General features: G+C 39.1%; 1 protein-coding gene across 6 annotated transcripts; it reads left to right on the plus strand.

The window, feature by feature from the left end:
* Positions 1 to 777: 777 nt before the first annotated feature.
* Cpeb2 (cytoplasmic polyadenylation element binding protein 2) lies at positions 778 to 51,194 on the plus strand. Of its 6 annotated transcripts, XM_021226429.2 has the most exons (12): positions 778 to 2,648; positions 4,891 to 5,172; positions 5,936 to 6,025; positions 12,434 to 12,524; positions 22,501 to 22,551; positions 29,689 to 29,712; positions 37,334 to 37,504; positions 38,400 to 38,489; positions 42,918 to 43,036; positions 43,177 to 43,291; positions 45,449 to 45,630; positions 47,189 to 51,194. In XM_021226429.2, the coding sequence occupies exons 1-12, from the start codon at positions 1,011 to 1,013 to the stop codon at positions 47,414 to 47,416; spliced, it is 3,081 nt and encodes a 1,026-aa protein (XP_021082088.2). In that variant the 5' UTR covers positions 778 to 1,010; the 3' UTR covers positions 47,417 to 51,194. The 6 variants fall into 6 exon arrangements, with proteins under 6 accessions (XP_021082088.2, XP_021082090.2, XP_021082091.2 ...); XM_021226431.2 differs by lacking the exon at positions 5,936 to 6,025; XM_021226430.2 differs by lacking the exon at positions 29,689 to 29,712 and having other exon boundaries at positions 779 to 2,648.
* Positions 51,195 to 72,089: the final 20,895 nt, after the last annotated feature.

Raw genomic sequence — 72,089 nt, forward strand, 5'->3', positions numbered from 1 at the left:
AATTAATAAGGCTTCGGAAATGTTTTGATTCGAGTCTCTGGGGGAAGAGGGGAGGGACGCCAGAATGAACTTGTAGAGAAGTCCAGCACAACCGGGTCTCAGTGACAGCGCACCCAAGGCGTGCTGCAGCCCGGACTGGGAGCTGGTCTCCAAACCTACTCAGTGCAGGCATGTGCGAATAACCGCGTGGAGTCCAATCAGCCCCAGACTTTGTTCCCCTTGATGAAGTGAACACGTTTGCTACACAGGGCACTTTTACTCTGCAAAAAAATAAAGCCTTCCGGCGGCGGCAGGGGTCAGTGACAGCTCGCGCGGGTTGCACCAGAACACACGGAGTGCTGAACCTTTCCAGATTCCTGCAACCCAGCTCCCTAGTCCTAAGTGCTCCCTAGCCCAAAGGTTTGGGACAGTAGCCTCTCACATGAACCCAGGGGCTGGAAAGGGCGGGACCTGAGGAGGGGGCGCGTGCGACCGGAGCAGGAGGGGCGGTTGCCCAGGAACCGTCCGCAACGCCCGCGCGTGCTCGCTTCCGTGCGCACGCGCGCGCTCGAGCCCGGCTAGCCGCCTCCCCAACTTCAACCGGCCTTCTCTCCCATTCCGCCCTTGGCGAGGGCCAGGCCTTGAGGGACGCGCAGCGCGCGCCCGCCACCTCGCAGCCCGCAAAGCGCATGCTAATGAGGGGCGAGGCCGGCGGAGGCGCGCTCGCGCGTGCCGGGGGCGCGCGGCGGGGGCGGGGCGATTGTGAGGTCGCTGCTGACGCACGTTCCGGGGTTCTTAAGCGGCCAGGGCGGCGGCGGCCGAGGCAGCGGCGGTGCCGGAGCCGGTTCCGGGAGGCGGCGGTGGCCTCCGCGAGGGGCGGCGGGGCCCAAGTCGGTGCCCCGGCTCAGTCACAGTGTCCCTTTCCCACTGACCCCCTCCTTCCACCACGGCCGCGCCGCCACGGCTCCCGGGGCATCCTAGGCGGGGCAGGAGACGGGGTGCGTCTCCTGCCGCGGCCGCCGGCTTGATAAATGCGGGATTTCGGGTTCGGGGTGCTGCACACTGCCTTGCTGCGCAGCGGCAGCCCCCGGTCCTCGCCCGGCGGCGGCTCGTACCGGCCCTTCGCCGCCGGGCAGTCCGCCACGCCCTTCGGCCCGCTGTCGCCACCGCCGTTGCCTGTCACCGGCTTCGCGGAGGCCGCCTCCCCCTTCGCCATCCCCTCGGGCGGCGGCGCAGCCGGCTCGGCCGCAGCTTCCTCTTCCTCCCCGCTCGTGGCGCATCAGCAGGCCGTGCAGGATGACCTGCTGCTCGGGCTGACACAGCAGCCGACGAGGCCGCTCTCGGGGGCGGCGGCCGCGGAGCAGCTCCCCAGCCACCACCCCGGCGGCGGCACGAACGCGGGTGTGACCCACCTCCTCCCCTCCCAGGACTTCAAACCGAGTCTGCACCACCCCTCCTCCTCCTCCGCCTCCTCCTGCTGCTGCTGCCGCACCTCCTCCCCGCAGGACTTCAGTAAGCGGCAGCAGCAGCAGCAGCTGAGCAGCCAGAAGAGGAAAGAGTTGAGCCCGCCACACCGTCCCCACCCTCCGGACGCGAAGCCGCCGCCGCCGCCGCTCCATTGCCCCGGTCGCTTCAGTTCGCCACCGCCAACGCCGCCGCCACCGCCCGGGCCGCTCTTGCAGTCGGCGCCTCTCGCCCAGCGCCCGCAGCCGTTCAGCCTCCCGCACACGCAGCACCTCCCGCCGCAGGACTTCGCCCCGCGGCAGCGCCCGGCCGACCTGCCCCCGCTCCCGCAGCTCCCACCCTCGCCGCCCGCAGCCCCGCGGCGCCGCCACGGAGGCGCGGGAAGCCCTCGCCAGACCCCGGCCGCGGGCGAGGGTAGCGCCGCCGAGCCCCCCAATGCGGGCTTGCCCCCCTCGACGCCGCCGGTGAACCCCACGCCGGGCTCCATGGAGTCGCCCAACCACCCACTGCTCAACAGCCCCAGCACCCTCCTGCCCGGCGCGGCGCTCGGCACCAGCGCCTTCAGCAGCCTGCAGAGCCCGGACCTGCCGCACCCGGGCGGCGGCGGCGGGGGCGGGGAACCCCCCGGAGGCGGAGGGGGAGGCGGCTCCGCGTCTCCGCCACCGCTGCCCGGTTTCGGCACCCCCTGGTCGGTGCAGACCGCATCGCCGCCGCCGCCCCAGCCTCCGCCGGCGCCCCAGCAGCAGCCACCCCAGCAGCCGCCGCAGCCGCCCCAGCAGCCGCCGCAGCCACAGCCCCCGGGCTCCTCGGCCGCCACCCCGGGCGGCGGCGGCGGCGCGGGCGGCTCTCTGAGCGCCATGCCGCCGCCCAGCCCGGACTCGGAGAACGGCTTCTACCCCGGGCTGCCGTCGTCCATCAACCCGGCCTTCTTCCCGAGTTTCTCGCCGGTGTCGCCGCACGGCTGCGCGGGGCTCAGCGTGCCGGCCGGCGGCGGAGGCGGCGGCGGCGGTGGCTTTGGCGGCCCGTTCTCGGCTCCCGCGGTGCCCGCGCCGCCCGCCATGAATTTACCTCAACAGCAGCCGCCGCCGGCGGCGCCGCAGCAGCCGCAGAGCCGGAGATCGCCCGTCAGCCCGCAGCTGCAGCAGCAGCACCAGGCGGCTGCAGCCGCCTTCCTGCAGCAGAGGAACTCGTACAACCACCACCAGGTACGTATCGATACGGCGGGCGGTGGTGGGGCCAGGAGCCCGCTGCCCCCTCGAGCGCCCTGCGCCAGGGCATGGTTGCGGACCCGGGATCCGGGCAGTGCGCTCGAGCGGGCAGGCGGGCGGGCGGGCGGGCAGGCGGAGGGAGATGGGCTAGGGCTGCCCTTTCCCCAGCGTACCCCGAGGGGACCCGAGTGCAGGCTGTTCCCTTCTGGAGTTTGTTTGGTGCACCTCTAGGGAAGCCGAGGTGGCACCTGCAGCGGCACCCCGGCACTGTCACAGGCAGGCAGGAAGGCAGGCAGGAACTGTCAGGCGGCGCGCGGCTGGCGGCTGCCGGGCTGGGCTGCTTTTTAGTACTTGGTCTCATCTTGTGAATTTGAAGGCCAGGGCACCCTGAATCTAGGATTAATGTGTTTCTTCCTAGAAGTCTTCACATGGGGTGTGTACTGGGATCATGGGGTATGTGGCATTAGGAAATGTCACCCAGGCAGGCGCTTCACTAGTCTGTGCCCTTACTAACTTGGCATCTTTTCTGTTATTGCTCCCCCCATCCCTGCCCATTGCAGATTTTGGGTGGTCGCTGAATTCATTGATGTTGAGAATTTGTTGCTATTTAATGGAGTTAGCATTTATTATGGTGAAAATTCGGAGTCAGATGCCAAGATTAAGGATTGTCATGGAACCAGAATTTGACCTTAACCGGTCCTTACTTCTCAAACTTTTCTGTTGGCGAAAGTTTTCAAAAGTGAATGCTGTTTAAATTAACCAAAGTGTCAATCAGCTAGCAAGTTTATAAAAATGAACCTAAGCAGAAGTTAGCAGTTTTGTTAAATCGCTGTTTTCTCTCCAAGAATGACTAATGTGACCTATGTGGAAGGAAAATGCCGATTTTTGAAGTAATACTCCATTTCCCATGGTTTATGTGATCTTAAGCAACAGTCTTTTGTGTGTCAGGCTCTTCAGTTTTTAACTGGAAGTTTGGCACAGAAATTTATAGGTAATTTTGAATTCCCAAAGTCAAAATAGAACGTTAGCAGGATGTATGCCGTGATTCATATTTAACTGCAATATGTGCCAGTAAAGAACAACAACAAAAAAATGGGTCTTACCTCGGAGGGTAAGAGGTCACTCGGCTTTCGTATGGAATTTTAGGTCAGTGGAAAAGAACTTTGAACTGTGAGTCATTTAGTAGGCAAAATAAGGCCCTAGTGCATGGGATAATTCTGCCGTGACTCCTTGACTGTGCTTTTCAACTATGGAGAAGGAGGAGACTATGTCTTCATCATTATATTAGCTTTTAAAATCCTGTAGTAACATCTATAGGCATTGGATGTCACGTTTTTAGGTTATTCTTGAAAGAAAGATGTTTAATTTTAGGATTACCATGTTTATTGAGTTTTAGAAATGGCATGCTCTATTTTTCCACTGTCTAAATCTTAGCAGAAAAATTATTTGTTTTAACTTATTGACAGTGAAATACTAACAATTTACAGTTTTTTTTAATTAGATGACTTTTTCTTGCCATGGGTTCTAGACTGGAATTTTTGAATGTCACTGAACTTAACAGAGACTTGCATTAAGATTATTAAGAATAAGCAGAGCCAGTGGTTGGTTATTGTGTATCTCAGTGGATCCACCTATGGGTAGCATCAGATAATTGCTTTAGCAGTTCGAGGTTGATTAACTGAAATAAAAAAAAAGTATTGAAAGAAAATGGGAATAAAATACCTTAAAAATTGAATTAACAATAATTCAGGAAATGAATTTCTTCCTTTACTGACCTGTCAGTCCTTAAAGGCATCTTCAATCCCTGTTCAATGTTATCTCTGTTGGTTTTTTTCAGGGTAGCCCAAGCTGTTAGGGAAGCCTAAGATCTAACCAAGTTTTGCTCCCATGGCTGAAATGATTAAGACCATTTAACTCATATTAATTTAACTAGTAGAAGATAGTTGCTTTCAGGTTCTTCAAAGTTAACCCCAGCTTTAAAGAGTATTTTAGTAACTGTCATGAGACATCACTGTTTACAGTAGATAGAAGAATGAAAAAAGTCCTTAACACTGAGTAAATAGGACCTCAAACAGGAAGATCCCAAGACTTCTTTTGTAAGCTGCTTAGGAAATACTCTGTTGGGTTTTGTGTTTCACTTTTTTATGGTCACATTAAATTCTTAGCTTAGTTCTAAAATTTTGATTTTGTTTTATAAGCTCTCCAAGGCCTGTAACTTAAATAGATGTGTTTTCCTCAGCCTCTTCTGAAACAATCTCCTTGGAGCAACCATCAGAGCAGTGGTTGGGGCACTGCGAGCATGTCCTGGGGAGCGATGCATGGCAGAGATCACCGTAGAAGTGGAAACATGGGAATTCCAGGGACTATGAATCAGATATCTCCACTGAAGAAACCGTTTTCTGGTAATGTTATAGCACCACCGAAATTTACTCGCTCTACTCCATCACTGACTCCAAAGTCTTGGATTGAAGATAATGTATTCAGGACAGACAACAATAGTAACACACTCTTACCCTTACAGGTAAGACTGGTATGTAAATGGCCTTTTTTCTAATGCTTATCTTTCAAACTAGGAAGTTGGGGTGGTGGAGGCAGCAGTGGCAGTATAGGAGGATTAACAGAATTAAAGATACAATTGAAACGTATCATTTAATTATTAAAGGGCAAAACACAGAGAAAACATGTAAGAATTTCTCTGTAGATACACAATGAATGGAAATAAGCTTCCAAACATTTAAAAAAATGTTTCTTCCATACAGATTGAAACCTTTTAAGTGGCAGTTCCTGAAAAATGCCAAGCTAGTTATTTCTTAATAAACAGCCGAAATTTGTTTTTCTGATAAGCTAAAACATTCTATAACTGTAGTTGTACATAAGTTTTTCTGTGATCAGCTGTTTACATATTAGAATGTTCTTAATACAGCTGTGATTGTGCACAATAATATTAAGACTTTGACTCTGATTCAAATTACTTCCACTGGTTCAGTGACTATAAATATATACATATGTATGTATGTATGTAATTTTCCCCACTAAATATGGCCTAATATTAATGGAGATCATTTTTTCCAGGCCTTTTAATATTTTGTGATGCTTGCAAGTGAGCTTTAATTTTCCTCAAAACCTTTGGAGGATGGAACAAAAATTTAAGATGGAAAGAACTTTGGTTGTTTTTTGTTTCTATCTTTTTTTTTTTTTTTTTTTAGTTTTTGTCCTTTTGTTTTTCTTGGGTGGGATGGGAAGAGAACTGCTCATTTCTGATGCAAACTTCTATGCTATTGAAGGTGAGATCTAGTTTGCAGTTGCCAGCTTGGGGCTCAGATTCACTCCAAGATAGTTGGTGCACTGCAGCCGGAACATCCAGAATAGACCAGGTAGGCTGCACAGTGTGTGCTTCTCAGGGTCCTGGCTAGGAGTTTAGTATTATGAATACCAGTGATCATTTGCTTTTTAATTATACCATGTAAGCATATGCTAGAGATTATTAAAGCAATTTAGTTTCTAAACATCTCTGATTTAAATTCTTAGTTCATTTATTTTCAAGTGTAAAAGACTTATAGTCATATTTTGAAATCATAAAAAAATTGGTTTTGATTACAATGAATTAATTAAGTATCCAAAAGCACCTGACTTTAAACATCAAACTAAACAGATACTGTCTTTCTTTCAAAATTATTTGCAATTAAAATACAAACTCATATGTGTATTTAACATCCAGCTTTACATTTCATGTTTTAAGAAATCTTCCAGTAAATGTTTGTCATGAGGTCTGATGCATTTGTTTTGAGATATATCTCTAAATAGCTCCAGTTTTAGTTTAGTGTTTTTACCTTTATAAAAATACTTTTGTGGTATAGTATCTTTATTCTAAATTTTATGATTGCTTATATCCTTCAAGTTATCTTCAAGATTTTTGTGATTTAAAAATGCTGTCTATCTTTCTACAGACTGAATTGAATGTATACTGGTACCAGGTCATGAGGATTATTATATGAGGACATAAAAACCTCAGTCCTTATATATGAAGCTTTTCTTATAGATTCCAAGTTTGACCTTCGTTTTGAGATTTTGTAAGTTCAGTGAGTGGAGCTGTATAATCCAAAGCTAAGGCACTTCCTCAAGTAATTTATCAACATGAACTGATTTTTTTACAAAGACTGTGTAGACAGATTAATAACAAAACATTTTATAAATAGCATCCTAATCTGGAGGACTAGCACTGACTTGTGTAATCAGTCATTAGCTATTGTTTTAGATAAGTCCTGACTGTTTATCAAAGTTGTCCTGTCAGGATCTCAGCGTAAAAACGGTAGTTATCTTGTGTTTTTCAGCTTATTTTGTTAACATAAGCTTCCTACTCATCTGTTTCTATTCTCTTTTCTACTCTGTCCCAGTTCACCTGTGTTACGGTAGCACTGTCATAATTGCTCATACTGAATCTATGATTCCTTAAACGTGGTTAGGCTGGGAGAGAAAAATTATTGTAGTTATTTTGACGGTGAAAAGGGAATTCTTTTCAGAGAGCAAAGTGTTGGCATAAGTACAAAAGCAGTGGGTTCTGTGTCTGACACAGCAGCCTTTGAGTGTGTGGAGGGGGAGGTAGGACTTGAAGTGTTCCATGGAGCTCTTGTCACTAGAGTAGATAGCCTTGATGGTGAAGGGGCATTTTATGACTCACTTCTGGGACTGACCAGAGTACAATGCTTTAGCCTTACTACTTAAACTTCAAAGTCACTGTACCTTTGACCATTTTATAACTTAGGATTTTAGGTAGACTTTTCTTTTTCATTTTGGCGGTTAAAGATATACTTTCTGGTAAACTGCTGAGTATCTAGTATTTGTACAGAAGTGTGATGTGATGATGTATAAAAATAGGCTATGGAAATTGAACTGAACTGGAAGGCAAGGCATTCCAAAACCAGAACCTTCTTCCTCTCTAGGTCATAGCCTCATCTATAAAGAAGAATCTCAAACAACGTCATGTAAAACCTTTGCAGGCCAGGCCTTACATATTTTCTGATCTGTTTGGCCGTTTCTATTCCTCCCTGGTCTCACAGTCCTCAGGTTCCCAGCTTGTGTTTTTTTTGTGTGTTGGGGGGGGGGTTGAGGGAGTTGTTTGTCTCATTTTTTTTAATATAAGGGGCTTAGGACCTGTAGGGGGGAGGAGACTAAAGTCTTAAAATAAGACATTATAAGTATATATGATTTTATTATTGTCTTCTTTAAGTACTCAGATGGTCTTTATTATACATTTATCTTTCCATAAAAGCTTGTGGTATTGGGAGTTCTTAAAAGCACAACAGCAGCTATAAATTGGCACTGGTAGCATAAAATATAGGATATTTGGCAAAATTGAAACACTTTAAGTGCTTAATCATTTAAATAGCTTGAGATTTTTGTTTTGTGATCCTACAAATTTTAATTAGTAAATTTTGCTAATAAGTATATTATTATTTTAAACCACTTAATGTTAGTTTATGGCTTATGTTTCCTTTAGCCTTAAATGAATCAGGTCTATAATATAATAAATTACAGAGCTAACATCTCCATTCAGGATACTTTAGGCATGACCTACATGAAGTTCTGGACACATTAATCAAATTCGTTAATTGAAAAAAATTTCGTAGATTAATTTATTTCATTTGTTTCAAGTAAAATTTTGTTTCTTTAATTTTCAATATTTTTTATGGAAAACCTTCAAATTGAAAACATTTTTAAAACATGTGAATTGTGCACATTCCTGATTTTAAAAATAATTATCAGGTTTTTTGTAATGCCTGTGGTGCATGCATCTGTGAACAGGTATATGTGCATACGGAGATGAAGACGATGAGGAGTCATCCCTCGGGATGGCCATCCACCTCCTTTGAGACGGGGTCTTTCATTGGTTAGGCAAAGGCTGGGCTGACTGGCCAGTCAGTCTCCTGGATTACAAGAGCTCTCTACCTTCTGCTTGTGAGGCAAGCACCTTACCAACTGAGTTACCTGCCCAGCCCCTTATTACACATTCCTACTAATTATCATAAGCTAATTTTTTTGTTTTGTTCTTTGCTTTTGAGAATAGGATCTTTATAGCTGAGGCTGACCTCACTTTGGAATGCCTCTGCCTAACTCCTGAGAACTGAAACTATATTAGATATGGCAAAATTTTATTAATTTGAAAATGCTTTTAGCATTTAGTAAGAAATCATGCTCAAAACTATTATTTATTGGTTTCCTCAAAATAGAATTTTCCATGAAACATTAAAAAAAAGCTTAGTCTGTAACTCGTGAAACTTAGATGTTCTAAATCGATGTAAATTTCCTTTTAACGTAGGTTGTTTATCACTTACTTTTTATATGTGGCATTTCTACGCTATGCCTTGAGGAACTAATCAATTCACATTGGTCTGCTACTTGCTGGGCAGTTTTCAGTGCTGGATATTTGCTGTATGTATCATGGAAACTACCTTGAACTAATTGAAGATATTTTCTATCAATCAAACATCCAAGCTGATCTAAAGTAATAAATGACATTTTGGAGATCTTTTTCAGGAAAGTATGTCACTTAAATTTTTCATGGGTTTCCATAAGAAGTAGTGTGTGGCAGGACAGAAAGGGCAGCATTTTGTGGTGCAATACCCAAGGTTCAAGGAGCCTGAACTTCCGGAACCTAGGGAGTCTTCATACTCACACATAGCTAAAAGTGAAGAATGCTCTTTTATTTGAGCAGTGGGTACTTTCCCCAGGGCACTTAATGAGCCTCAGTTCTTTAAGTGTTTTTGGAATACCATTTACCTATCCTTTTATTCTCATCCGTGTTTATGGCTAATGTATGGGTAAAGAAAATAGTAACATAAACATACTTCCAGAGGCTACTATGCATTTTCTATTCATTCTATTTTTTTCTTGGCACTGTAGGACTCTTACCATCTTATTTCTGTAAAACTCCACTTAATTAACAGATGGCTTTACTATTTTAGAGTAGGTTGTATATGAACTTTTCCTCAGTCTGAGTTTCCTGAACTGTCTTAGTAATTTTCAATTAGTCATATAATAGTAAATATAAGGTGCATTGCCATGAGTTTCTGTATTTGTTAGTATATCAGGACTATTGTGTTCATCTTTATTTCTAAATTGTCTCAAGTCTTCCTCATAGTTTTAAACTGATAACAGTTTAGATGAGCAAATATATTCCCAGTATCCTTACTTTAGAAGAACATGCATTTGCTTTATAGCCAAATATAAATCATTAAATGCAATTTGTTTTAAACTGTTGTCTTGAAAAGATAGTTCTGCCAGGCAGTGGTGGTGCATGCCTTAAATCCAAACACTTGGTAGGCAGAGGCAGGTGGATCTCTGTGAGTTCAAGACCAGCATGGTCTACAAGAACTAGTTCCAGAGCTACACAGAGAAACCCTGTATCAAAAAGAAAAGAAAAGAAGAGGAAAGAAAAGAAAAGATAGTTCTGAACTGTAGCATGTTTTCTTCTAAATATTTGGGTTATAGAACATAAAATATTTTAAGTACTCATATATTCTTAGGACCTACATATATCCTAAGACTTTTTTTTGACAGTTTATGTATTAATCCTATCTTAAATAGACTTAAGAATTAGAATATTGCAATAGTCTTTCATTGAGTAACTAGAAATTCATTTGATAGCAAATCTATTTTAATATCTGGTACTTGTTTCAGTTTAGTCAATTAGCAGATTCTATAGGGGATCGTAAGATTTAGGTTTTTTATAATTACCAATTTAATAATAGTCTTTACACTCATATAGCTCAACTGAACACATTTTATAAGATTTTAGGGTAGTGATAAAGAATATTCATTTAACAGACATCTGAAAGCTAGATGTGTGTGATTAGAAGATCCCTAGCCTTAATTACTTTAGAAGTTTAGTGGGAGAATCCAGGAAATGTGTACACTGTAGAGTAGAAGCAGAGATGGTAGAAATGGAGACATTAGTAAACATGTAGGTATTGTTTGTACAAACACATTCCTCGTCTTACTTCCATTTTATGTCATTTATTGTAACAATACTTTAGATCTTCTGTGATTCCAAGTGGTCTATGAGAACTGTCTAGTCTGACTTGATTATTTTGTAGAAGATGGAGCTAGAATTTTCTATGGTGTAGAAAAATCACAAGGCTTAGTGCTGTTCATAATGTGCTAGACAGTGGCTTCACTGTCCACCTAACAACTACTGAGTCAGACACAGTTAAGGTGTGGCACCTTGTGTATTAGCTTGCTCTTCACATGATTCTGAAGCATGGGGAGTTTGGGAAACACTGATTCATTTCACCGTTTCTCTTTGTCTCCCCTACCAAATTCACTTGTTCTAGTGAAGAGCCTTATAGATGGGTTTGTTGTGTGTTTAGGGTCTTTGACTTAAAGGTCAGTAAACTGGACTTGTGTAGGTAGTTGGTGATGAATTGGAACAACAGCCTCCTCTCTAGTAGATTTGCATCATTCAGGGTTACTACTCACTCTTCCTAATTCCTTGATAGCACCTTGTTTAGTCTACAATGGTGATCCCGGCCCCTCACTTTAAAAAGCACACAACCCCAATTAAACATCAAAGAGGAATAAATAAACAAACCTTCTCTAAAGACCTAGTTCTGAATGTTTTTCTGGGTTGGTCCCTTTGGAAAATCAGGAAGGCTACTTTTCTTAAGAAAAAGTATATGTAAATATCTATGGGTGCATATGATGTTAGAGACTTCTGGTATGACTTGGAACATGTAGATTCAGGTTATCCAATGCTCCACTTGGATTTCTGTGGAAATTGTTGACTTACTTTTCTGATTGTTTTCTTGTTTCCCGTGCTAATTATCTTGAGAATTTAAGATGGCCGATCCCACTTCCTCCACATGTACACGAATTGTACATTTATGCATACAACAAATGGTTAGAGATGGCATTAACATATTTTGAGAAAAGACATCAGATTTTTTGGAGGGCATGGACCATAGCTTTTTTGGCTAGTTTCCCATATGTATCATTGCATATTCATTTAGTTTGTGTTGAGTAGAATATAGTATAAATCTTAGGCACTAAAGAACTGAATGTCTTCTAGTAAGCAAGGGGATTGTGCTGTCAGCAAAAAACAAAACAAAACAAACAAAAAGGCCACTCTCAACACAGAAGGCAGTTCTCAGAGATGGGGAAGGGAATGTGAATTGAAGTGCCCCTTCCTTCTGCATGCCTTCTTTTGGAGTAGAGTTTGGAGAGTGAAGATTATGAAAAGTGGGAGCACTTTGGAAAGTGAAATTTGAATATAAATATGCGAGACATTCATCCTTGTTCTGATATTAGTGTCCTACATTTGATTTTTAGTGTATTGGATGTGTATGCATTCATTGTTTTGCAATCTCAATGACTAAGTCAAGTTTTAAATGTATGACAGATGTTTAAAGTGTGGTGCAATTGTTAAATTCTTCTCAAGATACTTATTTTCCAAGTGCTAATATCTGTTTTCCTAGATACATGAGAGAAACATGAAACAACTATAAATATTTTCTGTGTATAATATTTGTAGAAATGATAAGAGAGATTATTTCACTGCATTCAGTTAACACTGCCAATGAAACTACATTAATTTTTATATATTTTAGAGATGGATGTGCTTAAAAACATTGTAGTTGACAAGATTCTTAAATAACAGTGTTTTCTTGGGATACAAGTTAAGTAGTAATATATTAATCAAGTGTCCTGTTTTATGAAAGAGAGATTATTTTATGTTTTTAACTTTAAATTTACATAGATCTTATATCGTTTCTTTTTCTGTCTTCCAGGATCGAAGTAGAATGTATGATAGCTTGAATATGCACTCTCTGGAAAATTCCCTTATTGATATCATGAGAGCAGAGCATGATCCTCTCAAAGGTAGGTGGCAATTTACAGCCTCAATTTCATATGACATGTTGATTTGTCTGCTTATGGAAAATTAGCACTTACATAAGCTATCTAACTGATACATTAAGAAATATCATTAACATTCTTATTTCTTATGCGTTGTCTGTCTCTCATTGTCCTTTATATTAGTGTCCTTTATATTACAATTGTATCACTTTGAGGAAAGGGGAATATTACCTAATACTTATAAGAAGTCATCCAAACTTTAACCTCATAGAGCATCAGTAAATAGTTGTTACCACACAGTGTCTTAGTTAAGGTTTCTGTCGCTGTGATAAATTACCATAACTCAGCAAAGGACTGGGAAGAAAAGGGTTTTTTTCATCTTAGAGCTTTTGGTCTATCAGGAGGGAAGTGAGGACAGAAACCTGGAGACATGAACAGAAGCAGAGACCTTGGAGTAACACTGCTTACTCGTGTCTCTGGCCTTTTCAGCTTGCTTTCTTACACCATTCAGGACTTCCTGCCCAAGGGTGGCACCACAAATAATAGGCTTGGTCCTCCCATATCAATCATCAATTTTATGGATATATTTTCTCAATTGATTCCCTCTTCCAAAATGATTCTAGTTTGTGTCAAGCTGACAAATCAGTAGCCAGCACAGTTAGCATATTATGAATTCATGGGAATAATAGTTGTTTGTAGCTTAGCTCATTGAATCAGAGTCATAGAATTCTTTATAAATTCTCCAGTTTTTACCTGACAAATGTAATTCTTTTAGAAAACTTTGCCCTACAAACTCCAAAATGTTTTTGTTGGCATCTAAGTTTATAACAGCAATCAGATATTGAACAATCAAGTGCTGGGTTTTATACATAGGTTTTGACTTTCTAATCTCTTATTTAAGGAGCGTGTTATTAACGATTGCCAATACACACTGGTAGCAATTCTTCAAACTAATAAGGGTATGCTTTGAGTTCTTTTGGCTTTCTTGTGGGTTTTGTTGATGATCTTTTGCTTCTAGTATATCGCTAGGCTATCTGTATGAGGTCTTGTTCTTTATCATAGTGAATACTGTTTATCTTGGATCTTCCATTTCAGAATAGAATCTACACTCACTGTGTGTGGTGGCATATGACTATACTAGCAGCATTCAGGAGACAGATCACCAGTTCAGGGCCAGCATGAGCTAGATAGCAAGACGGTCTCAAAAGGAAAGACACTCACACATACAAGAAAGAATAAGATTGTTTAACAGTTTACAGCTAAGAATTTCTGTGTTGGATTCTGTCTTCTCTAGAAAGAAAACTCATAGGCATTCTAGTGCAAGTAAAGTCAGGATAGTTCACTGTCACCAGTGAATAATGAAAAGCTTTTTTTGTTTCTCCTGGTCTTTCTTGACAAGGCTTCTTGAAGATGCTAGAGAAAATGTTTGATGACACACTACTCATTGTCTGTATTATGGCAAAAAAAAGGGAACAGAAAACTGAGCATTTGTGAGGACATCTCCATGTAGTATACAGAAATAGGCTGCCTCCACTGCCATTGTGTAACAGCTTTCAACACTGTTACCTGAGCACTCCAACACTAGATTCTCTTCTTTTTTCTTGCTAGTTCATTCCACTGCTTCCTGGCTTACCATGATATATTTACTTTCTCCACACATTCTGGTCATTACACTTTATGGGGGTGGGATTGCTGGACCTCTTTACAGTCTGTCTAAGCAAGGTAATGGAAGTAGAATGAGCCAGCCAGGGTTAACCAATGTTTGTTGTTTACCCATCTTTCATCCTCAGGGCAGAAGTTTGTCTTCTCTTACCTTTTTATCTCAGAAAATCTTTCCTCCGTTTAATACACAAAATGCCAGCATTGCTCATAGGAGCAAGATGAAGCTTATTTTATCCTTTTAAATGTCTTCTTAAACCATTATTGTCTTTGTCTTTCCTCACTATATCTACCAATAGACGGGAGAGTGAAAATTTGTAGTGAACTCCTCATCCTTTCTGTTGTAACTAGAGCTTTTATTGTCTATTGCTGCAAAACAAATAACTCAGAGTTAAGGTTAAAACATCAGCAATAAGTATTTACCTTATATAATTTCTAAAGGTTAGAATTGGGTAGCAACTTGATTATTTCTGGCTAAGGGTTTCATGAAGTAGCAGTCAAGAAGTTGGCTAATCCTACAGTCTGAAACAAAGGTTGAGGATGCCTTTCCGTATGGTTGGAAATTTAGTGTAAAGCTATTGGCAAAGAAAGAAAGAAAGAAAGAAAAAAAAAAACCTCAGTTCCTTGCTCTATGGACCACTCCACAGACCTGGTGTAGCCTTCTTACAGCATGATTGCTAGTGCTATGTCTGCCTACCCCTGCTGCCCATAGTGAATGGCACAGATCAGTGCAAACACCTCAGTGTCCTAGAGCCTAGCATTAGAAGTATCACACCAATGTTTCCACCATATGGCTCATGATAGTAAATATGAAGAGACAAGGACCAGAGGGAACCATTATGGATGCCGGTTACTCCAGGGGTCAAAGGCAGACTTATAAGTTCACATTTACTTCCACTCGTGAGTTTAAAGGGAGAGATAAACTGCTCACAGTGAGTATCAGCAGGGAGCAAATAGTCGAGTAGATATATAGAACGTGGAAAGAGTAAAGATTGCTGATCTGGCTAAGAAATAAATGACTTTACTTATAGAAGCAACCTCGCATCCCACTTTCAACTAAAATTCTTTGCTCTAGTTACTCACCTTTTCCAGCACCAGCCTCTGAGTTTTAAGAGAGAGGTTTTTATGGTCTTGTATAGCAAACAGAAAGTGCTTGTTGGAGATGTACAGAAAGCAAATGGTGGTGGCCAAACATGGAACGTTCTGTGCCAACTTTGTACCCTTTGCTGACTGTGCACTGGGAGGATGCACACTGTGAGGAAAGGCAAGTTCTCTATCCCTGTGGAAAGTATAGCCAGCTGGGAAAAGACAGACTGTATGCCAAAGCTATACATACAGCTATAGAAGTTGGAAGTACTGCAGAGGGGAAGATGTTTAGAAATACGGTAAATGGAAAGTTGTTTCGAATTTATATGTGGAATAAAGACAATTCTGATACGAGGCTGGAGCAGCAAAATGATGAAGAATTATTGGGAGGAAGTGTCGTTGCCTGAGAAAGCACACATGAGATTATCACCTCTGAAGAAATGAAAAATTGGTCCCAGCTTTTCGTTTAGGGCCACATGACACTGTTGGTGATAGCCCCACTGACTCAGTGTTGCCAGGCATGTGCTGTTCTTCGCTGGGGAATCAAACACTAACACACTGACATGCTTTCCTCAGTCTGAGCGCCTCTGACTGAACTGCTTTGTCCTTTCTGCGGTGTGTTCTCTCTGCAGACACTATTTCTAATGGCTGACTTGATTCTAGGCAACTGCTTTCCTTCCAGAGGAAGAATAAGAGTGGAATTTGAAGTGGCTAAAGAAAGTCATGCTTTGCCAAGTACAGTTCCATAACTTTGCAATTTTATATTTGCATATCTACTTAAAATAGTCTGTGATCTTTCTATGTTTGTGTGAGTCAGTTCATTCCTCTTTAAACAAAAGAACAAGACAGATCATTGTTAAGTCATCCTCCCTCCTGCCACCAACAGTTTGTACAAAAAAAAAAAAAAGGTCTTACTGTGGAAGATTTAAACGCAGTGCCCTTCCTCAAACTGTAAGAACACAAAATTGAATTCCAGCTCATAAAAATTGACTACAAGGAGAAGTACAGTTTGTGTAACAGTTCTGGAGATGATCAGTCTTGGCTGATTTTCCAGTGTTCCCTGAATAGTTCAAGAAACCACAGAAACAAGGACTTAGAATGGGATTTTATGTCTGAAGTACATGCTATGATTTTCATGTCCCCCCTTTCTTTTTTTAATCTTGACGTTTAATTATTTTTACTTTTATTGGAAATAGATTTTCTCACAAAATATATCCTGATTGTGGATTCCCCTCCCTCTAATTCCTCCAGGTCTTTCCCACCTCCCCTCCCCTCCCATCCAGATCCACCAGCTTTCTATCTCTCATTAGAAAACAGACGGACTTTTAATACAATAAATAGAATATGATACACTATGGTAAAACAAAACTAGCACATCATAGTTGGACAAGACAAACAGAAGGAGAAGAGTCCAAGAGTAGGTACAGGAATCACAGACCCACTCATCCACACACTCAGGAATCCCATAGAAACACTAAACTGGAAGCCATAATATGTCCACAGAGGCCATGCCCTTGTCTTAATGGTATTTAGATCTTCTGTAGTTGATCCTGCGGTACAATACCTTCACACTGATGGAACATAAATTTTGAATCCTTATATGCGCCGATTTTCACTTTATTATAAGATGATAGAGCAGTGTAGAATTTTTCTGTCTTGGTTTTGGGATGTCACAGCATTACTTGTTTCTCTTTTAGTTCCTGGATTACTATCAAGTACAGTGCTGTTCTGAAGCCTGTTGCACAGTTAACTTGCTTTTTCTTTTTGGGGCCTTTGTTTTTTAATGCCTGTAGTTCAGAAGTCCCATAATAATAATTTATTATAGGTTACACACATGCATACATGCTTCCCTCTATTTCTCTTGCTTTTTGAGTGGCATATTTGTTTGGATCCTCAAACAGCCTTCTTTACTTCATAGAAGTTTAGAGCTTGATTTCTTTTGTTAATTTCACCCCTTCTCCTATTGTGGGAATTAATTAAATGTTAAAACTCGTGCACTCATAATCTTCTGGTTTTAAAAAGCTGGTCCCTATTGTTTCAGTTCGTGTTTCTTTACTCTGGTGCTGGGATGGAGAAGAGAACAGCGTGCTGTCACTGTTTGACCAGTGAGCTCTTGAGAAGTTCACAGGTCACGTGACTAGTTTCAAGAGCATTTTCCGAACTTTGCTAATATGCCTTTTTAACAGTATTTGATCTTAGTTGTCTGGTGGATATTCTGTTATTTGAAGATTATTATAATTTATAGTGTTGCCTGTGCTTTCTCTGAGTCCTTTTTGTCTGCTTGTTTTGCTCTCGTGCTGAATGTTTTCATCAGATACAGAGATTGTTTACTACCCATACATACTTAGAAGTTACATAGTAAAGTGGAAATGGGAAGCTCTGTGCATGCAGCTAGGTGTACTACAAGAAGCTAATGGTATGAGATAGTGACAGTGTCTTTATCTGCACTGTTACTACAGTTAGGATTTTAGATATTTACAGTTTTCAATGAAAATACCGTACTTATTTCACAGGACATGTTTGGTTTTCTGACTACATATCTATATCTTGACTTATAAATTGAAAATATTGTCAAAAATGTAGTTACCAAATGTCAGCCAAGCTGCCTTGACATGTGCACAGAGCATTTGCCATAGCGTTGTATAAGGTGTGTAGGGTGAGGGATGGAATTACTCAGGGCCGGTAATGGCTACATTGTAAGTGGATTTTTGGAGCTTCATATAAAATCTTGAGATACAGAAGTAAACGTGAAGTGTAGATTGTGAGAAATACTGGATTAATAAACAGTGAGCACAATGCTTCATTGAAAGCACATAAGAATGTTAGCTGTCTTCAATTAAGAATGTATAGTTGTGGGTGTTAATATACCCCTACACAGATCACATATCAGCCTTACTTTTCCCTACAACCAGCATGTTTCAGCCATACTTTATGTTTGGACACCAGTAGCTTATTATTAATCATTACTAGCAATTGTCAACTGCAATTAAGTAGTAGACCTTGTTTGTTCTTGAGTTGGTGTTTTTAGCCACTGTGCCTTTTTGTGCCTTTTCTTTTTAATTGATCTAATGTTAATTCTAACCTAGGCTCTTTGTGATAATAATATGTGATATTTAGTTTTCTCTTTTAAAATGTTGGCAAAATGCATGACATTGTTCTTTAGCAATTTTCTCATTATTGATGAGGAACAAGTTAGAGTCATTAACATGATCCACAGAAGATACCTGAAATTGCTAAAAATAGCATCAAACTCTAGATAAACACTGTAACTCAGTAGTAGTTTGATTTACAAGATGGCGACAAAGTGATAAGTGGTGAGTAGCATATACAGCATGGAGACAGTAGACAAATTGGATAATGCATTTCCTGGGTGGGACAGAATGGTGTTGTGTGGGGATTTATGATACTGCTTAGAAGAGCACACAACTTAAAATTTACAAATTGTGTATTTCTGTAAGTTTCTCTTTAATGTTTTCATATCACAGTTAATTAGAACTGCAAATAGAGAAAAACCAATGATAAGAAAATGCTCCTGCTTTCATTAAATAAAATTGCTTTAAAGATGGGAGAAATTATCTTGGCAATGGTTAAAAAGCAATGATTTTAGTCTCTGATGTGTTTTGTTATCCTGTTAAGTTTGTTTCTGGTGTCCTCATACAGCAAGCACATCTTTAGGTAACTGCTTTTAGTTAAATTTTTATTTCACAGCATAGAATGAAATGATATATTCATTCAACAAGTAATTGAGGGTCTATTATATAACATTCTGTTATTGGTGATAGAAGTAAAGCAGACAGTAAAAGAAACGAAAGACCTGCTCTTGGATATCTTTTATTTTACAAAAGAGAATGATAAGAAACTCTTAATTTTAAAAATGTGATATAATGATGGTAGAAGAAGAAGGACGCTGCTGTTGGGAACAAGATGATGTGTAATGCATCTAACACTTAGAAGTCTGATTGTGGGGAGGGGTGCTATCGTTGGCAGAAATCAGAAGTAGAAACATCCTACAATAGAAGGACACCCTACACATTACAGAAACAGTGAAAAGACCAGAGTAGTCTCTGTAGAAGATGAGGTGCCAACTGCTTATTATAATGTATTCTGATACTTTGTCCAAACAAGAGATAGCTTGTTTTCAGTTGTCCTATTCCTAGTGTAACCAGTTGCTCAATATACAGCTAAATGGCCAACTTGAACTAAGGCTTGTGTGTGTGTGTGTGTGTGTGTGTGTGTGTGTGTGTGTGTGCGCGTGCGTGTGTGTGTGTGTGCGCGTGTGTGTGTGTGTGTATATAAATCATTACCTAAAACTTTGAGGTTTCAAAAGCCCACACCAGGCCCAGTGCCTCCTCTTCCTGCTCATCAGGATGTAGCTCTTAGCGGCTTCTCCAGCATCATGCCTGTGTACCTCCATGCTCCTTACCAAGATGATAATGAACTGACCTTCTGAAACCAAGCAAGCTCCCAGGTAAATGCTAGCTTTTGCAAGAGGTGCTTGGTCATGGTGTCTCTTTACATCAATGGAACAGTTCCTTTTCACGTTTCTGTAATCTGGAAAATCCTGTTTCTGCCTCCTGGAGCGTAAAAGTTCCTTAGTTTAGCCGTCCTCCTGAATCTCAGCAAGCAGCACAAAAGTAAGTCTTTCCCTTTGAAAGTATATTTTCCAAAAACTGTACATACCACTTTTATCCCCTGACCATAACTTACACAGTATGACAGAAACTGAGAAATGAATTTTTTTTGTGTTCTGGGCCTTTTCTTTCGTAAGAGAAATTGGGGTCTTCTTGTTGATAGGTAAGCATTAGTGTCAGTTTGTACACCACCAACCTTTAGACTAATATCGAGGAATTAGTTTCATACCAGGGTGGTTTTTTTTTTTACATACTTTTCTATTCAAGTTTAAGTATTTTACAGCCATCTAGGCATGCTTTTTCTTATATATCCTGTTATCTATAGGGAGTCCGTATCAAGGCAATATGTGAGAGAATTAAGCTAGTCAGGTTCGCATGCTGGCAGTCATTCCTACTGTTGATGAAACCTCAGGCAAGTGACCTAACCTTTCTTGTGATAAAGTATTTTCACATTAAAATGGAAAAAATAGCATCAAATTCAAGGGATGGTTACCATGAGTAAATAATTGGTAGTCAAGAACCTATAAACCCACAGATTATTTGCATATAGTAAACTCACATATAGTAAACCCATCATTACTTTCATTTTGCAGGTTCTTAGTAAAAGCAGTTTTGATTTAAGTAAAGCATAACTGTGGAAGTTAACTTACTAATTTATATTAACATTTTCACTGTAGTCGAGGATACGTGATTAGATAATTTGAACCTAAATTTGCTCATTTAATTGTGGAGTATTTTATTACAGTGATTTATTTTTGTGATGAGCTGTAGTATTTTAGTACACATATTCAAATATATACTCATTCACAAATATGTTTTTTTCTGTTGCCTTTTTAAAGTCCATTCAAGTGCCAAGATGTAAAAAAGATGGTTTTGCAATCAAAAGGAATAGTGAACCTATTAGAGAATAAATTTGTGTTGATGTAAAGTTACCTACTTTTAAGGTGGAAAAGACCTCAGGACAAAGGCTCTACTTACATAATGTAACATGCTTATAGGTCTGCATGCCTGGGTTTAGCTAAGTATTCCTTTGTGTTTTGTTTTGTGAGATATTGGACATAACATGATTCTTACCCCAGTGAACAAATGTTACTGAAGTTTCGTGTTTGTGCCTCTTTGACTACACCATAGGGAGGGAAGACTTATTTTCTATTTCTACTTTTTGTGCGCTGCATTCTGTCAGGACAAAAGAACTCAATAGTAATATAGGTTTCCACTTGAAGAAATTTACTGTTTTAAATATCATGTCAGAAAATATGCAGTTTCTGATGGATTTAAATTATTCTCTAAATTTGCTCAGCTGCAATAAAATGTTAGAAAAGTTCCAATTTCCCGATTAACTGTGCCTCCTTTAAAGCTTTGTGACTTGTTACTAAAATGCAGTTTAAAAAGCTATATTTCCTAGGTCTTTCTATTTTGTACCTTCTGTATATATTTTCCTGATTCCTACTCCCTAGACATAATTGTATGTTCTGGGGCTATGGAAGTTCATTTTGGTAACTAATGTCTTCTTTCATGAAACTTGGGAGTAAAAAGAGTTAGCAAATTGTCCTTTTAAGGAACAATCGCTTACTTTTCTTAACTGTATTGATTCAGACATCAAGATATGCCAGAGATCATATTGTACATGTTTATCTGTAAATCTCTATATCATTTATATGTGCATGTGTATGCTCATCCTTCTGATGTAGTGAATTTCATGTAGAATTATGGTCATTTTAAAGAGAAGCTATACAGAAGGTGCCTAGAATGCAATCCTAGTGCTAAATTTAAATGTAGCCTTAAAAATAAAGTATCAGAGCGTCAGACGTCAGAAAGCATTCCTGTCTGTTAATGAGCTGCAATAATGGTTATCCTTGCTGTTGACAGTAGCCAAGCAAATATTCTGTTGTGGAAACACTAGCTGAGCTACAGGGTGTTTTCAGCATACGAACTTTGTAGCATATATAATACTATTGTCAACAAATTTTGTAAATATGAAGTCTTTAAGAAGACCTACATAGAGCAGACATTTTGTTACTGTTTTCACAAGCCTTACTATTTTTGCTTTCTCTTCATAAATAATTTTTAAACTCTAAATGAAGTACTCTTATAATAATATTTTTTATAGTAGCCTAGGGCATCTTTGAACTTCTTTATTAACATGACAGTAAAACCACATTAACAGTATAAAAACCACCATTGAATTAAATTTTAAAAATTAGGTTTGTTTTCATTTTAAATTTTTAGTTATTCTTCATTTAGAAATTAAATCCATTTCCAAGTTCTATTTTTGACAGCAAAAATCTAGAGAAAAATTCAAGCTATTTGAGTACATTTTAAAATCTATGTATCATGTTTTCAGAACCACAGTACCCATGCTTTTACAATTCAGATAGAAGTAAATGTAGTTTTAATTGTTTTCAAATTACATTGTGATCTCATTGCATGGAACTAAAATGAACTTTTTCATTTTGTTTTAGGTTTCAAAGCTAATATACTTTGATTTGAGCTAAAGATAAACCTTTTAGCTTTAAAAACTATACAATGCTTAATATTTCTTCCTTTTTCTTCTTACCACTACCTTTTTTTCTTCTGAGATAGCTTCATGGTCTTTAAATTCTTTTTTTCCTTTTTTTTTCAAGGTCGTTTGAGCTATCCACATCCAGGAACTGACAATCTGTTGATGTTAAATGGTAAGTTTTACCAAACATGTTTCCATTTGGCTCATGTCAATGAAGATGATTAAATATGTATTCTCTGGAACCTTCCCCCCATATAGACAGTTTAATCATCTTGTTTTAAATAAAGCAGTGTTCAAGCATGGCTGTACTCACTTGTAGCCCCAGCTCAGAGGAATGCTTGAATGAGTATCACTTGGCCCATCAGATACAGTCCATCCTGGGCAGCAGAGTGAAGACCCATATTTTAAAAACATGAAGCGAAGCTGCAGGAATTAGGAGTTTGTATGTGTTGTCCCTGGGAAAAAAAGTCATTGTGAACTGCATTTGTGATGATATAATTCAGGAACCCCAACCTCAGGAGCAATCCTTGTTTGGATACTGGAGTTCTGTCTCAAGCTGTGACCTAAGACAAGAAAGTTTTGTTCTTAATTTCCTATTTCCTCTGTAGACTGGAGATAAAGATGTAAAGCTTCTAAGAATTAAATAAGATAAAGTTTGCAAAATACATAGACCCTTATACTCAGTGTGAGCACTTGTTTCAGGGAATATACTGGTGAATTTATAAATGTAGTAATCACACTGATTTAACTTATTCTAACTTTCCAGTTAGAAGTTCACCAGTCAGAAAAGAAAAACATTGAGTAAACTGTTTTTTCTTGACATTGGACAAACAGAAATATATTTATAGTCATAGAATGTAGTATAAACATGATCATAGGAGTGGAGAATGAGGGGGTGAGTCCTTTTCAGGAGTAATTTTGAATTAGAGGCAAGGAAAGTGAACACCTATAAATGATATAGGCTCAAAATCACATCATTATGTTGGCTTGGCACCTTTTCATTTAAAACTTTGTTAAAATAAGATGTAATGAAGGGGTGTAAGCAAATCTGAGCATGGGGTCACTGTGAAGTTAGGCCATGTGGGTGATGACTACAAAGACAGAAGGGTAGAAAGGAAGCCTTTTGCCTAAGGAGTGTCAGGTGAGACAGGATTTTGGGATGACAGAAAATATTGAGGCACAATGATAGGGTAGATGATGGGTTGATCACAGTCTGAGTATGATGCACTGACTTGCCAAACAGGTAGCAGCCTAGTCTAACCTAAACTGAGCACTGAGACTTTGAATAGAAAGATGATTCCAGAAACGTTATTAAGGGCCTCTTTATTCTAGTCCTTAGTTCTATGACTAACATGATGCTATTTAATTTAAAATAACAAAATACCTTATCATTAATGTTCTGTTCATTGGATGTGTGAAATATGATAGGCTTAGGTAACAATAAGCCATATATGGATTCACTTTCCTTAAATATTCTATGTGGGAAATAAAGTTAAATTACTTATTTATCTTAGCATCTGACAAATTCACTGAAAATTCCCATTTTTCATATATCAGAATACATTTGAAAGAAGGTACCCTGCAAACTGTGAGTTACATTATTCACAGCTCATCTTTGTTGTTGATTGGATAGTAGCCCAGATGATTATGTTAGAATGGCAGTCATATAAGCAAGGAACTTGGAAAGGCACAATAGTTTTGTAGCTTATTAATCAGTTGCTTTTGTAAATTGCCTAAAGTCCTGTAAATATTGACTAAATTATGCTTCTTCATAAAGAAGATATGAGAATGTTTTATTTCAGGTAGGTTACATCTAAAAGAAAATATATTTGTTTTATTATTTTTAAAATATGAGCACTCTTAATTGTCTGCATTTGAGGCCATAGTGCTTACTCGGTAAAGAAAGACAATCTGGGAATTTTTAACATTTTTAGCAAGGAACTAGGGAAGGAAAAAGTAAGTAATGACTCTAGGACATCAAAATGTATTCAGGTCAGAACAAGAGATTTGCTCCAAAAAGAAGCATGTCCTTTTTTATTCCCTGGAGACAAACAGTTAAGAGGTGAAACAAGAGTCATTTAATTGGGTACATCCGTGGGGAGAGGAAGTCTTAAAGAGTGAGACATCAAGGATACTGAATAAAGGTAGATAACAGCACTTGGTAAGGTGAAATTTTTTCTTTATCAAATGCAGTTTAACTGATTCTTAGAATATTATGTTTCCTGGAAACCAGAGAATTAAATGATACTAGTACAAGGCACTTCCTATATTAAATAGCTATTAGATATTACTGATTGATGAAGTGCAGCATCTTATGTCATAGATTGAACTCACTGTAGGGAAGTTGGTTAAGTAAGTTGCTTCACCATTACTTATTATTGTAAGCATAGCTGATACTGTTCACTTTAAAGATAAGTATTTAGAAGTACATTTTGCATCATCATGTTTTGTGGAGGTGAGTGGGTGGCATCATAGACTCTAAGGCTACCTTGCTTTTCTGTACTACCTGAAACAGCATACCTAACTTGCTGACTTCATTTCTTAATATCTAAAGCAGAGCACACTGCATGGTGCAGGTGATGATTGAGAAGAGTGAGTGAATTCATGCACGTATTTAGAACAGCTTCTGTGAATAACTATTAGCTCAGGAGAGTGAGTGAAAATCCATTCAAAAGATCATCAGGAGTGAGAATGGGACAGACAAGGAACTGGGTGATTAGTTCAGATAGCATAAGAGGAAGAGACTACCTGAGTGATATCTTCAGCTATTGCAAGGGTGTTGTGTATGATGTTGTTGCAAGAAATCAATAGGAAGAAGCTACATTAGAACCTAGACCCTTCTTCCATGGAGGACACGGGATAAATTTCAGTGATGTGTAGATATATTAAACAAATTCATAATTATTGCAGTTAAGGCCATTCTTGAGAAAATACATATAGCTGACAGAAATCAGTGATTACAGTGATACCAGATCTGCATGTCTTTAATGAAACATAGTACAATATAAATAATAGTAGTATAATGCCAATAAGATTAGAAAGGCCTTATAATTCCTCCTTAGGCATTGTAGTTAAAACTTTCAGATACAGGTTTAAATAAATCTGGGGATAGGAAGCCAAATAGGAGGGTGATCACACAGCATAGTACTAAGGAGAGCTGCTGCCCAACTCATGACTGAGTTTCTACTACTGAGGATACAGCACCACAGCCACATGGCTCATGGAGTTGTGTAGACTAAAAATTTTTTTAACAGAAAATGCCATATAAGGTGGAGCATAGGTCCATTAACTGTGGCACTCAGGAGGCAGAGTAGCAGATCTATCAGCTGGAGACCAGCCTGGTCTACATAGAAACTTTCATCCAGCCAGGACTGCATAGCGAGACCTGGCCTCAAAAGAAAAAAACAAAAAAACTAAAAGCCATATAAATGTAGCCACAGAGAGGCTCTAGTTTCTGAACAGATTGTGTTCCTCAGATAAGTTTGGAATCAAGTAGACTTGATGTAAAGACCGCTGTTATTATAAGTCACTGTTATGTGTCCATGTTGTGTGTTCATTGGCTTTTTAAGAAAGTTGCGCCGGGCGATGGTGGCGCACGCCTTTAATCCCAGCACTCGGGAGGCAGAGGCAGGCAGATCTCTGAGAGTTCGAGGCCGGGCTGGACCGACAGCCTCCAAAAACAATACAGAGAAACCCTGTCTCATAAAACCAAAAAAAAAAAAAAAAAAGAAAGTTGCATTATATGCAGATATAGACTGTTTAGAACCCAGTTTTAAATATTTAGATTGATACTTTGCTTACATTTCTAAGCGTATAAATCTAGCAATATAAAGTAAAGCCAATGCCAGAAATCTGTGTGTTTTCTGTAGTAGTAAAGTGTAAGGTTATGTATGTCAAGTGTTTGTCTCTTTTGGATTGAATTGCATTTTCCCCACTTTTCCCAAAGAAAATAACGTTTTTTTTTTTATTAGTACCTTTTAACAAAAGGGGAACCAACAGAGCAAATATCAGGTGAGGGGAAAGGTATTAGCAAACTAGTTTCAACTTAAACTTGCATTTAAAAACCATATATTCAGCCACTTATGTGATTAAGAACTTGTTTTATTTTTGGAGTGAAATGATAGGTATCTTTTAATTAAGTAAATGTACCCAAGGCTGGCATGGTGGTGCAAACCTGTCATCCTAGCACTTGGGAGGTAGAGGCAGGAGGATCAGGAATGTTTGATAATCCTTCACTACATAGTGAGTTTGAGACCGGCTAGGGCTAGAATAGACCCTGTCTAAAGAAAACAAGATCGTTATTGATCCTATGCTTCTAAAGACAGATGCTTCAAATCTACTTTATCAATATAGGAAACCAGGGAGAGTGAAGGGGGTGGATGAGGATGGGGGTTTTGAAAAGGACTGTTAACTTGGAACATAGGTATTTTTCTTTTTAGTTTTGCCTTGTTTATGTTGGAGAAATACTTACTTTAGTTTCTCACCAAGAGAACATTAACCTGTATTTCTAGCTGATTTTGTGTATTTTTCTTATGCTACCTTTTAGCTGAAGTAATTTAGCTACAGATCTGAGAACCAGTATTTAAAAACACAAAGTCCCTAAACAGAGTATAAAAAAATATTCTGTTTCCTTATTGTCACTGTGGATAGAACCTGAATAAGATCATTGGTAATTCTACCTGGTATTTTGCAGTCATTTGTGTCTTCAAAGTGCTTCAAAGTCTCCTTTATACATGAAGAGCATCGCCAATATATGCATACTTACGTGTGTGCATTAAATGTCCCTATATGTCAAAATAAGCAATTCTTGTTTATCTGTTTCTTCTTTATAATTTTAATAAAACAACTTAAAAAAGAATAAATTATTGCCCTGTCCCACTTTAAATCATTCTTATTTGGAGGTTCAGACTGTACAAAGAAGGCTTTTTAAAAACACAATATTCATGCTTACTGTCTTTTTGGTAGAAGTTCTTTACTATTCTGCTGCAGTTACACTGAAACAGACCCCACAACTCCACGTAGAAGCATCAGTAGAAATGCATGTGAAGACACATCAGTTTCAGTACAGTGGCATCAAATGGTTATTTCCATGCTAGGGTAGAAAATGTTTTGCACAGATTAGCTTTAATTTTAGTCTATTCTGTTTTACTTAATCATCTCCTCCCACCATGTATGCTAGTGTCAGGGTGTGGGGACTGTATGTGTGTCATATTGTCCCTGTGGAAGTCAGGGCGAGTGCTTCCAGGTTGTGTTCCCAGGATTTGCCTACATGGCAAATGCCTTTACCCACTGAGTATCACACTGGCCACACATCTGGTTTCAGTGATACAGAGACTTTGAACCTGACAGTTGTCCAAAAATAAGTAGAGTGGCTCTTTACAGGATTCTGAAATTCCTCTGATGTGAGATAATTGAGAAAATTTTCTAAATGATTATGTCCAAACCTAGGAATGGCATGAAACATAAAATGCTATAAGCGCATATGTGTTTTCACTATCTTAGTATGGAGTAGCCCCATCTGAGAGTGTAAAGGTTAAGAATATAAGCAGGATTGGTGTTGCATTACTAGGTCAGGAAACATTTGCCACATTCCACATTCCAACTTCATTACAATTTATGGTTTGAAAATAGTTTGATTTGTTTTATGGATCTTTGATCTCTGAAACATTATTGAAATTCTCCAAAGTAAACTTGATTAGTTTTATTGCCCCACCCCTAGGAAAAACAAAAAACCCAACTCCTGAGACATTGCTGTGCAATGTTTTGGGGCCTGTTGGTCACTAGAGGATTTAATGTAATGGTTAAGAATTAAGGAATTTCATTCTTCTTCACTTAATAACACTCTTTAGAAAAATTTTCAACCTGGTTTTCTACAGTTAGTTTCCCATTTGGATGAAAATATTTTAAAAGCCTTTTTACATCTTAAGAATTGATAATAAAATTTTAAAATGGTCTACTTTTACCATCACCCTAAACCAACACATATGTTAGGTAAGATGTGAAGAAAATCTGTAGACTTGGAGTACATTTGCACTCAAGAACAGATGGAGTGTACACTGTAATGGCAGAGAAGAAGCTGGTTAGTTTGCTTACAAGAGTGATAGATGCCTTATGTTTATTGACGTATTTCTTGGAAGTAGAAATGACTAGGGCTGACATGTTTGCCTTCCCTATCATTACAGGAGAATTATGCCATTTTGGCTTGTACTAGCTATTCTTTGTAATAAAGCCTTACTATAAAGTTCAAGATATATTTTTTGAACTTTACAGAACACAGTACATACTTAGTATGTGAAATGCATCTTTTGACCTTTAAGTTTTATAGTTTAGAGAGGATATTTCTGGCAATTTCTGATACAAATTGTAAATTGAAATTTCTTTCATGTGGAATTTTTCTTGCTTCCCCACTCTATAAGCATGAATTAATACTTCAGTCTTATAGCATTCATTTTATTTTGTTGATTGCTTGCTTCATATAAATTGTCAGGTAAAACACTCATTGTGTCCACTGATTGAAGGTAAAGGTTTTTCTCAACACTGGTAACTTCTTATAAAGGAGAAATCTTATTCATAAACCATCCATGGGAATGATGTAAACTACCAGTTCCTTTCTACTTTGTATCGTTAGTGTTTATCATTCTAGGTTGGTAGTAATTTTAATTTGCACTAGAATTCCTTTAACCCAGAGGCAGACACATAGTCCGTAGCTCTTATAAAATATGTCAGGAGACTAGAAAGTATCATTTGTAGCAGTCTCTTACTGTTTCCCTAAGCAACTGTGAGTTTAGCTTTGATTACAAGGACTTAGAGTCATATCTCAGTGATGTGATTCTTCTTAACAGTCTACATCTTCTGGTACTACCTGATCAGGGTATGGTACAGCATATGGATTCTACAGAGGTGGTGGGCAATATATACCAAACAACATTTTATCAAAATAAGAAGAATAGGAATTTAATTCAAGATAGTTTTCATTCATTGAGAAAGGTATTTGGGAGCTACTTATCTGTAAATTGTTACATCTTTCTGTCATGAATAGATGATACAAATACTTGTGGATGACTCAGATGGCATGTGTATGAAATACTTGTAAAAGTATATCTGACATGTATCACATGTATGTCTGTATATATGTGTATGTATAAGTTCTTTATAAATGATAAAATATGCAAATTTTAAGTGCTGACATCATAATGTCTTAAAATACAATTTCTAAATGCCCACATAACTTCTCATATCACGGATATTTGTATGTGTGGGCTTATTTTTAGTTCTAACATTTTATAATTTGTCCTTTGTTTACATGCAGCAAGGAGTTATGGGCGAAGACGAGGTAATTCATTTCTGTTTGCTATAGTTCATCTGTTTCTAATTCAGCTGTATTGATCAATGTCATAATTACTGATTTCAGAATTCTTTATGTAATGTCTGAAAGCTCATAGAGGAATCACACATTGGTGTTAGCACTTACCAACTTTCAAATTCTAACTCTTAACCACAAAGGTATATTTTCATACTAATAGTTATTAAATAAAATGTGTCCTTCTTAAACTGTCCAAATTTTTAACTCTTATTAAAAATTATATCTGTATCTTCTAAAATAAGGCTGTTTTTAGTCTGCTTAAGAAATGTTTTTTAGTATTAACCAGAGTGACATGTGATGTGATTTTTCTACTCTATAACCAATTGTTATCAATCATCATGATTTTTGTTTGTCTCAGTTGGAAATGACACCTGTGTAAGTAGATTGACAGAAACCATGTAGCTGATGTTTCTGTGAAGCTGTGATCCTTTCAGGCCCTTTGTCTAAGCTGCATACCACTGTCCCTTCCCACTTCCTCCATTACAGCAGAATTTCCTTGAGCTTTCCTATCATGAGACAAGGCTTTGTGGTGTGGTGTTACTATTGAACTCCCTCAGAACACAGGAACACCTTTGTGGCTGAAAACTTGCAGCTCCCTTTTCCATGTGCAGAAATCAAATGGGAGAGAAGCTAGTCCAAGAAGAAGCAAAATTACATGAGTAGAGTTGTGGACAGTACCTCATGCTTTACAGTTCTGCACACTGAATAAAAAGTGTTGGCCAAAAAAAAAGTGTTTTCCTTCCCCTCTAGAATTTCCCTGAAACCAAGGAAGATAGACAGTAACAGGTAGCTGTGTCCTTGGTTGTATTTACATGTGTGTGACAGTGTCCTCATCTGTTGAGTATGTTCCCCCAAAACACACAAGCAAAACCAGTTACTGCCACTGCCAACCAAGGCTAGTACTGTCTGTTCTTAAGCAGTAGCTCTGATTCCACATTTCAGCTTAACCTTCTCGCTGGAGTCTTAACTCTCCAAATACTCCACTGAATCTTTGGGTTCTTCACTTTTCTAAAAAACAGGAAAAGAGTGAGGCTGAGTTACTTTCTAAAGACTGTTATTAGTGATCTGAGAAGAGAGTGGGGAGGTTACAGTGTTTGTACCTATTTTCAGATCTGTGATCCAGCTTACTTCACAGGCAAGTGTGGAATTATGATTCTCTTGAAAATAACTATTTACCAATCTGGAATTTTTCAGTAATTATAAAAGGATAGAGCATATCAGAACTCCTTTCATGTCCGACACCATTTATCTTTTTTTAGTAACTTGTATTAAGTCAGTTGGGAATACTCTGGTATAAATACAATGTGCTAAATTTTTAAGAGCAATATATCAGTCAGTGATTTTCTTATTATAGCCCAGCTCAGTAACTGCAGATTGTGACACAAAGAAGAAAAACAGACATTTAGTTCCTTGCTGCTCAGATAGAGACTTGTTACCTGCCTAGCTGTGTCTTCCCTCGGGAGCTGTAAAGAGAAGTGCTCCATTCCAGAGCCACCTAGGCATGTAGGTGTAAGGCTCCGTGCCCTTTCCTTGTCCTGAACTGGTGGCTTCTCCACACAAGCGGTGCAGTGGAAGGTGCAGCCCTGCTCCCCAGTTGTACAGCACAGCTCTAGTAGAGTTGTAGTTGTTCTCAGTTCATAAATCTGCTGCTCCAGTTTCGGTTTGATCGATCAGATGAGAAAGGGTAGTCTTGAAATCTAACACCTGTGAGATTTTATTTCAATCTGGCAGTACCTTAGCTTGGTAAGTAATAGAAGTGTTTTACAAGGAAAAACCTGCATACCAGAAGAACGGTTCAGAAAGGAGTAGAGATGCTTGCCTAGCTGTCTTTCTATTTTTCTCTTCATTTTCCCCTCATGCTGACACAGTACCATCTCCAAACCTAGCCAACCAGGAATCCCCTATTATGAACTTATACTGTGGATTTGATGGGCTAGTGAAATGGTGTGTGTTCATTTTTGTTCTTTTGTTAGAATAAATAGAGCTTCTCTGTTCCTGAGGGATGTGTCAGAATGAGTTGGCACAATTGGCCAAAACTAAGTCTTGGCTGGCCCCAGTGCACTGGGGTGGAACAGCATCAAATGTCAGAAGGCAGTCTGGCTTCCAGTGGCCAGCTGACTCTAGAAAAAGCTGTCTTCTTTCCTTCCACCTTGGATTGACCTTTCGGTGTAGCATAGAGCAGCACTTTTTGTTTTAAAGACTTCCCACTTCACTATAGTTAAATTAAATTACTGCCAAAATCCCTTTGATATATTTCCAGTTCAAAGAATGTCAATAAGAACTTTAAATCAAGCTGGCTGTAGATAATGATTTATGAAATAAACTATAGAGATGATCAAAGTATAATTATACCAAAAGCAATTGAGCGAAACCAAGATTCCTCCCTGTGAATGTCAGGAGCCTGGGGCCATGGGATGCCCCGCAGCATTCTGAAAGAGCAGGGCACATGGAAGCTCCTTGGCAGCAGGAAAACTTTCTTTTGGAGTGCTGTTCTGTTCAGTGTTTGTTCCATCCTGTCTGAGAATGAACAAGCTGGTCTGAGATGGAATAGGGTCAGGATTGTGCTGAGAGGTGTGTAGGACTATTTAAGCTTTGTCACACAGAGTTTTCAATTCTGTGTCACAATCCCTTTTTTTTTTTTTTTTTTGGTTTTTCGAGACAGGGTTTCTCTGTATTGTTTTGGAGCCTGTCCTGGAACTCACTCGGTGGACCCGGCTGGTCTCGAACTCACAGTGATCCGCCTGTCTCTGCCTCCCGAGTGCTGGGATTAAAGGCGTACGCCACCAATACCTGGCCAATCCCTCCTTTTTATTATTAATTAAATTTATTCATTTATTTTACATCGAGCCTACAGTTCCCCTTCCTTTCCCCCATTCCCTCCCCACACCTCTTTCCATCCCCAATGCAGTTCTCCTCTGTTTCTGTTCAGAAAGTGGCAGGCCTCCCATGGGTGTCAACAAAGTATGGCATATTAAGTTGAGGTATGACTAAGCTCCTCCCCTTGTATTAAGATGGTTCAAAGCAATCCAGTATGAGGAATAGGTTTCTGGAAGCCACCCAAAGTGTTAAAACAATCCCTCCTTCTAATAGAGGAATAATAACTATTGTTTTCCAGAAAAAAGTTTTAAAAAACATATACGGTAGTTTGAACAATAGAAATAAAGAACTTATTTTAATTAATGTACTAAGCCTCAGGAAGCAAAAATTTTTCTTTTAGAAATTAAACCCAAAGTTGGTAAGTTGCTATGGAATGAGAAGACAGGAGAAATAATTTTAGAGGGAGCAAGTTTTGGAAGTTGCTGAGGTTTGGTATGTTCACAGTGTATAGCCATTTAGATTTATATGCCACTATATAGAGAGTTACTAATAGTTTAATATAGAAAGTTATGGGACACTCTCTAAAAATCAAAGATCTTGCTTAGAGTCGATCTGTAAATTCATTGATTTGTACAAACATTTCCCCTCCCATATCTCCTCAGTGATACGTTCAGAAATGTTTATTCTTAAATTCCAGAATAAATGAAAAATCATTTAAAATCTGGGGTGTGTTAGCAAAGTGTCAGTATCAGCTTCCCCTGACATATGTTCGTATGTGTTGCACATGCTGTCCACACAGGTGGATGAGATGGGGGCGGGGGATGTGGCCATCAACATTGATACCAGCATCATTGTTCATCCAGCAGCTTGCACTTTCCTAATAAGAATAATAAACTTGGAATATCTTTTCATGTACTTATTTTTAAATCAGTGATATGCTCTGTTAATTACTCTTTCAAGTGAGTATTAAAATTGTTTTTATGACTTTTTTAAAGAAAGCTATCATTTTCTAGAAGTGAAGATTCTCATGAGTATGGCTAGTATGTGAAATGTTTTAGCCATTGTGTTGCATCCTTGTTCATCTGTACTTTAGTTAATGGATTATACAATATGTGCATAGTTACAGTAAGCACAGTACTCAGTTACTGATTGACACTTAGTATTGTTTCAGTGCATTGCCATGGAAGTGTGTGTACCACCTTATACTTCAGAAAAATCTTAACTTGCCTCTTATTCCTGTTTAGATTCTAAGTATTTATGACCTGTGTTTTTTCCCCAAGACAGAAGACTTGTTTAGTGTATTTATGGACTGCTAATTTTGTGTAAAATACTTCAAAATGACACTGCAAAATATTAGCATGTCTAAATTTAGTCTAGCATTTGGATTAGTCATTTTTAATTCTCTTAAAATCTAGGCAGTTGCTTCCCTACTCATCTTATTCTTTTTAAAATGTAGAATTATTCAATTAAAGTAGGATGAGTTGAGCAATTAATTCACAACTTATGAATTTTTGTGGATATTGTTGGTCATTTTATCGAGGGGAAAAAGGAAGGAAGGATGAGGAGGGAGGGAGGGAGAGATCAGGCAAGGTGATTATCCTTTATCTGAAAATTCAAATTTTAAGAAATAGCAAAACAAAACCAGGTGTTGGTGCATACTTTTAATCCCAGTACTGGGGAGGCAAAGGCAGGCAGATTTCTGTGAGTTCAAGACTACCCTGGTCTATGGAGTGAATGCCAGGATAGGATCCAAAGCTACACAGAGAAACCTTCTCGAAAAACCAAAAAAAGAAAAAAAGAAAAAGAAGAAATAGCAAAATAAGGACCATTTCTAGCCCAGGTGTTTCAGAGAAAGGATATTTGACCTACAATTTCATGTTGAAGAATTGTTTACATTGATCACAAAGAAAGCTTATTTCTCTGATAACAGAGGAAATTTAGAAATTTAAATTATTACTCAGCATGGGTCTCTTTCACAGCATCTTATTTCAATTGAAAACATCTGTGAAGTAGTTCCTGTTTTCTGTAGGTTCCTGTTGTTAGAGCCTATACATTTTACACATTTTTATATACTTATATCCAACATATATCTAGTTAGTGTCCACAGCAAACACAGTTCTTACCACAAAAAGAAGAATAGTTCATTTGGGAACCAAATTGAATGGCCACAGTCCGGGAACACTGGTTCAGATTGCCTCAACTGCTAAGTTCCAGTGTGGAAGACTTTAATTGGCTTTTGTCATCAGGGAACTAAAGAAAGTCAAATAAACTAGTGATAATAGTCAGGCAGTGGTACCTTGCAGGGGTGCAGGGAAGTTTAAAGAATTAAAAGTAGAAGGAAAATAGCCAGGACCACATGGCCTGAACAAGCACTTAGTGGGGACAGAAGCTGCAGAGAAAGAGTTAAGGAAGTCCCAAGTACCAGAAAAAGCATTGGGAAAATAGGAAAAAATGAAATAGTTACCACCTTTGAATCTGCATAAAGGGTGCTAGGGGAAAAAGATTCTGGGAAAGAGAAGTTTATTATCTCATTAAAAGGTTGGTTATTTGCTTTAGTGTGGCTTGAAGTAAATTCCACCTTCTGAGGGGAGGGATTCAGCCAGGTTTTGCAACTGGGTTAGCTTGTTTATATTTGGTGTAGATAAGAGAATTAGGTCTCCACCCAGGTCAGATATTCCATCTTCTTGACCAGAAGAAACTTGTTTTTCTTAATGGGCCTATACTGTTGCTGTGTCAATGGGCATGTTACAGCATGTCTGCCATAGGTCTCAGATCTGCCTGATGCTTAGCATTAGCTTAGGGGTTCGTGGAAGCTATTCTAACTCCCCATGCTCATTCAGTCAGCTTTGTAGAATCTTTAGCATGATGTGACTTTTTTTCTCCTGATGGCTCCATTTTAGACTGGCTTGCTTATTGTCCCAGGTATTTAACTCACCTCTTCTTCCCCATCCAATTTTCCATAAGATGCCATGTTCCTAATTTTCTTTATTTATATCACAACACCGTGGGTCACATATTTCAAGATGGTAACACGTTGACCATATTTTATCTAAGTATTTATTTTTAGATAAATGTTATTAGAGTGTACACTTGTCTTCATTCTAAAACTATATCCTTGATTTAATATTCAAAGAACATCTTGTCTGCATTGATACCCCTTTCCCTTCTCTAATCTGTTTATGAAGACTAGACTTCATTTGATGTCTGACTGCATGTGACACTCACCCAGCTTCTTGAAAATTGCTACCGTTAAATGTCGGGACACCTCAAACATATTTTCCTTTCTTGAAATTATCATTTTGTTTAGCTGTTACTTTTTCTTTTTCCCTCCTGACCTATCTCCAATGCTTCTGTCATAGTGTTGTCTGGGCTTCTCACGTTATCATCCTTCCTGAGGTGCAAGTTCTATGCCTGTGTTTATCAAGGGGCTGCCCTCCTCATTGCTCTGGAATTTTCATCACTGATAATTGTAAATCATTTTCTTGGAAAGATGTTTACTTGAAAGTTCACTTTCTTTTCTCCACCCTGTTTCTCCCTTCTCCCATGCATCTGTTCTGAGCACCCAGTCAGCACTTGTAGCTTTTGTGTGTGGTTTTCCTTGTACCTTTGTCTGACATTTACTTCTTTATATTTAGTCAACATGTGACTTGGTTGGCTCCTTCTTTTCCATTGTTGCTTCTCTTTCATTCCTCATCCTTGTTTTCCTGCCTTCCTTGTAGTTTGGAGCTTTCCCTAATCTCTGTTGTTAATTTGTCTTCCTTAGTCCTCAGACATAGGAAGTTACATTTTTTTTTCTGGGGCTCCTGCAACCAGATGTTTTGTTTGTTGGTTTTGATTTTTCTACCTACTCAATAAAATGTCTTCTTTTGAGGGCTTTCATTTTATGCTGTCTGGCATGTTTTAGTGAGATTCAAGAACTCACCACGGTATTCAGTACACTATTGCTTTCGTCTAGTCTTTTGAGGTTTCTTAGAGATATATGCCACCCTTCCATGTATAGATCTTGCCTTACCTGTGTGTACTTTTCTTGGGGGGGGGGGAGGATACTATATTTTGTTGGATTGTTTTATTTTGTGTGAGTATTCAGGGCATCAATATTACTTAACAAGACTGAATAAAGAGTGGATGCAAATAGGAACTAGAATTCTAAGATGCTGTTCTATACCTTCCACATATGCCTAAGCCTCCTCTACACAGTCATTTGATTGTCACATGTGATAAATTATTTCAAGACCTTATAGAGAAGTATGGCTTGCTGCTTACCGTAGCATCTTAAGTGCTTTCTTAGAGTTTTCTGTTTGTTTCCTACATGATGCCCTCTTATCTATTTAACTTATTCTGTTTCCTTTTTACCACCAGTTTCTGAAGAATTCAGCTATGTATTCTGACCTATTTCCTATATATTAGGCTCTTGCTTCGAGCCACAAACATTTGAAATCAGCTAGTAGAGTTATTGTTTCTTTTGTGCTGTAGTTATTGCATGTGACTACTTCTTTCCCTTTTGTTACTAGGAATTGAACTTGGAGACTCATCTATGCTAGACAAGCATCTATCTGTTCCTGACCCACTTCCTGAGCTCAATGGCTGTTTATTTCTAGGTCATACTTGCAGTCCCTTGTCTCTTGAACCTTGACATTCTACTATCTATTTCCATTCATTTTTATGACACTATAAGCTTAGTGTCCAACACTTTAAATTTGACATCTGTATGCTTGCCTTTGTTATATCATTTTTAATATAAGAGGTTAAGTGTATACTTGTCCTTATATTTTAGGTCGATCTTCCCTGTTTCCAATAGATGATAGTTTGTTGGACGATGGTCACAGTGATCAAGTTGGTGTTTTAAATTCGCCCACATGTTATTCAGCTCACCAAAATGGAGAACGAATAGAACGTTTCTCTCGAAAGGTTTTTGTTGGTGGGCTTCCTCCAGATATTGATGAAGGTAAGGTCATCCTGCCATAAAAGCAAAACATAGTAAAAAATTAGTTTTTGAGCTGTTGAAGTGTTTCAACAAGCATTTTAACAAATACTTTTTCAGGTTCTAGTGTTTTATCATATGCATATCATTACTGTGAGCATTTTTATAAAGGTCTCCATGTTCTCGCTCATATCCTAATGCTGATTGCAGAACACACATGACAATATTTATGTGACCATAACACATGTATGACACTCCAGTGCATATATACACAGTACAATAAATGGAACCAGCTATGAATCTCTGTCTGCAGTGTGCAAAAATCAAAAGTTAAATTTCTTTTAAATTTATCAATTTACTTAAAGATACTGAAACACAGTATAAAATCCAATAAGGAAATAGAAATAAAACAGGAAATTAGTACCATGCAAATATTAATAAATAAAGGTAAAGGTTAAAAATATTTAAATCATAATGTCATAAGAAATCCACCCATTCATTAATAGCCTACAGAGAAGATATTGCTACATTTGGAGAATTTTTTTCAGTTATGGTTCATATATCTGCAAATGTATTTTGCATATTCATCAGCTTAACACAGAGTATATCATTGAAATTGAACATACAATATTTGAATGTCAATGAAACTGCCTGCCTTATGTTAGTATTGGTATGCTTTACTGACATAGCTAGTCTTCTTTCAGTAGACCTTATCCCAACATGAACATGGTTTCACTTGTAAATACCAATAGCTGTTTTAGTTAACTTGATGATAATGACACATTTCAGTCCAATGTTAGTTATGACTTGGTATACAACAAAGCCATTAGTATTCAGTTGACCTATGAAATATTAGAATTCATATTGAATACATTATCATTAGAACTAATTTGTGGTGCACATTCTCTACTTTCCTAAGATGAGATCACTGCCAGCTTCAGAAGATTTGGACCTTTGGTAGTAGATTGGCCCCATAAAGCAGAAAGCAAATCCTATTTTCCACCAAAAGGTAAGAGGCTTATCACTAATAGTTGCAAGGTTGTCTGAGAGCAAATGAAATAATAATTATTTATTTGGGGCCTTCTTTTAGAATTGAACATAAGTACCTTTATATAAATACTAATGATTGATGGACTGAGGCCATGGCTTATCTGGTAAAGGCTCTTGCCACACAAGCCTGAATTCTACCCTAGATTCCACATAAAGGGAGAAGCAGAGAACTGACTCCTGAATGTCATTCTCTGACACCCACATATACACAAACAATAAATAAAAAAGTTTTTAAAAGTTAAACTTTGTAGAAGCTGTTAGCCTGGGTTGAGTGAGGAAGATTGATTGTTAACTACTTCGGTTTTTCTTGACACTGTTTAGGAATCATAAGATTTTATATACTTTCCTCATAATTTTCTAGTGACTTAAGAAATTCAAATGAATATGTTTGAATATTTCTCTGCCTAAAGTATTCTAAAGTAGCATAGCTTTGAACTTATTTTCCATTCTGTGAGATCAGAATGCACATGAAGTGATTTCATTTGCATTTTATAAAAATAAAACCATTTTAGTAATTTCAGTATCACAAGGTATACACAAGCATTCCGGTGATAGTATGACACAGCATTGGGGAAGTAACTTGTTGAATATTTTTACCTCACTGTCAAGTACTGTTTTTAAACTTTGAACTTATAAAAACAAGTCAACTGCTAGAGGAAGAAGGAGCAGAATGCTTCAAGTTAGGAGCACGGATGAGGACTTTGTCAATGGGCCTCCAATTACTCAGATGCTATCCTAATGAAATTAAAAAACTATACAGTGAAGGAAACAACCAAATGAGAAGACAGCCTACAGCTACAGGATAGAAGAAAAATCTTCACAACTATACATGTGGCATGGGATTAGTATCTATATCATACAAAGAACTCAGAATAACAGACCAACAAGAAAGCACGTGACCCAAGCAAAAATGGTCTTGAGAACTAAACAGATTTCTTTAAAAAGTACAAACAGCCAATAAGTCATTTATAGTGAATTAAACAATATTTTGTCAGAGAAATGCAAATTAAAATGGCTTTGAGATTCCACCTCACTCTAGTAAAAATGGTTATCATCAGGAAAACAAGCAAATGCTTATGGGGATGTGGGAAAGAAGTGCCCTATTCACCCACTGTTGGTGACAGTAGAACCAGTGCAGCCACCAAGAAAACCAGCACAGAAATTTCTCTAAATATAGAAAGTAGTTATCATTTGGCCCAGTTGCACCACTGCCTGGCATGTACCCAGAGGGCTTCATAAGAGCCTCACAGACACCTCACACATTCCTGTTTACTGCTGCTCTGTCAGAGGTAGGGAAATGGAATCAGTCTGGCTGCCTCTCATCTGATAATGAAAATGACATTCAGGTATGCAGTTTATTCAACCATAAAGAAAATGAAAAATTCAGGAAAATGTTTGGAAGTAGAAAATACATTAAGTTATTCAGAGCAAGAAAGACAAATACCACCTGTCACCCTCATATGTAGATCTTAGTTCCTAATTTTTAGTATATGTACGTGGAAATGAGTGTGTATAGTGATCAGAAATCTAGAAGGGGCCATGAGTCGATGTGGGGAAAGGGGAAGAGGTATTAGGGAAGTGGAGGGAAAGGACAATATAGCACAAGACATGAAGTGGAAGACGGAGTTCTGGGGTGGAAGGGTTTAAGTGAGGTCGGAGCAGAGAGATGAGCAGTGAGGGCATTGGGGAGAGAAATCAGCAGTGCCCAGATGTGTGTGAATTGCCCTAAGGACACCTTTTACTTGATCAACTAACTAAAAATAATTTTTAAAAAGGTAAATGTGAGGAGGAAACTTAGGATCACTTACTGCTTGGATAATTCTGTGGCTAATCACCACACAAGAGTCCCTGCCATTGCCTGTGTCCCTGTACAAGTCATGTGATCAAGGTTATGTTGCCAGCAATGGGAAGAAAGGGTAAAGAAATCTGATATTATTCCTCTTTCAGAATTACAAGTGGCAAATTATCTCAAGTAAGTAAAGAAAGGATACATCGAAAAACTTTTAGTTCAGTGTCATTAAAACAGGTCTAGAAAATAGTTATTCTCATGGCTGAGAAGATTAGCAAGTCTGGACAAGGCACTGATAAGCTCCCCCCCCATCCCCAACCTGGATTGCTCCAGCCACTCTTCTGCAGCTAGTGATGTGTCCTAGCAGTGGTTCCCATGGTCTGGCCACGACAGTCTCTAAAAAGCACAACCACTTCCTAAACCCTTTACTGCTGGGGTAAACCTGCATCTGTCCCATCTGATCTCACATCTCTCACTGTTTTTGTCCTTTCTCGTCCTCTTCTAAGTCCCACGAGGCTGTCTGCTCCAGGACATCTCTGTGTTGTGGTCTCTTGTCAAGAGCCTTTTGTACCTCTGCTCTGGAATGTGTGTGTGTGTGTGTGTGTGTGTGTGTGTGTGTGTGTGTGTGTGTGTGTGTGTGTGTGTGTGTATCTCAGTTTAAGAGTTAATTACTCACAGAAAACTTTGGGAAACTACCCTTCGAGGTCAACTTTTCTTCCTTATAGGCCATCCCAGCTCCCTGGACTGTGTTTGTCTTTTTCACAGCACTCATATTTGCAGCAGGATGTTTAAAATATATCTTCGTTTCAGACAAGTTTTATTTGTTAGACCATAAACAAAATATCATCATAAGGTGGAACAATTGTGCACACCTTTAATCCTAGTACTTTGGAGATTCAGGGGAGGAACTCTGTGATGTCTCTTTCAGGGATCCTTGAAGCAGCTACCACCCTAAGATCTGAGGTCCAGACTTCTAACTGTACTGAGAAACTGCCTAACGACTCCCTGTGTATTTGTCTTAAACCTGGAGAGAATCTAGTATTTGCACTTACAACACATTGCAAATTTAAAATAGCATGATCTCATTTTGTACAAAGGAAAAACATGAAGTAGATTGTTAAGTGTTTTTTTTTAACTTTTGGTAGTAAAAATATAGATGCCAAGTCTGTTTAAACTACTGTAAAAAAACTGTATTATATGTAACTTAAATTTCATATAACAGTTTGTGAATGCTAAATAAAAGATTATTAAATCTAAAAAATAAAATAAAATATATCTTCGTTTATTTCTATAGTCTCTAAGAACATACTCATCTATGTAAATACATGTGTTTACTATTAATAATTCATAGATTTGCAATTACCCAATACATGATATGAATAGCACTTAATCCTAAAACAGTTAATTCTAAAAGATAGAAAAAATAATTTGACTTTCGAAAAAGCTTCATTGAGTTTGGGATCCGATGTAAAAATTACTATGTACTTTAGGTAGGTAAAAAGTTTTTAAACAGGATTCTAGGCAGGAATTGAACTCTCTTCAGGTTCCTTTCATACACAGACTCGGTAAAACACAAGCCAAAACTGTTACAGGGGTAGTTTTTTTTTTTTTTTTTTTTGGTCTTCACTGGTTGTTTTTCTTACCTGGTTTCCAAAGAAGAACAGTGCAACAACTGTATATCTACCACTTACATTATCTGAGGTATTGTAAGTAACAGATGGCATAAGCTAAGCATACACAAAGTATATAGGTTATAATCTATAATGTGAAAACAAGAGCATCCTTTGCAGTCTGAGGGGTGTCATGGACCCATTCCTCCATGGGTACCAAGCAACAGGTACGGGTTTTCATGTGATCCCTGTGCCTATGTGAAAAGAAGGCACAGTAACCTAGGAAGGCAGTAGTTGTCCATCATTGTTACTGTAATCTTTGAACTGTTTATTTTCTGGAACTGAACAAAAATAACACTGGTAAATCATAGTTTTGGTGAAATTATTCCTAATTGTAGCAATTGCTCCATGACCAGTGTTGTCCAAACTGAGTTCTTCCAAGTGTTATCCACCATTTCTGTGGCTGAGCATTTCCCATGGTTAGGGAACACAGATAAGGTAATATCCAGTTGGCACAGCTACCTTGATTAGATCAGAGGCTTGAGCTCTCAGACCCTGAGCTAGCTCTGCTGTGGCAAGCAGTGTTTACCTTATGTGATCATTAGTCTACTTCATTGAATTCTAAAAAAGAATCATTATATGGAGTGTGTTTGTACAAATACTATAATGTCTAATGATTTTGCATTCTCTAGGTTATGTTCATAATTTACTTATAATATCTGACACCTCAGTTTTTCCTTCTATAAAATAGGAGTGTTTGATAGATTTATATGAGTCAACCTGAAAGTGCAGCTGACTAACTCATTCACTGTGTGTGTGTGTGTGTGTGTGTGTGTGTGTGTGTGTGTGAGCGATGGAATATTGTGTTCTCCTGTGGAAAACAGTATGTATGATTCAAGCATATTTGATGTGATTTATATATTTTTAACAGTATGTATATTGAGGTAAAGTCACTTGACATGCTGCATCATTTTTGTGGTTATTCTAGGCTATGCATTCCTTCTCTTTCAAGAAGAGAGCTCCGTTCAAGCACTTATTGATGCATGCATTGAAGAAGATGGAAAGCTCTATTTGTGTGTTTCTAGCCCTACTATCAAGGACAAACCTGTAAGTAAACACCACTTGAACTGTGGCCTATAAAGGCAGGTTTTCAAAACAGTATTTTTAAATTACTGCTTAAAAATTAAGACTGCATTAAAATGTTTAAACAGTAACAGGAATAAAACCAAATGTAATTTTCTTCATAGGTTCAAATCCGTCCTTGGAATTTAAGTGATAGTGATTTCGTCATGGATGGTTCTCAGCCTTTGGATCCCCGAAAAACAATTTTTGTTGGAGGTGTTCCTAGGCCATTAAGAGCTGGTGAGTAGAATCCCTAAGTAAAAAAAAAAAATGGTATTCTAACTGAAATTAGTATTTTGAATGAGTGAGTTACAAAGTTCTGTTCCTCTGTAACTAGGAACCAAAAACCTGAAGGATGTCATGTAAGTAGGATGTAATTGTAAAAGTGAATATTTACTGAATATGCATGCTATGTAGTATCATACCATCTGAAGGTACTAGAGATTTCTGTCTCTGAAAGCACCGTCCTCAGGTCAGGAAGATATGAATTAACTTCACACATGCAGATGCTTAAAGAATGTGATAACTGCTACAAAGAAAGATGATTGGGAATAGAAGTGTGTAAGTGTATGTGTACATATATGGATGTGTGTGATATCTTAAAAATACTTGAGCTGATTAGAAAAAACTGAAGAGCGTTTGGACAATAGGAATATTGTGAAGAGTGTATTGCAGACAAAGTGAACAGCATATTTGGAAGTCTTGAGTGCAGAGCAGGAGAGTATGTTCATGAAGGGAATGTATAAAGAAAGCATAGAGTGGTAGAGATACAAAAGGATATTGGAAAAAAATCAGTAGAGTTTAGCTCATGAAAGGTTAATAAACTAATTGATGTTAATCCTTAGAAAAAGAGAGACCTAATCACACAGACTTTTTTAAAAGATCAGATAAGCTGATGATTCATGAAAGAGAAGAAGCTGTGAGTAAATAGTAGTAGGCCATGGATGAGCCTCTTGTATGTGATTTGGAGTGGTGGTGGAGAAAACCAGGTGAACAGATATTCGAATACTTAGGCAGAAAATAGAAGGTTGAATCCTATTTTTAGCTTTACGCTGCTGGGTGGTTGGTGATAGCTTGTATATGCTGTGAGAAATGGCAAAGTAGGGTCAGGTTAAAGAATATTGTGGTTTTTATTATGAATATAAGTTCATGGCCCCATTCAGAAGTCTGAAGTAGAAATTTCAATTACACAATATGGTGTCTAGTATAGTGTTTAAAAGTAATTATTTCCAGTATTTTGGAAATAAATGGAAGAAAAGTGATTGAAGAAAAGCAGATAAGCTTGTTTTCATAAACCAAATGAAAAATGATAGTAGCTTTTAAAGAGGACCTAACCTATTCAAGTGGGCAGGTTGGGTCCTTATGCTCTGAAAAAACATGTCTATGAGATTATCTGGATAGTGAAATGGATGAAGGCAAAAACTCTGTTGCTTATACAGTTGAGTCAGCAAATCTCATCAGATCATGTTTCATGAAATAGAGGAAGAATGTGTTCATGTGTGGTCCTTTCTTAATCTGCTGTGTATTGCAGTATCACAAGAAATTTCTGTTAGACAGCTGCTTTATGAGTGTGGAATTCAGATACAAATTCAGAAACTTAAAGGTACACAGGTGGTATTTAAATACATGACATAGACTAGGACCACTAATACCTAAGTGTAGGCAAAGGTACAAAGACTGAAACTTAAGGTGTTCTTAGACTCATTGAAAAGTGAGACTAAGAAGTCATCAGTGAAGTGAATTATTGGCAGAATAAAATACCTTTCAAGTCATACGGAAAAATATTTCCAGACAAAGTAATAGATTAGCTATGATCAATACTGCCAGCAAGAAGATTGAGCACTGGACTTAGGAGGTAGGAGAGTTGATCTTAAAAAGATCAATTAAAGTGGAGTCACAGGGTGATAATCTGATCATTTAGAGTTATACACACAGATATGGGGCCAGTCTGGCTACAAAATGTATCACCCATTGGTCACCAGGTGACTGAGCTGGTCTGGCCTCCCTCACTACACTGTGTTTCCCTTCCAACCTGAATGCTCTGTCAGAGAGGACAAGATTCTCTTGTAGAAGAGGACTGTCCTTATGGAAAAAAAAGACCCAAGCTTTAATCCCAGCACTCGGGAGGCAGAGGCAGGCAGATCTCTGTGAGTTCGAGGCCAGGCTGGACCGACAGCCTCCAAAATAATACAGAGAAACCCTGTCTCCTAAAACCAAAAAAAAAAAAAAAAAAAAAAAAAAAAAAATGTAACTCAGTGGTAGAGTGCCTGCCAGACTGCGCAAAGCTCTGGTTTCCATGCTTTCTCTTAACAGCTGTTTTGTGTTAGTGTTCTCTTGACTTGTAATTGTTGATTTACTGTCTTCTCACCTTCAATGTGAATGTCTTTTCTTTTGAAGTGGAACTTGCTATGATCATGGACCGGCTGTATGGTGGAGTGTGTTATGCAGGAATTGATACGGATCCAGAACTAAAATACCCAAAAGGTGCTGGGCGAGTTGCTTTCTCCAATCAGCAGAGCTATATTGCTGCCATCAGTGCTCGATTTGTTCAGCTTCAGCATGGTGATATTGATAAACGTGTAAGTCATCTGTGTGGTAATACTTACAAGCGCTTTTTACCATAAGGAGTTAATAATATGGCTCACTTTTATCTTCCTTTGTCTCCTAGTGTTATATATCATTAAAATACAAATTTCTTGATGCACTTTGAACTTGAGGCATTACATAAAAACCATAAAAATAAATATGATTTTAAAGCCATGTCAAAAATGTTTATCATCTTGTTGTGGGGGCAGTTTATAGGAGCTTTGCACCCAAGACAGAGTGCTTGGGACCAAGCCCCAAGTCTGCATTAGCTCTGTAATCTCAGGGAAGCAGTCTTCTCTCTGCTCCTTTTCCTGCCTTAGAATGTGAGCAGGAATGCTAGTTAATCTCTGGATTATTTTGAAGACTGAATGAACTTTACATGCTTCACATGTGCCCAGCACTTGGAGAAGAAGTTGGTCCATAGGAAGTACTAGTTTTCATTTATAAAAACTAAAACTCAGTCACTGTATATATTTCCATAAGTCACTTAACCTAAAATTGAAAATATTAGTTTATTAGTAGTGTAGATTGGGTCTCTATATAGAAGTATTGTGAAAACTGTAAACTATTCTGTTGAATACTTACGAGCTCTGATTACCATCTTTTAAAAAAGCTACTCATTTACATACCAGTTTCACACTAAAATCTGTGCTTTGTATATAACTAACTATTCTAAGACAATGACACCATCCAGTCAGCAGAGACAACAGCCTAGGAAGTTAATAAGCTACTAGAAAGCACGGCTGCTGCAGCCGAAGGCAGCTGACACTGATCCACAACTTGATTCCCAGATCTTACACTTTCCACATGTAACTTAACCATCCCAACTCCAACAGTGTGTGGTTCTCACTTACGGATGTGGGAACAGGTCAGGGCAGTCTGGTGTTTAGAGCCAACTCAAAGCTGAGTCAGTCCTTCACCATGGGGCTTTATTTTGTAAATTTATAAAGAAGTCTGGACATGCCCTGGATCAGATTAGCCACAGTTCTGGCTTGTTTGCAGCAGTTACTGCAAGCAAGGTGCAGCTCTGACCTGCATCAGGGAAAGCTGCTTGCAGTCCTTGGGGCTGTTGAGTTCCACCAGCTTAACATGATACTGTTATGAGAGAAATTTGACTTCCTAAGGACTGATAATCCCTTGTGAGTTTTGCTCTCAATTTGAAAATATTAATGCTAACATTAGTGTTCAAAAATGTTACAAAAGTGAAAGTAGAATGTCTCAAATTTTTCGTTTTTAAAGTACTTTTTTTTCTCTTTGTAAAATTGAGTGAAATAGCACTGAGCAGCCTCTGAAGGAAACATGTTGAAATAAGTCAATTAGTGCTTAACCACTTAAGCCCGCAGCCAGTTATGAACATGAAACATGATATACAAACTGGTCAACACAGAAGCAAACTGGCTTTCAGTTACCCTCCTGTCGGGGGAAGCTGTGTCCCTAACTCACTGCTACTTTCTCATCCTTTTCTCTAGAACACCATAAGCATTTAAAATCATTCCAAATTCTTATTCCCGAAGCAGACTCCAATGAGGTTTTCTGTTTTTCTATTTCTAGGTGGAGGTAAAGCCATATGTGCTGGATGACCAGATGTGTGATGAATGCCAGGGCGCACGATGTGGTGGAAAATTTGCCCCCTTTTTTTGTGCCAATGTCACTTGCCTGCAGTATTACTGTGAGTTTTGTTGGGCAAATATCCACTCTCGTGCAGGACGTGAGTTCCATAAGCCATTGGTGAAGGAAGGTGCTGATCGCCCACGTCAGATCCACTTCCGCTGGAATTAAGTATAGCAAACTGGCCTCCGTCTAACAAGGAAAGAAAGGGTGCATGTGGCTTACTGTGCTGAAGATACTGACCTGCAGAAGAAATAAGTGCATTCTTCTGCTTCTCACCCAGCTCTCAATACATGCATCGTTATCAGCAGCCAAAACACTACAAGCCTCTTGTTTTTCACCAAAACCCTACATCTCAGGCTTACTAATTTTTGTGATATTTTCATGTTAAAATAAAATGTTTTTTTGTATTTTCTCCAAGTTATTTTTATATGTAAAGTTAAAATTAGATATGAGAATGTTTTGCGTAGGGGCAACACAGTCTGCTGCTATATAGTGGGTGAAGCGTGCACTTATTTCTTAACATGGGTTTTTAACTTCAAGATCTGCCCCAGTACTTTACCAAAGGTAGCAAAATAATAGTGAAGATGGAATATGTCTGCTACAAATGCTTATTTTTATTGTTACTGTTTTCAGTGTGTACATAAACTAAAAATTAGGGTTGATTTTGTTGCTCTCCATTTTGACTTGCAAGAAATAATACCTCAAGATAATCTGATTTATTAGCTATTTTTAAACATTTTTAATCACAAGCTGTATTAGCTTTGCTGCTATATAGGTGTTATGTGTAAATGTCACCTATTAATACGGGATTGAAAAAGTTAGAGACACACTGCATTGCGGATGAAATGCAGGCAGCACAATATGGCCGAAACTGCCATAGTTTAGAATGTGAAACAATGCATGTTTACTTAACCTGTGTCCACCATATGCATGCACTGGACATTAACTAATGAGGTGAGGTATTGCAAATGTTCAAAAAGCTCTCTTGAATCTAGGTAGCATGGACAAATTATAAAATTTGTTTCTTTACAAAAAGCAAACTTGCATGCATTATTGTGACTTCAAGTTAAAAAATGTTGTCCTACATGTGTACAATATGCAAATTAGTTTTAGATTAGAGAGTGCAGCCATTTTGTGATCTGGTCAGTAGTGGAATTCGATTTTATGCAGACTGGATGTAATATTTGTAATCCCTGTGCAATTTTGTGATGTGCGGTTCTAATTCATGTGCAGTGATATAGTATAGATAAAAGATTGAATAAAAGAAAAACACAGGAATTTTAAAGAAAGTTGATTTTAGCCCCTTTGATAGTTCATGGTTAAGATATCCCTTAAAAACCAAAGATGGCCAGCACACTGCTAACCAGTCACCGAATGTGAGACCCACGAGAAGCCCATCCTTTAAAGGAGGGTTTTATAGAAGAACACAGAACTTTAGTGAAGTCAAAATGGAGATGGGAAAATATAACAGATGGCTAGTTGCATAAAATTTACCTTTAAGGCAATGGTGAAATCTGGCTTAAATTTGCTTACATGTCTGACCTATGTATTTGGGGTCTTCTGTCTAAACTGGGGTCACTGTTGCATGGAGCATTGTTATTCTTAATGGTTAAGAATTGCTTTTTTCAACTTTGATGAAGGAATTTCAGTAATGACTTTGCTTGCAGTTTTTTTTTCTTTTTTTCTTTATTGAGGGAGTTGCGTGGAAACATGCACAGTTCTGACCTAGAATATCCATCGTTCTTGGTGGTTTTCCTCTCTAGAGCATCCTAACCGTAGCTAGCCCTGTGTTGATAATGTAGGAATTACTCTGCAATGGAAGCAAAGCACCCCACAATAGTAAATGTTTTTTGTTTTTGGTTTTGGTTTGGTTTGGTTTTTAATGCAGAACTAAGATTTTTGACTCTAAAGAGAGAACACTACAAGGGTACGGCCTGTGCAGCCAACCCTTGGGACAATCCTTCACATGAGCAAAGTGCTGATCTCAATATTGGTTGTCGATGGTATGCTTTTTTGTACTGTAAAAATATGTGGTTCATGTCTAACTCTGCTGTTTTATTGTGGTTGTGGCTCAAGTTTTTAATGTTTGAAGTTGACGCTGTTTTCAGAGGAGCTCTTTACTAATTTATTTGTCAGTGTCCCTACTTGTTACTCCCCATGACCCTCCAGAGTTTCTGGATCATTCTTTTCTACCCTCGCCCTGTCAAACCTTGATCCATTTTGACATTTGTTATGCACTATTTTTATATCTCTGTGAGAGATTTTTCCAACAGTCAGCTATTTTATGGCACACTTTTTTTGACTGATGACATCTCCTTTGCTATACCTCAATTTTTGGACTTTAGAAAAGAAATCAGTAGTTTTGCAATGTTAATTATTTAGATATTTAATTTCGCAGATTTTTAAACTTTATTTTCATAATTTCTGCTTAATGTTTAAAATTGAAGAGCCTTTTCATGTATTAAATAATGAACTCTAAAATAAATTATATTATGAAATAATTGGAGATACTGAAAATCATTTTCCCTTCTTAAACAGAAATGAAAATTTGAAATGAAGGGAAATGAAATGGACACCCTTTCCCACCAGGGTAAATGTGACAGAAATGCTGGTTGGTGTCACCTTCGTTTCTGTTAGGACAGAGCTTATTGGTCTAATATTTTGTTTTCCTCCCTGCCTCACCCCTGCCTCTAATTTGTTTCTTTTTCTGTTTGGGGATTATTTTTCCTTTTATGTACTACATTCTTATTTTCTAACTGTTAAACACTGTATTAGAGTTTTTTTTAATTTACAGATCATATTTATTTTACTATTTTTGTAGAAAATTATTAATTTTGATTGTATTTTTGTATTAAGCTTCTTCATTTGTGTTCCCTAAATGTTCATATTGCTGCCCAAAAGTATGAATGACTGTGGAGGAAAAAGTACTTTAAAAATCCACATTTTTTGTTAAGAAGGAAACATTTAGCATTTATATATTTGTGTATGGAAAACACTTGATATTTTATCCCTGTTGCATCTGGCTGCACGAGCCTCTCCTCACAGATGCCGCAAAACTTGAATATAACACACTTTGGAAGGCTGACTAACCTCGATTCTGTGTTGTGATGTGCAATACTGTTTCTAATGTTTGTATAAAGATACAGTGTAAACCTTTTTAATGCAAATTTATTTTTTTCATTGCATATTTTGCAGACTTTATCCACAGTGTCATTTTTTACTGTCAGAAAAGATGCCCCTTTTGTCATTGCAACTATTTTTTAAACCCAGAAATCTTTGTACTGATGTAAATGATTGTAGTTATTTTGGATAGTGTTTTGCTAACAAAAGGAGAGACTTTTTTCATGCATATTTCTATTTTGTTTTTTTGGGTTTTATTTTATTTTAATAGTAGTAAAATACTTGGAATAATTTTTCATATTCTTGTCATTAATATTATTTTGTATTTTTATGTGAAAATATATAATTTTATGACACTAATTGCTAAAGTTTATTTTATGTTGAATTATTTTTGGAGCTGAAATCTTTGTAATATTAAAGCAACTAGTTTCTAATTCCCAGTTTCTGTATAGAATCGCACAAGTGGTTTATGGAGTGTTTGGATTGTAACTATAAATGGTTCTTTGATATGCAAATTAATATTTTCAGTTGATTTTATTTTATATTCCTAATGGGGTGTTAAAGCCGTTTTTTATTTTTTTCTAAATAAAAAAGAGAACCCATGCTTTTATGGACACTAGGTATAAAACGCCTTCAGCTTAAAATTTTTGTTAAATAATTTAGTTTATTTTATTGTTACCTTCCAGGTGTCTAAATCTCCAGTCTGTCTGTTGTACTGGTAATTTAACTCTGTAATGGAATAGTTTGCTGCCAACTATTTATATTAAGTAATTTTTAAATATTTGTAATATTGTTGACTGACTAATAAACTATTAAGTTATTGGCATAGCTGTGGAACCTTATTCACACCTTACACACTGTCTGAAGCAGTGAGATTGTCGTGTTTGCTCAATGGCATCACCTTGCGAAGCTCACCATCCCATACCACAGTGCAGTATGCAGGTGGGAGAAGCTCCAGGGACTAGCTATGCAGAATTCTTCAGTATTTAAGACTGGGAGCCCCTTCCTGCACCTAGCCCTCACACACCTCAGAAATCTGTCACAGTGCCCCCTGAAGTGTCACCTTATCTCACTTGATGCTCTGCTCAAGGCTGGCTAGATAGTGCAGAAGTTAAGAACACTGATGTTCTCCCAGAGGACTCACAGTTTGTTCCCAGCACCTTGCTCAGCAGCTAACGACTGCCTGTCATTCCAGATCCACAGGAGCTAGGCTCTGGGATGCACATGCACTTACAACCGTACTTAAGTCATTAAAAATGAAGTCGATCACACTCTTAAACAGGCCTAACGATGCTGCTTCAGATTCACTGTGCATGCATCCACTTTGTCACTTTCTCCTTGTTCTCTGTACATCCTGTGGGTTCTTCAGTGCCCTGGGTAGAGGAGGAACAAGGAAGAGACATGCAGATTCCCCAATGCTAAAGTTGGGGGTTCCTTCATAAAGCCATCATGTAATTCTGGGAGCCGAGAAAGGAAGGATTCATGGCCTTTGTTAGAAAGTGTGAGCAGTAGCTGATCATAGTGAAGATTTTTTTTTGTGGGTATACAGGCTCTCAGAGAACAATAGGTATTTTAAAATAAAATTTTGTATTTTCAAGGTATCTGTATCCTGCCTCTCCCCAAACTCAGGGGGTATCATGGAAGATGGGGCAGCAACATTGTAAGGGACTGGAGAGGTGGATGGTTCAATGGTTTAGAGCACTTGTGCTTCCAGAAAACCCAAGTTTGGTTCCAAATACCCATGTTGGGCAGCTCACAACTGCCTGCCTGTAACTACAATTGTAGGTGATCCTATGTTCTCTTGCCTCTGTGTGTACGTGAACACATATGGGATACACATACAGACACACACAAATGAATAAAAATGAAACTACATTTTAAAAAAACTCTTAAGAGCCACAGGTTTGAGAGGCTTAGGGTGAACCTGTTTTTTTGGACATGATAGGACTGTTGTACTCATGAATTTATAGGGGCTGTTGTTGCAGACACAAGACCTGCACAAGATCAAGCCAGTCAGATTCCCACTATGAGTAGGAGAGGGGCATGCACACAATCTCCCATCCATCAGGAGGAGCTGTTGAAGGTCGATGGCTACTAGGGGAGGGAACATCAGTTCAAGGTTGTTAGGTTGCCCATGCTCCAGTGGATAACTGTCATGTACATATAGGCAGAACTAACTGGACTTAGTGGGCTACAAAAATAAGTAAAAGACTCAAAGTTGGAATTGGGAGGGGAATTGAGGGTGATCCATGAGGGGACAGTAGGGGGTGAATATGATCCAAAATATATTGCATACATGAATATTCAAAAATAATTGCTCTATTTAAAATAAAGAGCACTGGCTGCTCTTGCAGAAAATCCACATTCATTCCTAGCATGGTGACTCACAACCATCTGTAACTCTGGTCTCAGGATCCCTCATCCTCTTCTGGCCTCCAAGGTCACCAAGCATGCAATAGATGCATAGACCTACATTTATATGCCCATACATATAAATTTTCTTTTAAAAATTTTAAGGTTCCTCTTTCACTTAACAAAAGAATAAAGAATTGTTTTGTCTTTTTGAGACAGTTCCCCCAAAACAGGTTAGCCTAGAATCAGCCTCCAAAGAGCTGCAATTACAAGTATGAGCCACCACACTCAGCTACAAAAGAATAAATTTTAAATACAACCTAAGCACTGGACATTTACAGGATCTTTGCCACCATGTCACTTTAGAGCCCCCTGTATAAGTGAAAAGTCAGTTTCGTTCAAACACAAAGTAATATACTACAGATTACACAGACTAGAAAATAGTATTGGAGGAAAAAGAGCTGCTGTTCCACTAATTTCTTGAAACAATTTGACTGATCCAGACCCCCTGAATGTGGGTGTCAGTGAGGAGGCCTAGGCAATCTATGGGGCCTTGGGTAGTAGATCAGTATTTATCCGTGGCATACAAATGGACTTTGGGTGCCCATCCCACAATGAGAGATGCTCTCAGCCTGGACTCCTCGGGGAGGGCCTAAGCCCTGCTCTGGATGAAATAGACTCTGGAGATCCACCATGGACAGCCTCATCCTCCCTGGGGAAAGGAGTGGGAATTGGGGAAGGGGAGGTGGAGGGGCTAGGGGGATGAGGGGAGGGAGAGGGAGCTGGGATTGACATGTGAAGCAATCTTGTTTCTAATTTAAATTTAAAAATAAAATTTAAAAAACTAAATAAAAGCAAAAAAAAGTTCATATTCTTAAATTCTTACGTTATTTTAAAAAATACATTTGTGGCACACAGGATGGTTCAGTGGGTAAAGTACCTGCTGCATAAGCATAAATAAGCATGGATACCTAAAAATCCAGCCATGATGGGAGATGTCTGTAACTATAGCACTGTGAGAAGTGGAATGGAAATAGGGTCCCTGGAGCTCATTGGCCAGACTGTCCAGTCAATCCGTTAGCTCCACGCTCATCCCGAGATCTTACCAAAACAAACAACAACAACAACAAAAAAACTAGAGACTTGTTAAAGGACAACTGAGATTAACCCCTGGCCTGGCCTGGCCTGAACACATCAAAACATACACACACACACACACACACAGGGGTGGGGAGAGAATGAGAAGTTTAACACCCCAAAAGCCTTTCTAAAATAATTATATGGAGCTAGAGAGATGACTTAACAGTTAAAACACTTAAACACAAAACAAAACAAAAACAAAACTTGTTTTTCCAGGAGACCAGAGTTTAGTTCCCAGCACCCAGGTCAGGTGGATCATAGTGCCTGTAACTCCAGGGGATAATATAATATGCTCTTCCTACATTCTCTCCCTCCCTCCCTCCTTCCCTCCCTCCCTCCCTCCCTCCCTCCCTTCCTTCCTCCCTCCCTTCCTTCCTCCCTCCCTTCCTTCCCTTTCCCCTTCCCCCTCCAAATAAAAATGTTTTAAAAAGAAAAGATGTCCATATGAAGACCAGTTCCACCACAAAGAAGGGATATATACAGGAACTAAAAGATGGTGCTAGGTAACAGTCATGGGTAAAGATGGCCATCTAATGTATCATTAGGGAATAAAATTTCTATTCCAGTTAGGAGACTTTAATCTTTTAGGTTCTACAACGTTTGCATTGTTACATAGTTTACTTCCTTATAATTAAGGTGCAGACTTACCTTGTTCCTTATTTTTCAATTCAAGATACTATTTTTAGTGTGTACATACATGTACGTGTGTGTGTGTGTGTGTGTGTATTCTCGTGCGTGCACGTATGCAACTGTGTGTGTGGTATGTGAGAGGTATGGGAGCACACACATGTCACAGTGCACTCGTACTTACGTGGGTTCCTGGGGTCAAACAGGTCATCAGGATTGTGCAGTCACCTGAGCTGTCTCACCGGCCCCTCAACTATTACTGTCCTCCTAAAATAAGCATGGTTTCCTTTCAGATGTACCAGGCACGCATGTACTCAAGCCACAGTGCTCACCTTGTGACTAACCTGATGCATTTCTACCCACTTGTTTTATATCTTGCTAATGAAGTGTATTTTATGGAAGAGGGAAAAGGGAATGCTTGTGCCAATAGTAAGACAAGAGAGAGGGTACACTATCAGAAGAAATTTGAAACCCAGGTCCCAGGTTCCCCTTGGGAACTGAATCCCAGATCTTCAAGACTTCTTTCTTTTTTTATAATTGTGTGATATCACTCAGCATCATTCACATTGTATTTTTAAACTCTTGGCAGGAAATGGGAGCTTCTTTAAAATGAGAATCCAGCCATCATTCTTTGTCTGTGTTTACAATGATAGCAGCATAGTCACAATAGACAAAGGGAAGCTACTTGTGTCTGTCAATGGAAAAATCAACAAACCACTTGGTATATAAAATGTGCGGGGAATATAACTCCTTTCAAAAGGACATTCTGACACTTTCTATAACAATGGATGAACCTTGAAGACATTACACTAAGAAAAAGAACTCAGTTGCGAAAAACAAAGCAAAAAGTATGCCATAATACAAAGTACCAAGAGTAGTGAACTTCACAGAACAGAATGGAGCTTTCCAGAGTCTGCGGGAGTGATTGTTTGGTTCAGACTTTGGAATGGATGAGAACTGATGATGGATGGGTCATATAAAACTGTGAATATATGTAATGTATGTTGCATTCACAGAAACACAGACCTTAAAGATAGGATGGGGGTCTTGAGAAGGCCTCACCTATTCAAAGCCCTGGCTGTTCTCCCAGAGGAATGGAATTGGGTTCCCATCACCTACATCAGGCAGCTCACAATGGATTCAACCCCCTCTTCTGGCCTCCAGCCCTCCCTCCCTCCCTTTACACCATTCATGTGCATATATGTACAGATACTTATATACACATAAACTTAAAATAAACCTTAAAACTAAGATGGTAAATTTTATACATAGTTTGTACAATTAAAAAGAACACTGTCTTGAAACTCTTCCGAGTTGTCTTGTGTGCAAAAACATCCATGCCCTCTTCTGAAGTAACCTCTCACTTTCCCACCTAACTACAATTTTATTGTGCACGTCAGTTCCAAAGTAGTAATGCTTTTTAAATGTTTAATTAAAAATGCAATACTGTATTTACTCGTGTACCTACTTTTGAACAGTTTTTATAAGACACACCAGTGTTCCCACTGGAGATTCCCAGCCCCAAAACACACTTGAGCCCAGAAGGACAAATGTTAAACCCTAAAGCTTCATGTCCGTCCATGTGAGCACAGTGTCCTAGGAGATATGTGCCCAAGGTCTGGGGCAGTACTTCCCCCTGTTGCTCTGCTGATGGCATCTTACAGGGTTACTCTATCAGGATGACTTCACACATTATGTGCAATTTTACCCTGGTAGCACTCCATGTTGCTGGTACCTCTACCATCCTAGAATTAGCCTTCAATCTCATTTGCGTACTGGGAGAATTACACCACACCCAAAACAGCAGAGCACATGGGATATCTATGCTTTCTTCCCAATGATTTCTTAAATCTCTTCTAGAATAAATACTTGACTTAAAATAAAAGTCAACCACCCTTAATTCTTCTGTTCTTAGCTTACATTTACTTGTTTCCAGTTTATAATTTCTTTTTCCTTAGTCTTTCCTTGTAGATATTGCACTTCTCATTATTATTTAGAAATTCTAATGCATGACTCTTAAAAATTATTTTCAGAATCCGAGTGATATATGCACCCATATATCTGTAATAAGTCCTTCCATCATTGTGTTTGTAGGCAGTCCTTTCTAGCAATTGTTTTGATGGCATGTTTGCAATTTTTGCTTTCTCAATCATCTAAGTGGAAATTGCCAGTGATTTCTAAGTCCTAGGATGCTTGATTTTCTGAGACCCGTGCCTATCCAGTTGCTACTCACTGTGGTATTTAATTTGCCATCCCAGACCAGGTTTTATTTGGGTACTTGGGTCTCTTAATGGAGCCAGAAGTTTGTTGGCTCCAGTCCCAGTTTTAGAAGCTGCTTGATACAAGCTGTAGCCTCAGGCAGAACGATAAAAATAAACTTCAGTGACCTTGCAAGGAGGAACCCAAGGGAATCAACACATAGCATAAGCATCTTCTACATCAATTCATCTATCCTTCTAACTTGTCATAGCTTGATGGAAATCCTACGCAGGTCTTTACCTATTTTGTGGTGAGAGTATTGCCACTATCCAAGATCTCCCCCTCCTTGCTCCCATACCTTCCACAGAACTTCTCTGCTGCCTGTGGCAGCCTACTCTGCCTCCATATAAGAGGAATATAAGATATATGGACCCTTAAAGCAACCTTCAAACAATGAGGACCGGAGGCAATGGTCACTCATTCCTTTCACTTTCTGCTGTGGAGTGCTCAGGCGAAGTCCACTTCTCTAAAAGCCTAGACTTTTAATTGTCACTTCAGGACAAATGCCTGGCACAAGAGTGCTCTTGGTGAACTCTGATTTGGGAAGACTCTTGTTTAAAGAATGCCCCGGCATCGGTGGAACCAGAAAGAAGGCATCAAGAAAGAGTACTAAAGCAATTCCTAGTCATCTCTTTGATAGAGTAGAACAGAGGATGGTTGAGAAGGAATCCAGAGCTAAATGCTTAGAATATTTCCCCCAAAGTCTGTGACCTCCTCTCTGAGGACAAGTCCGTATGACATACTCTTCCAAGAAAAAGAGAATTTACACTGGTCTCACTTATATTCTTATTTAGTGACCTATTGAGTCTGGTAGGGAAAAAAGTGATGTGTCTAGGCAATTCCTGAGTTTCAAGCAACAGCAACATGGAGTTGTTTGACTTTATTTAGCATGGGCAATTTGCCTAGTCATAAGGCAACACAAGGCCACCAATTCAATGGTGGTTCTGGTGAATGCTTTACAGCCATGTGGAGATTTGCATAACCTTTAACAAATCTTCTGATTCTAAGTCAGGCAGTTTCCACTGGTAAAGTCACAACATTCCCTTTCATGATGTCGCATGAAAGTCAGCACTGGGATGCACCTAAATTTTATGGAAGAAATGTGTCTGCTAACTAAAGGTGATATCACTAACTGGGAAGATTTCTCAACCAAAGGGAATCTCCACCACAGAATAACAGCGAGCCAGAGCTTCCAAATGGCTGCTTTGTGCTATGTGCTCCAAAAATACAGACTAACATGCAAAGTGATGTGGCTTGGTTTTTTGGTGGTAAACCCAAAACAGAACCTATGTTCAGGACTTGACACATGGTTTGGTAGTAAACCCAAAACAGAACCTATGTTCAGGATTTGACACGTAGTTTTCTAGGTTTAAAGTGTTGTGACTTTACCAGTAGGAATTGACTTTCTGACTTAGAATCAGAAGATCCGTTAGAGGCTTTCACACAAATCTCCACAAGGCTGCAAAGCAGTCGTCAATACTGGTGATCTTCCATTGCCTTGATTGTGACTAGGCAAATTGCCAGTGCTGAAGCCAATTAACTTCATGATGTTGATGCTTGAAATTCAAAAATTGATTAGACATGTCACTTTTTTTTTCTGTGAGACTCAATAGGATGCTGCACTCTGGAGAGACATATGAGATACCTAGAGAAACCATCTTGGAAAAAGAAGAAGAAGAGCTAGGGAGGAGAAAAGCAGCAAGTGTGTTCTTCCTCTCCCGAGGCTACTAAATGCACACCAGGATGTATCTACCAAGCAAACTCCCTGCTGGCAGTTGATAGTGATGGACAGACAGACTCCTGAATATGCAAGACAGTCTTGAGAAAACAGCCCCTATCAAATGTCAGGTGACAACTTCACAAGGCAGCTGCTATTTGGTGGCCCTGTTCTGCGGATTGTACCAGGCTCAGACTGGCAGAGTAACATTCCCAAGGTTGTGAAACTCGTAAATGTCAAACCTGGGCTGAAGTCATTTGCCTGCCACACCTCAGTGGTTATGCTTTCTTGACTAAAAGTGAAAGACTCCTGTGGATTTAGCATTGCTTGGAGCATACGTTTTCCAGGCACTGTCAGCATATGAGCAATGCTTAGAGGTCTCAGAGGAGCAGAAAGTGATTGTATATTATTGTTTTAACTTCAGGCACCTTTTCATTTGATTTTGGGATTTGGCACGTGCATGTGTGCCACAATATACGTGTGGAGGTGATTTTTCCGGAGTAATTTCTCTCCTTCCACCTTGTTTTAGGACAAGACCTTGTTTCTGTAGCTCACTACATAAGCTCCCAGCTGACCCTCCTATCTCTGTCTCCTCAATCTCTCTGCAGGAGTTCTGGAAACACAGGTGAGTGCTAGAAAGTCCCAATTTTTATGTGAATTTGAGGGATCAAACTCTAGTTATTAGTCCTATGTAACAAGAGCTTTTAGTCACTGAGCCACCTTCCCATCTCTAGGAAATTAATATTAACCATTTGCTTGTTATTAATCCTGTTTGATTCTGTTACTTTAGGGAAACTTTAGTAATAGGACAGGAACACTTACATTTTTAAGCAAAAATTCCTCACTCTCCTGGCTGCACTTGGAAAGTTTTAGACTAGAAAATACCCCGTTATTCAGTCCCAGCATCATTCAGAGTCCACTACTGGGAATTATGACATCTCTTTACATGCACCACTGTCAGTACTGGCTATTTTTCAAGAATATAATCTTGGTGTATCTGATTCCATATCATCATTTCACACTAAATTATAGACATTCCTCATGATGAATTTAGCCTTCACAACCATCCCTTATAACTTGTACCAGAGGAGAACGAAAGTGCCATATCTGACTTAACTCCCTTTTACATGTGGCAAGCTTAATTTGTTCCTGTTTTTCACTACCTAGCTACATAAAAGATTTTACATATTTGGAATTATTTCCTTAGGGAATTCTGTCAAAGGTGAGATAATAATATCAAAAAGTACACATTTACCCAAGTCACAAAATTCTGGTTGTCTATTGAAGTCTGTCCAACCTACATCCCACCCACAAAATATGAGTGTCTTCATTTTCGTGACTTCATTATGGTGACTTCATTTAAATTCCTTTCACATACTAGGAAGCCTCTACAACACTGAGTTTCTATTTAACTCTTCAAACGGTCTCTAGTGTTAGCTGTCTTTCTATTCCTTCCCATGCATGTTCTCATTTGTCTTCTTCTGTCACCCACCTTCCCATCCTTCTAGGCCTCTTGCTGATCCTTTTTCCCAAATAGCCCCACCCTATCCTCATGTCCCATGTAATCTATTACTCTTTCTTACCATTTTCCCTTCCTAAGTATCCAAGTATGTCTTCTTCCCCTCTAATGTTCACTTGCCCACTTTCATGACCTACGCTACCCACACACACATTGTAAGTGTTCACGTACACATACATGAGCACGCACATGCACACACATATTATAAGTACTCACATGCATATACATGAGCGTGCACACACATGAACACCCATGCATTCCTCTCTCTCTCCCTCTCGCTTTCTGTGTGTGTGTGTGTGTGTGTGTGTGTGTGTGTGTGTGAGTGTGCATGCGTGTGTGCAGGAATCCCCCCGTTTGTGGGGACTTCTGTAACTGAGACTCTGAGGGATGCAGTAACTTCCCTTGCTTGTGTTTTGTCAGTGGATGATTTGTGCCCAGCTGTGCACATGTTGAGTCCGCCAGTAACATTCTGCAGCATGCTTGACAAATTCCTATGTGGTAAATTGACAAGGCAGTGATACAAATGGAGCTTTTTCAATCTATTCACTCCCCAGTGTCTGTTGGAGACTCCTGCTTCAGGCTCCTACACAGCATTCCTGCCTCCTCCGTTTCTGTTTCCTTGAAAAACCCTGTGTCACTTTGCCTGCCTCCCTGGGTATGTCTATATACTCCTTCGTGTATAGGATCACCACAAACCGTATAGTGTCACCACAAACCGTATAGGGTCACCACAAACTGTATCCCATTTTTCAATCTTTGCTATTCCTAAATAAGCTTTTTGTTTCCAAGAGCCAAAGAGGCTGCCCCCCTGAGTTTCTTTGATGGTGACATGGGACTACTGTATATCCATGAATATTTTTGAGGAGGAGCTGATGGATGGTGACTTATCTGTTGGCAATTTTATATGATGGAATTGACAGGTCTCTCTGAAGGTTGGCTCTGACTCTACGTGTTCCACATTTTGCTTTGTCTCCATTACTGTTATCTATTCTTCTGGGAGTGGGGCAGGCTGGCTCCTAAACAAAAATGTTCATGTTCTATGGTCAAGTAGTGTAGGCTGCATTCCAGAACCTTCCAGCAGACAAACATCCTACTTTCAAATGCATTCCTCACCCACAGTTCTCAAGTCCAGAAATATCTATTGCTTTATTTCTCTCAAATGATGGCAACACTTAAATTGAACTGAAACGAGGCTACCAGGCCATGATTAATCTTAGTATTTTTTTTCCTTTTATATTTAAGTTAAAACCAAGTTTGATTCACATGTCAATCCCAGCTCCCTCTCCCTCCCTCCCAAGCCCCCCAGTTCCCCACCCAATCTCCACTCCCATCCCCAGGTAGAGTGAGGCCCTCCATGGTAGATCTCCAGAGTCTGTCATGTCATCCAGGGTAGGGTCTAGGCCCTCCTTCAAGAGTCCAGGCTGAGATAGCATCCCTCATTGTGGGATGGGCACTCAAAGTCTATTTGTACACCAGGGATAAATACTACCCAAGGCCCCATAGATTTCCTAAGCCTCCTCACTGACACGCACATTCAGGGGGTCTGGGTCAGTCCCATGATTTCCATACAGCCATCAATCTGGGGTCCAAGCACTCCCCCTTGTTCAGGTCAACTGTTTCTGTGGGTTCAACCATCCCAGTCTTAACTCCTTTGAATCTTAGTATTTTTCTTATGTATTAATGTAAAAATATTAGTGACTGGCTATGAGATATTACCAGTGTTGTTAGAAGTCTTGGTGTACACTTTGCCAAAATTTTTTAATTCTAATAAAAAAGTCTAGTAGAGTATAAGCAATTACTAAAGGCTGACTTTATACTGCAAACCTGTTTAAAAGACAAATTAACATTATTATTTATGCAGGGGAAATTGTTTTATATGTAGTCTGACCCCTACTAATCAGTTCTGGCATTCATCACCAGTGTTAATTCAGACCTTCAAGTTAAAGGGCATAGCCTCACCTAACAATGTCATCCTCACTTTAGACACCAGATAAAAGTGAGTTATGTCAGTCACATGTACTTCAGATAAGCTGACTAAAATTAAAATTTCCTGTAACTTTTCTAGTCCAACCATTTCTAGGATGATTCTTAGAAATGCTGTGTTTATTACAAGGATCCTAGGAAATATTAAGAAAATGCTGTATTTATGACAGGCATTGTTGCCATGACCCATCTCAGGAAGAACCAAAGAAGAGGCTCACAATGTGATGTCTAGGAGGGTGTTGGGTACCCTTCACCCCGTGGAGTCAGGATTCAACCTCTCCCTGACCCTTGACATGTTCACCAGCTGGAAAACTGCAATGAGCCTTAAGCTTCACTATTTAGCATTTCCATCATGTGTTCACTGAATACATATGGTAGATTAAAACATTAAACGACTGAACTTACTCTCCAGCCACTCCCCTCCTCAGGGGTTCAGATTAGTTTAGAATCTCAACCTTCTAATCACATGCCTGGTCGCTTAGTGATCAGGTCCCAAGCTGAAGCTGTTAAGGAGTGATTTGAGTTAGCTTATTAGTATGTGGTTCACGGGACATGCATGAAATTAAATAGTGTCTGTACCTTGGAATATGAACAAATACTAGGCCATTTCTCTGGTATGCAGCAACATCGTATCTGTTAACATCGCTTAGGACTCACAGATTTATGGGTCAGTTTCTGATTGCTATCCATCTGTTGCTACTGATACTAATACTAATACTTGACAGAGAAAAAGGGCTAATATTCAATTTCAGATCCTTCTTGGATTCTGTGTAGGGACAAGGTGATTTTCACTCCAGTCTTGACAGATGGCGAAGATGCAACAACATACACTTGTTTGGTTGAAGAGTGGTGCTGGCGAGACAGCTCTGTCAGTAAAGTGCTTGCTATGAAAGCCAGAGAGAGTGACTCCGGATCCTCAGCACCTACAGGAAAGGTCAAGCACAGTGATGTAATCCCATAACCTCAGGGCAGCAAGTGAAGACAGGTCTCAGGAGCTTGATGCCCAGCCAGACTAACAGTATCATTGAGTTGCAGACTCAGAGAGAAACCCTATTTCCACAAACGGAGTGGAGAGAGGGCGAGACTAAGGAAGACATCCAGCCTTGAACTTTGGCACATGTGCACACACTTAAATTAAGTAATGTTAGGAGCTTGGCGCCCTCAAATTCAGTGCAATAACTTCTGCCGCTCTATTTTTGAGATGATGTAAGCTATTTTGGAATATATTCTGTCATGCTAACCACAGACTTCAAGACCTGTGCATTTTAGCATCTTTGCTATTAATAAGATTTGCTTTTATTTATGCTCACCTTAACACCATTAATTCTTTGCACTTGTTTATTTGGTTGGCCACTCCCACAAGTTCTCCACCTCCATTGCCCCAGAACATCTTGTATGGGTCTGTGCTAGATCCTCTGCAAACACGTTTTAGTTGTTAGCTTGTGAGCGCAGGTATCTCTGACTCTTTCAACTGCTCTTGGGACATTTTTTCCTCCTACTGAGTTGTTGCACCCAGCCCTGATAAGAGGGCGTGTGCCTAATCTTATTGTAACTTGTTATGCTGTGTTTAGTTCATATCCCTGCTCTTTTCTGAATGGAAATGGAGGAAAAATGAGGAGAAGAGGTAAAGAGAGGGTAGGAGACATGGAGGGAAAACTGCAGTTGGGATTTATTGTATGAGAAAAGAATAAAAAAACAAAACATGTTTTCCTCATCTCTTTCAGCTAGGATATCACTTCATGGAGCAATAACATGACATAAATTTGTGAAAATAAAAAAAAAAAACCTTCTGATGGAACCAAGTGGTGGAGGCTCAGGCCTTTAATCCCAGCACTCGGGAGGCAGACAGGCGAATCACTGTGAGTTGGAGGCCAGCCTGGTCTACAGTGCAAGTTCCAGGACAGCCTCCAGAGCTAGAGAGAAACACTATATCAGAAAACAAACAAACAAACAAACAAACAAAATCTTCTGATGAGATCTGAATGAAATACTTGATTAACTAAGAACTGAAGATAATCCTGGCACACAATTTCTATCAATTGGAGAGTCTGAAAAATGCAGACTGGTAGTTTTGGATTACACTGATTTTATTTACTTTGGGGGTTTTATACATAAATGTTTGATTGTCCTTTAAAAATAATCTCCATAAATATCTTTGAGCTACACCAAAACTTCAGGGAATTTCAGGGAAATTTTTAGGGAGTCATTCTACATCTTGGAAAATTATTTTCTTTTTAATATTTCTTTTGTGTGTGTGTGTGAGAGAGAGAGAGTTGCCCAGTAGCAATTTCACTTCTAAAAGTTTATTCCAGAGAAACTATTGTATAAATCACGTAGCTATAATAATAATTAGAAGTTCCTGGGCCTATCTTATGCATAGTTGCAGCTGGAGGCATTGCCTGTGTCTCCACAATGAGGCCTGGAACTGCACATCTGTGTTACCTTTGTTTTACAGATGAAAGAATGAGGTTTGCAAAGGTCAAGGAACAGATTCCCAAGGCTATACAGTAGGGCCAGTAAGAAGGGATTTCAGCTTGTCTAAATCATTAGTATAAAGACACACTAAGTTATACTGTACATAACTGCATGCTATTATTCAAATAAATAGAATATAAATATCAAGAAAAAAGATTGGAAGGAAAAGCAATGTTTCCGTGGTGCAGTTGAGCTGTGGGGGGGGGCAGTGTTTTTTACCTTGTCATTTTATAATTTATCTTAAATAAAAATGTTACATTGTTCTAGCACACAGGTATGTACACATATGTACACACACTCGTACATATAGACATGTTCACACATACCTATACACCTACATGTATACACATTACATGTATACACATTAATGCATGTACACCGATACACAGAGATACATACTCCATCTCTAATATTTCTCAACAGCACTTTTCCTTATTTTAATAAATAATTGCACCATTTATTCTAAACAGCAAACACATGACTTGATTTGTTTATTCCTTCCCAACCCCCACCTCGTAAGTTTTGCCTGTAAGATTGTGTCTCCAACTATGCCTGATAATTGCCCCTTATTGGCATTTTCAAGGACATTACAATAATCCTTTCTGACCACTATCTTCCCAACATGGCAGTAAGTAAAATCTACTATTAAAGGGCATTAGGAATATATCCCTTCCCATCTTAAAATCTGCACAGTGAGTGGAGTACCATCGCAACAATGTACATGTCCCACTCAAGCTATTGTGCACAGGAAATTCCATCTTCCTTCTCCAAAGTCACCTCCTTCCTCTTCCCATCTCTCAGGATCCATCCCCCTCTCCTGTCTCTTTGGCACATGATTCTCAGTTAATTCTTGCTCATTCTGCCTGCTTTTAAGGTGTCTCTCTACCAGTAAAAACCCCTTACTAGCCTGTGGAAAATGGCCTCCTTTCATCCCAATACACACACTCTCTCCTCCTTGAAAGCCTATTTCCTCTTTTAGAGAGTTTTTCAGTATTTGAAATAATTCTGTGCTTTACCTTAGTCTCTTCTCCACTGTGTCTTACACTTACCACATTTCTCCAGAATAGCACAGGCTGTATATGTGGACATATGAGGGATTTACTATGGGGAACGAATAATATAATTATGGATCCCAAGAAGTCCCAAGTAGGATGCCTGCAAGATGGAGAATCTAGGAAGCTGGTGACTGCTTTCTAGTCCAAGTCTGTAAGCCCACAAGTGTGGAGCTCTGGAGCTCAAGAGCAAGAGTTCCAAAGAGAATCTGAATTGCATCCTTCTCCCCACCATCTGGGCCTCGAGATGGACGATATTTACCCACTTTGGTGTGAAGGAGCTCTCGTTTGCTCAGTCTCCTGATTCAAGCACTAACCTCAGGAAACATTTAACAGACATATCCAGACGTCTTTTATCAGCTCTCTGGGTACCCATGAACACAGTCTAATTGACACCTAAAATTAATCATCACACCTTCTAAAAGACAGACACTCCATGCCTGGCACAGTAACTGCACGCAGTGGATACTCTCCAGTCACCAACGGCTCTAGTAGAGGAGGGTGTAGGTGGCAGCTGCCTCAGCAGCAAGCTTGAAGGTTCTAATTCACTCTTGAATCCGAGACACGTAGCCAAGTCCTGAGGAATTAGGCACCAGTTACACACCAGCAAAGCTCAGAGTTGATTTCTGTGGAGAATGAGTCATTTATAAAGGTGTAAGTAATTCAAATGTGCTGATTTGAGATTTCTGTGTACACACTAAAACTAAGTAGCAGGATTACTTACCCAAGTTTGATTGGACATATATGCTCTCACTGTTAAAACATGAGGCAAAAATAATACTAGAGAAAAACCCTCACAACCTTTAATAATTGATTTTTGGTATCCTAAGATGGCAACCCTTTTACTTCCTGGTACAGGAAAACATCTCTCACTAGTAGTGAAAACTTGATGCTCACTGTACCCGCCCAGCTTCTACAACCTGGGCATAGTTGAGTCCTTAGACAGATGCCTGGACTGTGACTCTTGCTGTCTCTCCTACAAAGTGGGTATGCTAGTGGTGTTTTTATTGGTTTAGAATTAAGTAAAAAGAGAATAAAATCTTTCACTTCTTTATCCTTTTATTTTCGTTAGAACAACGGAAGTGGCATGATTGACACTGGTAGAAATGATTAATGTGAACTGTCTCCTTATCCTGAGTTTAGTATTTTGAGCTTCTGTGGACCTTACGACCTCAGAAAGGGTCTGCCTGCATGAACCAGTAAAGGGGGAAGTCAACCTGACCCAATGTGCCCCTAAGCTGTCTGCCACATGGGTACTGTGGCACAGTTGAGTTCCAGGTAGGCAGTAGGCAGAAGAGGTTTCACCTCAAGTTCTGGTCTTGAGAAAGTATTCCCTAGTGATTGTTTCTGCTTTATTGCTCTATTGGGAAATGAAACTTGAAAGAGTGGGACTCTGAGAACATCTGGATACAAGCCCTAATCACAGTGCTGCTTCCAGAGTGTAACTCAGTGATTCTTGCCCTCCATTGGGGTCCTCACCTCTTTTTCATGAGACTGCATGAGACTCAAATGAAAGCATCATATTCCTATAAGACAGTGCTTAAGACCTCCATTGAGCCTCCCCTCCTGCTAGCAGCCTGAGCACCACAGTTTCCTGGTCTTCTTCTCCACCCACAGGACCAGGTAAACTAGACCCTGTAACTGGGATTGCCTTCCAGTGCCTGGGGACTGCCATTGACACTCCCCTCCGGGCAGGAGCCAACACACTACAGTTTCCAGGTCTTCTTCTCCACCCATGGAACCAGATAAACCAAGCCCTGTATCTGGGCTTGCCTTCCAGTGACTGGGGACTGCCTGGAGACCTCCACTGAGCCTCCCCTCCTGGCTGGAGCCTAAGCACCCCACTTTCCTGGTCTTCTTCTCCACCCATGGGACCAGTGCCTGGGGACAGCCACCAAGCCTCCCCATCTTGCCCCCTCTCTGCCCCAGGGGGAGCCTACAAACCCCAGTTTCCTGGTCTTCTTCAGGAGAACTACCAGTGTATTGGACTTGCTTGCATGTACCAAAAGGGATCTCTGGTCCTCTAACCATCAATCCAGGAAGAGGCTCTTTCTGTACCCACTAGAAGAAGGAATGGGAAGGAGACAATACAAAAACACACTCAGTAACAACAACAACAAAAAAAAACAAATATGACACTGCAAGATTCTAGTGACTCTACACCAGCAAGACTCCAACATTCCAATGCAAATGAAGCAGAAGAGAATGACCTTAAAAACAACTTCATTAAAATGATTGAGGCCCTCAAAGAGGATATGGGAAAATCCCTTAAAGAAATGGAAGAAAAACAAACCAAAAAATGCAAGAAATGGAAGAAAAATCAAACCAAAAAATCCCAAAAATGCAACAAATGGAGGAAAAAACAAAGCAAAAATTGTAAGAAACAATTCAAGCAGTGCAAGGGTTGAAAACTGAAATAGAGACAATAAAGAAAATAGTCTGAAGGAATGCTGGAAATAGAAAAGCTGGGCAATTGTTCAGGTATTACAGATGCAAGCATAACCAATAGAATACAGGAGATGGAAGAGAGAATCTCAGGTGTTGAAGATACACTAGGAGAAATAGATTCATTGACCAAAGAAAATCTTAAGTCCAATAAATCGCTAACACAAAATATCCAGGAAATATGGGACACCATTAAAAGACCAAACCTAAGAATAATAGGTATAGAAGAAGGTGAAGAAAACTACCTCAAACGGGCAGAAAATATATTCAACAAAATCATACAAGAAAGCTTTCCCAACCTAAAGAAAGACATGCCAATGAAGGTGAAAGAAGCTTACAGAACACCAAATGGTGTGGACCACAAAATGGAGTTCCCTTGCCACATAATAATCAAGACCACAAACATACAGAATAAAGAAAGAATATTAAGAGCAGCTAAGGAAAAAGGTCAAGCAACATATAAAGGCAAACCTATCAGAATAACACCTGACTTTCCCATGGAAACTCTGAAAGCCAGAAGGTCCTGGATATTTTACCAACACTAATAGACTATGGATGCCAGCCCAGACTACTATACCCAGCAAAGCTTTCAATCACTATATATGGATAAAACAAGATATTCCATGATGAAACCAGATTCAAACAATACTAACCACTAACCCAGCCCTACAGAAAGTTCTGGAAGGAAAACTCCATCCTAAGGAAGTTAACTACAACCAGAAAATTATAAGCAATAGATAATCCCACCTTACCTACAGCCAAAAGAAAAAAAAAGGGTGGAAATCCACATATAATTCCACCACCAACAACCATTCCAAATCAAACAAGAATGAGCAATCAACAGTCATTAATATACCTCTGTTGGGGAAGTCCTGTTATTTGCCTGTTATTTGTCAATAAAGTACTGTTGAGCCTATAGGAATCTAGATAGGTGGGGCTAGGAGTCCAGGAGGATTCTGGGAAGGAGAAACACAAAAGAGTCAACATGTAATGCCATGGAGGTAGGAAGCCCGGAACCATTCTCCGGTAAGAGAAATACTTAGATTAACAATTATGGGGTAAATACTTAAGTCAGAGCTAGCCAGTAAGAAACAAGCAAGGCCAACAGCTTCATAATTAATATAGCCTCCTGTGTGTTTATTTGGGACTGATGCGGATCTGGAACCAGGCGGGCGGGAAGGCTTCTCTCAAAGAAAAACTTCTCTTAACATACCTCAGTATTAATTGTCTTAACTCACCAATAAAAAGACACAGGCTAACAGAATGGATTCAAAGACAGAACCCATCCTTCTGCTGCATACAAGAAACATACCTCAGTCTCAAAGTTAAGGGTTGGAAAAAGATTTTCCAATTAAATGGACCCAAGAAACAAAGCAGGAGGAGCAATCCTAATATCTAACAAATTAGACTTTAAAATAAAATCAATCAAAAGATGAAGGAGGTCACTTCGTACTCATTACAGGAGAAATCAACCAAGATGAAGTCTCAATTCTGAACATCTATGCCCCAAATACAAAGGCATCCATGTTCGTAAAAGAAACATTACTAAAACTCAAATCATATATAAAGTCCCACACACTTATAGTGGGAGACTTCAACACCCATTCTCACCACTAGACAGGACTACCAGACAGAAACTTAACAAAAAAACAAAGGAATTTATAGAAGTTATGACCCAATTGGGATTAACAGACATCTAAAGAACATTCCATCCAAATAAAAAAGAATATACCTTCTTGTCAACACCACATGGAATCTTCTCAAAAATCGACCACATACTTGGCAACATATTAAACCTCAACAGGTACAAAAAAATTGGAATAACTCCATGCATCTCATCAGACAACCATGCATTTAAATTAGAATTCAACAACAACACAAATTGCAGAAACCCTACAAACTCATGGAAATTGAATAATGCACACCTGCACTATTCCTTGGTCATAGAAAAAATAAAAAAGAAATTAAAGACTTCCTAGAATTCATTGAGAATGAAGACATAACATCCAAACTCATGGGACACTTTGAAGGCAGTGCTAAGAGAGAAGTTCATAGCACTAAGTGTTCACATGAAGAAACTGGAGAATAGTTACACTAGAAAATTAACAGTACAGCTGAAAGCTCTAGAACACAAAGAAGCAAACTCCCCCAGGAGGTGTAGATGCCAGGAAATAATCAAACTGAAGGCTGAAATCAATAAAGCAGAGACTAGGAAAACAATACAAAAAAAATCAATGTAACTAAGAGTTGTTTCTTTGAGAAAATCAATATGACAGACAAACCATTCTCCAAGCGTATGAAACTGCAGAGTATGAACATGCAAAATCAGAAATGAAAAGGGGAACATAACAACAGACACTGAGGAAATCCAGAGCACCATCAGGTCATACTTTGAAAACCTGTACTCCTGCCGGGCATTGGTGGCACATGCCTTTAATCCCAGCACTCAGGAGGCAGAGGCAGGTGGATCGCTGTGAGTTTGAGGCCATCATGGTCTACAGAGTGAGTTCCAGGACAGCCTCCAAAACAATACAGAGAAACCCTGTCTCGAAAAACAAGAACAAAAACAAACAAACAAAAAAAGAAAACCTGTATTCCACGAAATTCAAAATTTTAAAGGAAATGGACAATTTTATGGAAAGCTATCACTTGCCAAGATTAAATCAAGAGCATACAAGTGATTTAAATAGAACGATAACCCCTATGGATATAGAAGCAGTCATCAAAAGTCTCCCAACCAAAAAAAAGCCCAGGTCCAGATGGCCTCAGTTCAGAATTCTACCAGAAATTCAAAGAACAGCTTATACAAATACTTCTCAAAGTATTCCATGCAATAGAAGCAGAATGGTCTTTGCCAAACTCTTTTTACAAGGCTTCAATAATCTTGATACCGAAGCCACACAAAGACACAACTAGGAGAGAGAACTTCAGACCAATATCCTTTATGAACACTGATGCAAAAACACTCAATAAACTACTGGCAAATTGAATCCAAGAACACATCAAAACAAGCATTCACCATGATCAAGTAGGTTTCATCCCAGGGATGCAGGGATGATTCAACATATGAAAATCCATCAATGTAATCTACCATATAAACAAGCTGAGAAACAAAAATCACATGATCATCTCACTAGATGCTGAAAAAGCCTTTGACAAAATCTGACACCCCTTCATGATAAAGGTCTTGGAGAGATCAGGGATAACAGGAACATACCTAAATATAATAAAACCCATATACAGCAAATCAACAACCAACATCAAACTAAATGTACAGAAACTCAGAGCAATTCCTTTAAAATCAGGAACAAGACATGGCTGTCCAATCTCTCCATACCTATTAAATATTGTACTTGAAGTTCTAGCCAGAGCAATAAGACAACAAAAGGAGATCAAGGGGATACAAATTGGAAAGGAAGAAGTAAAACTTTCAGTATTTGCAGATGATATGATAGCTTACATGAGTGACCCAAAAAACTCTACCAGGGAACTCCTACAGCTGATAAATACTTTCAGCAAAGTGGCAGGATGCAAGGTCAACTCAAGACTGCCAGTAGCCCTATTATATACAGATAATAAAAGGGCTGAGAAAGAAATCAGAGAAACATCACCCTTTACAATGGCCACAAACAACATAAAATACCTTGGGGTAATGCTAACCAAACAAATGAAAGACCTGTATCACAAGAACTTTGAGTTTTTAAAGAAAGAAATCAAAGAAGATACCAGAAAATGGAAAGATCTCCCATGCTCTTGGATAGGTAGGATCAACATAGTAAAAATGGTAATCCTGCCAAAAACAATCTACAGATTCAATGCAATCCCCATTAAAATCCCAGCATAATTCTTGATGGACAATGAAAGAACAATAATCAGCTTTATGTGGCAAAACAAAAGACCTAGGATCGCCAAAACAACCCTATTTAACAAAGCAACATCTGGAAGCATCACTGTCCCCGATTTCAAGTTCTGTTATAGAGCTGTAGTCCTAAATACAGCTTGGTATTGGCACAAAAATAGACAGGTAGACCTAATGGAATAGAATTGAACACCCCGCTATTAACCCATACATGTATGAACATCTGATCTTTGACAAAGAAGCTAAAAATATACAATGGAAAAAAGAAAACATCTTCAACAAATGGTGCTGGC

The sequence above is a fragment of the Mesocricetus auratus genome, unplaced genomic scaffold (genome assembly GCF_017639785.1).
Source record: "Mesocricetus auratus isolate SY011 unplaced genomic scaffold, BCM_Maur_2.0 Super-Scaffold_100006, whole genome shotgun sequence".
Classification (NCBI taxonomy): domain Eukaryota; kingdom Metazoa; phylum Chordata; class Mammalia; order Rodentia; family Cricetidae; genus Mesocricetus; species Mesocricetus auratus.

Excerpts from the sequence above, each read along its gene's own strand:
- Cpeb2 (XM_021226429.2), top strand. The coding sequence starts at position 1,011 with ATGCGGGATTTCGGGTTCGGGGTGCTGCACACTGCCTTGCTGCGCAGC. Across the intron at positions 29,713-37,333 it reads GAGTTATGGGCGAAGACGAG|GTCGATCTTCCCTGTTTCCA; the intron begins GTAATTCATTTC and ends CTTATATTTTAG. Across the intron at positions 37,505-38,399 it reads TCCTCCAGATATTGATGAAG|ATGAGATCACTGCCAGCTTC; the intron begins GTAAGGTCATCC and ends TACTTTCCTAAG.